Source organism: Hordeum vulgare, chromosome 2H (assembly GCF_904849725.1).
Source record: "Hordeum vulgare subsp. vulgare chromosome 2H, MorexV3_pseudomolecules_assembly, whole genome shotgun sequence".
Lineage (NCBI taxonomy): Eukaryota > Viridiplantae > Streptophyta > Magnoliopsida > Poales > Poaceae > Hordeum > Hordeum vulgare.
Genome location: NC_058519.1, coordinates 99793017 through 99865105, shown reverse-complemented (window position 1 = coordinate 99865105; position 72089 = coordinate 99793017). Strand labels below are relative to the sequence as shown.

General features: G+C 42.1%; 1 protein-coding gene across 1 annotated transcript; it reads left to right on the top strand.

Annotated features, from left to right (window-relative positions):
* Positions 1-51635: 51635 nt before the first annotated feature.
* Positions 51636-57638, top strand: LOC123425318 (protein ANTI-SILENCING 1-like). The gene is made up of 11 exons (XM_045109002.1): positions 51636-51873; positions 52736-53112; positions 53501-53669; positions 53798-54327; positions 55148-55174; positions 55397-55489; positions 56153-56231; positions 56318-56402; positions 56682-56796; positions 56882-56998; positions 57084-57638. Exons 2-11 carry the CDS (start codon positions 52780-52782, stop codon positions 57129-57131), a joined length of 1596 nt encoding a protein of 531 aa, XP_044964937.1. The 5' UTR covers positions 51636-51873; positions 52736-52779; the 3' UTR covers positions 57132-57638.
* Positions 57639-72089: the final 14451 nt, after the last annotated feature.

Sequence of the window (72089 nt, the reverse complement as noted above, 5' to 3'; positions counted from 1 at the left end):
GCTGGATCAAGAAGGCCGAGATCATCGTCGAGCTGTACGTGTGCTGAACGCGGAGGTGCCGTCCGTTCGGTACTAGATCGTGAGACTGATCGCGGGATTGTTCGCGGGGCGGATCGAGGGACGTGAGGACGTTCCACTACGTCAACCGCGTTCTCTAACGCTTCTGTTGTACGTTCTACGAGGGTACGTAGATCACTCATCCCCTCTCGTAGATGGACATCACCATGATAGGTCTTCGTGCGCGTAGGAAATTTTTTGTTTCCCTTGCGACGTTCCCCAACACCACATTGGGTATCTGCTGCCTGTGAGAGTCATCAAGAAGACATTTGAGCCAGTTGAAGGCAAAGGAAAATCTGTCATTGATGAAGGAAAAAGGCCCCTTGATGTCTAGTTCTGTGAAGCAGACTCATATTCTTCATATGATGACACTGCTACCCAAGATCCACCAAGCCCTATTAACCCAAGAGTGATGAATAATAGAGAGCTACTCCTCAGTCTTCATTAGAAGGTCGATCGCAATCACAAATGCGTAAAACATCAATTCAATGCCATTGTGAAAACCCTCAACGAGACTTGGAATACAGTGAGGAAAAATCACTATTATCTTCATGAGGTGTTTGATCGTACCTGGGCCACCTTGGCTCATCTGAAGACTGAAGAGGAACTTGATGAATTGGAGTTTACTCAGGACTTTGACTGGTCGTGGCCTCCCAAGAAGAAATTCAAGCCAATTCCAGTTCCTGACCTCGAGGACAGTTATTTTTCTTCATTCCGCACTGCAGGGTCTGATGAAGAACTAGAAGACACTGCTACTGGACCAAGGAAGAAGCCCGTCACCAAGAATCCTCACGCCTCTTCATCAGCTAAGAAGTGAAAGTCTTCATCGGGCGTTAGTCCTTAGTTTTGTCCCTTTTCGTCACTTGATGACAAAAGGGGAGAAACCTGAGTTAGTCTTCACGCGGGATATATTTTGGGGCTTATGAACTTTATTAAGTTACAAACTCTTGGTTCTTCTGAAGTGTTTTATGTAATGAGTTGTAACTTAAGCCCGATGGTACTCTGACACTTTTGAACGTTTTTCTTTGCATGCTTATTCCTCAAAATGCATGCTGAAATTCGTCAGATACCATTTGTTATCATGCATTCTCAAATTCCTCATTTTATATGTCAAATGTATGCATGATTTACAAGATACAGGGGGAGATCTCCATGATATAAATCATCAATGTGCATCTGCTGTGAAAAGAAATTTCCTCAAAATATGCACATCTTCAGGGGGAGTCTCTCAGTATCTTGATTTCAAATTCCTCAAACTGAGTATTTACACTTCATATTTTTATCCCCATTGGAAACTTAACCTAATTGTCATCAACCACCAAAAAGGGGGAGATTGTAAGTGCATCTAGTGCCCTTAGTGATTTTGGTGGTTTGAAGAATTATGGGTTAAGTAACTAATGTGTTTATAAGAGTACACAATCTCTATAAGTCGCTGAGGAGTTTGAGTTATACAATGAATATCGACCCCTAAAAATGTATATCTTCGGCTGAAGAAATTGGTCTTATGTTGGAGATTTGGATCGCGAAGAAATTGCGATGAAATTGATATTCCTCATGAAGATATTGAAGATAAGGAACTCGGTGTGTCCTGAAGAAAATTAGTCTGAAGACTTTGAAGCATGAAGATTTTCTTTCTGTTTCATTTTCTTCACTCTTGAGTCATAGGAACACCGTACTATTAACACTACAGAATGAATTTCCTCATGATGCTCAACCCAAGCCTAATCCTACAAAAGCCTCAAGTGAGGAATATGAGAGACATGAGGATTCTCACAGTTGAGGGTCCCGACCATTGCCGCGATTCGCGCCACCTCACCGATCTTATCCGCACCAACGGTCATAATATTTAAGGGCATTTATGTCAAATCATGTCGGGATGCTCCCAGGCTATAAATAGCCACCCCCCACAACCATTAGCTGGTTGGCTGCTCCGCGAGAAACTGACACTTGTCATTTAGAGCAACCCAAATTCCTCAGAGTCTTCGAGAGTAAATCAATAGTGAGGAAATACCCCAAACACCAAACCACAAACCAAAACCAAGTGATTGAGCATCACTGAAGAATTTGTTCCTGTGTGGAACTGAAGCCTTTTACCTTTGAGGACTGTGCATCCTCCACATGGTTAGGCGTCATGGTCTAGAGCAATCCAGCAGTCAATTGTGGATCGCCGGGTGAACGAGTTTGTGAGGGTTTGGAAGTATGCCCTGAAGACTTACCACGAGTGTTGAGCGAGGATTGTGTGTCCTTAGCTCAAGGAGAATACGGTAGGGACTATGTGTCCCGGGGCTGTGTGTCCTTTGGTTTCAATACCAATCCGCTCCAAACCAGACATACGACTGTCACAACAGTTGGAACAGGGTCATCAATGACTGTCACAGCAGTTGGAACTGGGTCATCAATGACTGTCACAGCAGTTGGAACTGGGTCATCAACAACTGTCTTCACTGTGATACGGCTTCTATTTCTTCAACTCTTTCAATTCCTCGATATTGTATGTTGAAGACTTTCATTGTCACTGTTTGAAGAATTTGCTGAAGATTTTCTCTGAATTTCCTCAACCCAAATTTTTCACACCCGTCAATCCTCACCTGCTTACTCTGTGCATGTGTACTGTGCAAACTGCTTTCCATAATCCTCATCGAGAAAACTGGTGTTGTAGTCTTTGCACTTCTGATCCTTTGTTTTTTTCGCTGCAAGTTATTCATCACTAAAGACTGAAGGGTTTCTGCTGCTTGTTTCTGATGATAGCTTGAAGGGTTTCCTCATCATATTCATCACTTTCCTCTGATGCAGAGGGAACCTTAAGGAGAACTAGGTTAGGACTGGGCCTAATTCCTCACCCAGCAGTCTTTTTGTCTTCAGTATGCCACGGGGCGGTACTTGAGGCTGATGGTTTTGAGGGAATTGATGTCCCAGTTGGTTGCTTACTAGACTGGGGCTGCAGAGAAGGCAAATAGTTTGCTACAGTTTACGACTTTGCAGTCGTCGAGGACTTTGCGGCCATAGTTGATTCTGCCTGAGGAATTTGCTGTTTGGACAGTGTTGTTGAGGACTTTGGTTTGACACCAGATTTCTTCACCAGTGCCTTCTTGGGAGGTTGTTCTATGGCAGAAGCCTCACTCGCATAGGAGGAGGCAGCAGCAGAATCCTTAGCGAGCTTGTTCACTACTTCTTTCTCAGTTTTCCTCAGTTTTGCCAAAATACTTGGCCTTCTCATCAGGATAGTCTTCAATTGTGAGCATGTTGAGGGATGGGTTGTTTGTTGATGTTCCAGAGGAGGTCTGGAGCAAGGAGGCTTGACAGAAAACTTTCTGGCATACTTAGGAGTGACATACTTGTATCTTTTCCACTCCTGAGCCCATCTCCTTTCAATCTTTTGAAGCCTGATCTTGCGCTTTGCAAATGTTTCTTTTCCATAGATGTTTTCATCAGGTGTGCAATAGTCAGCATAAATGTCCTTGGGAATCTCAAAGGCAGTGTGCTTTTCTGGCTTCTTGCCACCCTTCTGTTGCTTGTCATCCTCCATTTTCTTCATTTGAGGACTTTGGTGAGGAATTTGAACTCTGGAGGAATCTGATGACAGAGGTATATGTTCTTCAAGGAATGTTGCAAATGAGTTAAGTTGATGAGAACCTAGTGATTCATCAGCTTACATTTTGTACCTGTGAACAGAGTACAGGTGCGAAGAATTTGGAGAGGTCATATGAATTCTCAGATTTGAGTAATTTGCAAAATGACTCATGGTGAGGAATTTGACCAATACAGTGTTGAAGAATTTCGCTAAGAATTCTGATCTTGGGTTATAGAGTTGTGCAGCTTCGGAAATTTACACGACTGAGGAATCTCGTGAAGAATTTAGTAACTTAGAGAAATTCATCAGGTGTTCTAGACATGGATTTTGATCATCTGAAGGATTTTTTGAGGAATAACAGATTTCATAGAACTAAGGAAAATAAATGGATCAACAAGGGCAGTAAAATCAGATTTTAATTACCTTGTGTGAAGAACACGATGAACTAAGGAAGTGAAAACTGAAGATCGTCAGTTCAGATCTCCAGTGCACTAACTTGGCGACTGAAGACAGCTGCGGCGTCGGCGGAGGAGATGAACCATAGTCGACATGAGTCCAGCGACGACGAAGTCGAGGCAGTGAAGCTCTTCCTCACCGGCGACGAAGATTTCCAGTGGCGGCACTAGGGTAGAGCTCGACCGGGGAAGATGAAAGCGAGAGGAAGAGATTTCACTGAAGGGGGTAAGGGGCTATTTATAGCTCAGGTGAAAACGGTCTAAAGTGAAACATTCAGACCGAAATGCCCCTGCCCTTTCCTCTCCGCATGACACGTGTTACCCACGTATGAAGCGGTGGAGATAGTGGAGATCGTGGTTATCCTATCGTGAGTAGTGGGTGTTGTTAGAGCGGTAGCGATAGAAAAAATTAAGTTTAAATTTTTGAGGATTTTGTAGCAAAGTCTTCAGCTAAAAAGGGCTCACTGAGGACTTTGAACATGTGTTAATTAGAATGCATATGAAGAATTGAGAATAGTTTGGGTTGATCTTGGCATAGAGGGAAGTCGGGTCCGATCACATTCACTTAGATGAAAATCCAACTTGAAAACTTAGCAATAACTAAATGCTCTTGAGAACATTGAAAGCTCATATATAGTCAATGATGACAATCAGAAAATTTTGAAGACATTGAAAATTTTGAAGACTTTGAAAATTTGAGGAATTTGCAAAAAGTCTCAGTTTTGAAGAATTTCAATGTATTGTGGTGGCGTGACCCACCGTATAAGAATAGTGATTTCAGGTGCCGCGTACAATTGTCGTAGGGCCGTGAGAGTCAAATTCTTCATTAATTTCTTCACACTTAGAGTGTTATTCTTCATTGATTGAAGAAAAACGTTACTTTGTGTATTGCGCATCTAAGTCATCAATTTTGTAGAAGTGTTAGGATGTGTGCATTTTTACAGAACATTCGAAGACTCTAGGATATTTAGCTCACACCACAACTTGCAAAACCTTTTCTCATCCAAGGGATTAGTGAATATATCTGCTAGCTGGCCACTGATAGCCCACAAGTATAGGGGATCGCAACAGTTTTCGAGGGTAGAGTATTCAACCCAAATTTATTGTTTTGACTCAAGGGGAAGTGAAAGAATATTCTCAAGTATTAGCAGTTGAGTTGTCAATTCAACCACACCTGAAAGATTTAGTGTCTGCAGCAAAGTATCAGTAGCAAGGTAGTATGATAGCAGCACTAGCAACAGTAACTGGTAACAGCAAAGTAACAGCAGTAACAATAGAGTAACAGCAACATCAGTGACAGCAGTAGCAGCAAAGTAACGTAGCAAGGACCAGTAGGAAAAACTCGTAGGCATTGGATCGGTGATGGATGATTATGCCAGATGTAATTCATCATGTAACAGCTATAACACGGAGAGATATGTAACTAGCTCCCGTTCGTCAATCTAATGTAGGCATGTATTCCGTATGTAGTCATACGTGCTTAGGGAAAAGAACTTGCATGACATCTATTGTCCATCCCTCCCGTGGCAGCAGGGTCCTAATGGAAACTACGGGATATTAAGGTTCTCCTTTTAATAAAGAACCGGACCAACGCATTAACACTTGGTGACTACATGAACTCCTCATATATGGTCATCTCCGGGAGTGGTTCCAGCTATTGTCACTCCGGGGTTGCCGGGTCATAACACATAGTAGGTGACTACAACTCGCAAGATAGGATCTAAAACACAAATATATTGGCGACAACATAATAGGTTCAGATCTGAAATCATGGCACTCAGGCCCTAGTGACAAGCATTAAGCATGGCAAAGTAGTAGCAACATCAATCTCAGAACATAGTGGATACTAGGGATCAATCCCCGTCAAAACTAACTCGATTACATGATAGATCTCATCCAACTCATCACCGTCCAGCAAGCCTACGATGAGATTACTCACGAACGGTGAAGAGCATCATGGAATTGGCGATGAAGGAAGGTTGATGATGACGATGGTGACGATCTCCCCTCTCTGGAGCCCAAAATGGACTCCGGATCTTCCCTCCAGAGGAAGAACAGGAGGTGGCGGCGCCTCCGTATCGTAAAATGCGATGAACTCTTCTCCCAGATTTTTTTTCCGGACGAAAGCGGTTATATAGAGCTGGAATTGGGGGCGGCGGAGTCCCGAGGAGCTCACAAGCCTGCCAGCCCCGGCCAGGGGGGGCGGGCCTGGTGGGCTTGTGGCCTCCTGGCTCCGTCCCTCCAGTTGATTCTTCCGCCACTATTTTTTATATATTCTAGAAAAAGTCCACGTAGATTTCCAGGTCATTCCGAGAACTTTTATTTCTGCGCAAAAACAACACCATGGCAATTTTGTTGAAAACAGCGTCAGTCCGGGTTAGTTCCATTCAAATCATGCAAATTAGAGTCCAAAACAAGGGCAAAAGAGTTCAGAAAAGTAGATACGACGGAGACGTATCAACTCCCCCAAGCTTAAACCCTTGCTTGTCCTCAAGCAATTCAGTTGACAAACTGAAAGAGACAAAAGAAAAACTTTGACGAACTCTGTTTGATCTTGTTGTTGCAACTATGTCTAACTCATATCCAGAATTTCAGCAAGATCACAAGTAAACCACAAAAGCAAATGACATATAGGTCTCATGGTAAACTCATATCAATGGCATAATCAACTAGCGAGCAAATAATAATAAGTCTCAAACGTCAACACTTCAATCAAAACAATCATGAAGCACTACAAACAGATGGTATCTTGCTAGCTCTTTCTGAGACCGCAAAACATAAATGCAGAGCACCTTCAAAGACCAAGGGCTGACTAAACATTGTAATTCATGGCAAAGAAGTTCCAGTCAGAGTCATACTCAACACAGTTAAAAGCAAAGAATAAAAATGACAGAGGTGCTCTCTAATTTGTGCTTTTATAAGAGGAGGATGACTCAGCAGAAAAATAAATAGACAGGCCCTTCGCAGAGGGAAGCATTGATTTGCAGACGTGGCAGAGCTCAAGCTTTGAAAACAGAGATAATAATTTTGGGTGGCATGCTTTCATTGGCAACGCAATGACTAAGAGTTCTCACCATCTTCCATGCTACACATGCTATAGGCGGTTCCCAAACAGATAAGTAAAGTTTTGACTCCCCGACCACCAACCAATCACACTCCACGACTAGCCGAATACTCGGGTGCCATCCATACCAACATCAATCCAGGGGGAGTTTTGTTTGCAATTATCTTTTCGATTTGAGCATGGAACTGGGAATTCCAATTACCGGCCCCTTTCTCATGAATGATTGTGAATAAACACATATCGAGGATAACACGCCTGGCATGGAAGATACTGATAGCCCCCTGTCACCACATGAGCGGTTCGGGCATGCAAAACAGATTATTTCTTGAAGGTTTCGAGAGTGGCATATGCAAATTTACTTGGAACGGCAGGTAGATACCGCATATAGGTAGGTATGGTGGACTCATATGGAACAACTTTGGGTTTATGCGAGGTGGATGCACAAGCAGTATTCCCGCTTACTACAAGTGAAGGCTAGCAAAAGACTAGCAAGCGACCAACTAGAGAGCGACAACAGTCATCAAAATGCATTCAGATTAACTAACATTGAGTGCAAGCATGAGTAGGACATAAATCACCATGAACATGAATATCATAGAGGCTATGTGGATTTTTTTTTCAACTACATGCGTGAACATGCGCCAAGTCAAGCCACTTGAATCATTCAAAGGAGGATACCATCCTATCATACTACATCATAGTCATCTCAACATTCATGTGGTCATCCAAGACAAACCATTATAAGCTCCTAGCTAAGTAAGCATGGCATAAGCAACTATGATCTCTAAGTTGTCATTGCAATAATGTTTCTCTCACAACAAAGCTGAATCAGGCACGATGAGCTAGTCATATTTACAAAAACAAAATAGATCAAGTTCATACCAGCTTTTCCAGGCTCAGTCACTTCATCATATATCGTCATTATTGCCTTTCACTTGCACGATCGGATGATGTGAACAATAATAAGCGTGCTCGTGCATTGGACTAAAGCTGGAATCTGCAGGCAAACACAAAAGAGAAGACAAAATAATAGGGCTCTTTAACAGATAAACGGATATGCATGCGAGATCCACTAAACATTGAAACCATGGTCTTCTACCTTGACCCAAAGAAAAATAAAAATATTTACACGGGAAAGCTCCCAACAAGAAAAAGAAGAACAAGAAAATCTTTTTGGGTTTTCTCAGACTAGACAGACACACGAAAAGAAAACGAGAAAAAGAAATAAACTAGCATGGATGAAACAGTGGCAAAGTGTGAACACCGACGAACAAAGTGAAAGCATAAGCAAGAATGTAAAGTCGGTGAGAAACACGTACTCCCCCAAGCTTGGGCTTTTGGCCTAAGTTGGTCTACTCCCATGGAGGGAAATAACCACCTCCGGGGTACTCCAGAGTGGACTGAGGATGCCACTGTTGTGTGAGCTCCTCTGGCTCCCACTGATAAACCAGCGTCTGGTACTCGACTGGTGGCTCAGGCACGGGCACCTGTGGTTGGGCTAGGCCCCAATATGCGTAGATGTCCGAGGGCATAATAATGTACCTGCCTGCATGAAGATTGAACAAAGAAGGAGCAGGCAAAATAATAGTCTCACGAGTACCCTGACTAAATACCAGGTTATAAATCATCCTTCTATTTATATCTCTATCAAGAAAGTCATGACGAACCATGCTGTCGTGATCTAGATATCTCTCGGGAAGAAGAGTCTCTTCTTCCTCCCCCAATCTAATAGGTATCTCAAAGTGTCTAGCTAGACGAGTAGCATAGATACCTTCATAGACAATGCCTTTAGAACGGTTCGTGTTCAACCGTTGAGCTACTATAGCGCCCAAGCTATAAGTTTTATCATTATAAAGGGCTTCGCGCAAGACCGCAAGATCTGGGGAGCTAAGGGACCCATCTTTCCCACGGCCAATCAAACATTTTCCTACAAATAGTGAGAAGTACCAAAGCACGGGAAAATGTATGCTAGCAGCTCTAGCGCAAGACACTCATCTCTCCTCTCCTACAGCAATAGTATCGATGAAAGCTTCCAAGTCCCATGGACGAGGTTCATGAATATCCCCAACATAAGGTAATTAGAAAACATTGCAAAAAACTTGGAGTGACATGCACTGGGGGATATCATAAAGTTTGAACTCAACCATAGGAGGATTCTTCCTCGGATAGAAGTTAAAGCTTTGTACGAAGATATTAGTGAGGAGGAGGTATTGCGGACACTTATCTTCAAAGAAGGCAGTAAGGCCTGCATTCTCCACCAAGTAGTAAAATTCCTCATAAAGTCCACGGCGCGTAAGAACACATCGCTTGGCCACTCGCACACTCGAACTTCTGCGACTCGAGGGACCGGATACTTGGGCTTCTTCTCACTTCCATCATCCTTGGGGTCACGGCTTGAAGAGCCTCTTAAGAACCTCCTCATCTTTTCCCTTTTCTATCTCTAAAAATTTCTGAATTTTTTAGTAATTCTAAGGAAAAGTGAACAACGCTCAACAAAACTCGTAGCAACTACTCCCACAAGTGCCTAGAGGCCATATTACGCATCAAAACTACTTGGGACCAGCTAAAATTAGCATGCAAAGCTCAAGAACATGGTCACCAGTGCAACAAAAATACGCGGAGTATAAGGCACTAGAGCAAAAACTAATTGGACCAATGGATGAGTCACTTACCAAGGAGTAATTTCCCCAAAACAGTTCGGAGAATGGTGCTTTGAGCAAGGAGATCGAAAATCCCAGCAAGAGGAGCAAGAACACGGGTTTGAGCTGCGAAAATATTTTTTCTCGAGGAAGGAGAAGTCGATGAGAGCTAGAATGAGTGGAGGGGGTGCATGTGGGGCCCACAAGCCTGCCAGCCCCGGCCACGGGGCGTGGTCGGGCCTCCTGGGCTTGTGGCCCACTGGCGCATCCCCCACACTAGCTATTCATCTCAGTATTTTTCAAAAATTCCAGAAAAAATCATACTTGATTTTCAGGACGTTCGGAGAACTTTTATTTTCGGGGTACTTTTCCACGGGACGCTAAAACAGAAAAAAGTGAAAACTAAACTAAACCTATCATTTTTCTTCTAAGCAACCAAAGGTGAAAGCTTGGAACGGAGGTTTGTGACTCCTCGATTCATCCGTCTCATGGTCATCGAAAGAAATCCGTCAATTAGGTTGATCAAGTCTCCTCGACAAACCTTTTCGAATCGCAAAATAGAATGAAGATTTTTCGAATAGTCACTAGGTCACCTCAATGGGGATGTGTATCTCCCCAACAAGCAAATCATACTTCATCTTAACATGAGGTATAGGGCATTCAAAGCTCCCAATAAGAACCAATGAAGTTTTTTCGATAGCATTGATGCAATGTACTCAATATTGTTTCTTCGGAAAGTGCACCGTATGCTCATTACCGTTGACATGGAAAGTGACATTGCCTTTGTTGCAATCTATAACAGTCCCTGCAGTGTTTAAAAAGGGTCTTCCAAGGATGACTGCCATGGCATCGTCCTCGGGAATATCCAAGATAACAAAGTTTGTTAAGATAGTGACATTGGCAACCACGACAGGCACATCCTCGTAAATGCCGATAGGGAAAGCAGTTGATTTGTCGGCCATTTGCAGAGATATTTCAGTGGGTGTCAACTTATCCAGTTCAAGTCTACGATAAAGAGAGAGAGTCATAACACTAACACCGGCTCCAAGGTCGCATAAAGCAGTTCTAACGTAGTTGCCTTTAATGGAGCAAGGTATAGTGGGCACACCGGGATCACCTAATTTCTTAGGAGTTCCACCCTTGAAGGTATAGTTAGCAAGCATGGTGGAAATCTCAACCTCAGGTATCCTCCTCTTATTAGTAACAATATCCTTCATGTACTTAGCATACGGAGACATTTTGAGCATATCTGTCAAACGCATTTGCAGAAAGACAGGTCTAATCATTTCAACAAATCGCTCAAAATCCTCATCATCCTTTTTCTTGGATGGTTTGGGAGGAAAAGGCATAGGTTTCTGAACCCATGGTTCCCTTTCTTTACCATGCTTCCTAGCAGCAAAGTCATTCTTATCGTATCTTCTATTCTTAGGCTGTGGGTTATCAAGATCAACAGGTTCAATCTCCACATCCTTATCACTGCTAGGTTGAGTATCAACATGAACATCACTGTTGATATTATCATTAGGCTCATGTTCATCACTAGATTGTGTCTCAGCATCAGAAACACAGGCATCGTTTGGACTCTTAGGTGTAGCAGCATCTGGGTTGCTAGCATGCGGGTTCCTATCATCTTTCTTCTTCTTTCTAGGATGACTAGGTGCATTAGTGCTAACTCCTTGAGAATCTTGTTCAATTCTCTTTGGATGACCCTCGGGATAAAAAGGTTCCTAGGTCATTCTACCGCCTCTAGTAAAGACTCTGACAGAATTGTCATTCAACTCATTGAGCAAGTCATTCTGAGCTTTAAGTACTTGTTCTACTTGAGTAGTAACCATAGAGGCATGTTTACTCAGAAGCTTAAGATCATTGACATTTCTGTCTACACAAGCACTTAAATGACTAAGCATATGAGCATTCTGTTCCAATTGTCTGCTAACATAATCATTGAAACTCTGTTGTTTGGCAACAAAGTTATCAAATTCATCCACGCAGAGGCTAGCAGGTTTATCAAAAGGAATATAACTCTCATTAAACCTACATAGAGAATTTACTTCTACTACCTGTATCGGGTTATCGAGACCATGGATCTCTTCGATAGGTGGTAGATTTTTGACATCTTCAGATCTAATGCATTTCTCTTTCATAGATTTCTTAGCTTCTTGCATATCTTCAGGACTGAGGAATAGAATACCTATTTTCTTCGGAGTTGGCTTAGGAGGTGGTTCGGGAATAGTCCAAGCATTCTCATTGCACAAGATGTTATTCAATAGGATCTTAGCTTGTTCTACAGTTCGTTCCCTAAAAACACAACCACCACAACTATCTAGGTGGTCTCTAGAAGCATCGGTAAGTCCATTATAGAAGATATCAAGTATTTCATTCTTCTCAAGAGGGTGATCAGGCAAAGCATTTAGTAGTTGTATGAGCCTACCCCAAGCTTGTAGGAGACTCTCTTCTTCAGCTTGAGCAAAGTTGTATATTTCCTGCAAGGCAGCTTGCTTCTTATGGGCAGGGAAATATTTTTCAGAGAAGTAGTAGACCATATCCTGGGGGCTACGCACACAACCAGGAGCAAGAGAAGTGAACCAAGTCTTAGCATCATCCTTTAGCGAGAAAGGAAACGGCTTGAGGATATAGTAGTGGCGGATCTTTTCCTCACTAGTGAATAGGGTGGCTATATCGTGCAGTTTGGTAAGATGGGCTACAACCGTTTCAGACTCATAACCGTGAAAAGGATCAGATTCGACCAGAGTGATTAACTCAGGGTCGACACAGAATTCATAAACCTTATCGGTCACAAAGATAGGCGAAGTAGCAAACTTCGGGTCATATTTCATCCTAGCGTTCAAAGATTTTTCTTTCCACTTGAGCAATAGTTTCTCAACATCATAGCTATCCTTACACACAAGAAAGTCCTCGGCTATCTCTCCCTCCATAACATAACGTTCAGGCATATCAGGCAATTCATGCATATGAGAGCTAGTTCTAGTAGGCAAAATAGCAGGTTCTACTTCAATAGTATCAGTAGTTTCAGAAGTATCATCACATCTAGCAGCAACTCTAGCAATTTGTGCATCAAGGAATACACCTAGTGGCAAAGCAGTATCAAGCATAGCATCATCAGGCAAAGCAGTATCAGGCATAGCATCATAAGCATCATGGGCAGCAAAAGTAGCATCATCAAGCACACGCGACATATCAAGATTTCTAGCAGGAGGTGATGTCACAAACTTACTCATAACTGAAGGTGAATCAAGTGCAAAGCTAGATGGCAGTTCCTTACCTGTCCTCGTAGTGGAGGGCAAGACTTTAGTTCTTGGATCTATGGGATTGCTCATAGTGATCAGGAGACGTAAATCCCAAGTGACTCAGAGAATATAGTTGTGCTTCACCGGCAACGGCGCCAGAAAAAGGTCATGGTAACCCACAAGTATAGGGGATCGCAATAGTTTTCGAGGGTAGAGTATTCAATCCAAATTTATTGATTCGACTCAAGGGGAAGTGAAAGAATATTCTCAAGTATTAGCAGTTGAGTTGTCAATTCAACCACGCCTGAAAGATTTAGTTTCTGCAGCAAAGTATCAGTAGCAAGGTAGTATGATAGCAGCAGTAGCAACAGTAACCAGTAACAGCAGTAACAACATAGTAACAGTAGCAGCAGTGAGAGCAGTGGCGGCAAAGTAACGTAGCAAGGGCCAGTAGGAAAAACTCGTAGGCATTGGATCGGTGATGGATGATTATGCCGGATGTGATTTATCATGTAACAGCTATAACACGGAGAGATATGTAACTAGCTCCCGTTCGTCAATCTAATGTAGGCATGTATTCCGTATGTAGTCATACGTGCTTAGGGAAAAGAACTTGCATGACATCTATTGTCCATCCCTCCCGTGGCAGCGGGGTTCTAATGGAAACTACGGGATATTAAGGTTCTCCTTTTAATAAAGAACCGAACCAACGCATTAACACTTGGTGAATACATGAACTCCTCATACTATGGTCATCTCCGAGAGTGGTTCCGGCTATTGTCACTCCGGGGTTGCCGGGTCATAACACATAGTAGGTGACTACAACTTGCAAGATAGGATCTAAAACACACATATATTGGCGATAACATAATAGGTTCAGATCTGAAATCATGACACTCGGGCCCTAGTGACAAGCATTAAGCATGGCAAAGTAGTAGCAACATCAATCTCAGAACATAGTGGATACTAGGGATCAATCCCCGTCAAAACTAACTCGATTACATGATAGATCTCATCCAACTCATCACCGTCCAGCAAGCCTACGATGAGATTACTCACGAACGGTGAAGAGCATCATGGAATTTGCGATGAAGGAAGGTTGATGATGACGATGGCGACGATGTCCCCTCTCTGGAGCCCAAAACGGACTCCAGATCTGCCATCTAGAGGAAGAACAGGAGGTGGCGGTGCCTCCGTATCATAAAACGCGATGAACTCTTCTCCCTGATTTTTTCGAACGAAAGAGGTTATATAGAGCTGGAATTGGGGGCGACGGAGTCCCGAGGAGCTCATAAGCCTGCCAGCCCCGGCCAGGGGGCGGGCCTGGTGGGCTTGTGGCCTCCTGGCTCCGTCCCTCCAGTTGATTCTTGCGCCAATATTTTTTATATATTCCAGAAAAATTCCACGTAGATTTCGAGGTTATTCAGAGAACTTTTATTTCTGCGCAAAAACAACACCATGGCAATTCTGCTGAAAACAACGTCAGTCCGGGTTAGTTCCATTCAAATCATGCAAATTAGAGTCCAAAACAAGGGCAAAAGAGTTCGGAAAAGTAGATACGACAGAGACTATCAGCCACCAGTCTTCACATGGTTGATGATGATATTGCACTTGAGTACATGATCACGAAGAAAATGATGACGAATCTGGATGTGCTTGGTCTTCGATTGTTGTACTGGGTTGTTGGCGATCTTGATTGCACTCTCATTGTCGCAATGGAGGGGCACATTCTTCATGTTGATGTCGTGGTCCTTGGGGGTTTGCTTCATCCACAACAATTGCGCACAGGAAGATCCAGCAGCAATGTATTCAGCTTCAACACTGGAGAGTGATATGCAGTTATGCTTCTTTGAGGACCAGCATACTAAGGATTGTCCGAGGAAAAGACATGTGCCTGACGTTGACTTGCGATGCACACGGTCACCATCATAATCAGAATCAGAATATCCAACGAGGTGAAGATTTGAGCCCTTGGGGTACCATAATCCAAGCGTTGGTGTGTTAGCTAGATATCGAAGAATATGTTTCACAGCCTTATGGTGTGATTCCTTCGGTTTTGCTTGGAAAAGTGCACACATGCAAACACTAAGCATAATGTGTGGCCTAGATGCACATAGGTACAATAAAGAGCCAATCATAGAGCGATATACATGTTGATCGAAATCTATACCATTTTCGTCAGTGGAGAGGTGACCGTTGGTAGGCATAGGAATTTTTACACCTTTGCATTCATTTATGTCGTATTTCTTCAGGACATCCTTGAGGTATTCTTCTTGAGAGATTAAGATGACATTGCATTGTTGACGAATTTGAAGACCTAGGAAGAATTTCAGCTCCCCCATCATAGACATTTGATATTCTTCACCCATCATGTAGGCAAATTCATCACTGTAACGTTTGTTAGTACAACCAAAGATAATACCGTCCACATATATTTGGCATACAAATAGTTCATTATCATAGGATTTTTTGTGAAAAGAGTGGGATCGAGTGAACTGGGTTTGAAGCCTTTCTTCACAAGGAATTCCTTCAATGTATCATACCACGCCCGAGGGGCTTGCTTGAGGTCATAGAGTGCCTTTTTGAGTTTGAAGACTTCGTCTGGATGCTTCGGGTCTTCAAAACCTGGGGGCTGAGCAACATATACTTCTTCCTCAAGCTTATCATTGAGGAATGCACTTTTCACATCCATTCGATAGAGAGTAATATTGTGATGGTTAGCATAAGCAAGCAGTATACGGATAGCTTCAAGTTTAACAACAGGTGCAAAAGTTTCATCAAATTCAATTCCTTCAACCTGTGTGTTGCCTTGGGCTAAAAGTCATGCTTTGTTCCTCACAACCTGACCATCCTCATCTTGTTTGTTTTGGTAGATCCACTTGGTGACGATGATATTGTGCTTGCGAGGATCAGGTCTTTTGACGAGTTCCCATACGTCATTTCGCTTGAACTGAAGAAGTTCATCTTGCATGGCTTGAATCCACTCAGGTTTCTTGTAGGCTTCAACAACTTTTGAGGGTTCTGTGATAGACACAAAGGAGAAATGCGCATAAAAGTTAACTAAATGTGAAGCTTTTGAGCGAGTGAGAGGACTTCTTGCATTGATGCCATCGAGGATTTTGTCAATTTCTTCTTCATTTGCAATCCTCGGATGCGTTGGTTGAAGACTTTGGTTGGGCTAAGGAATTTGGTCTGAAGCATTTTCCTCAAGTGCACCCGCTTGTATTTCATCATTGTTGGGGAAGACTTCTTCAATTATAAGTTGTTGCTCAATAGGAATGATATCTTCAGTAGCCTTGTGCTTAATAGCGTCCTCAGGAGTCAATTTATCTAGCACACTAGGCAGTTGCTCTCTTTGCGAGCCATTAGTTTTATTGAACCGCACATCTACAGTTTCAACAACCTTGTTGTGGTAGGTGTTGAAGACTCTGTAGGTGTGCGAGTCCTTTCTGTAACCAATCATAAAACCCTCATGTGCTTTAGATGCAAATTTTGAGCTATGGTGAGAATCTCTAATCCAACATCTTGCACTGAAGACTTTGAAATAACTTACATTGGGTTTCTTGTCAGTGAGGAGTTTGTATGAAGTTTTCTTGAGGAATTTGTGAAGATATACCATGTTGATGATGTGGCAAGCAGTGTTGATTGCCTCAGGCCAAAAGCAACGAGGAGTCTGATATTCTTCAAGCATAGTCCCTGCCATTTCAACCAGAGTCATGTTCTTGCGCTCAACGACGCCATTCTGTTGAGGAGTATAAGGAGCAGACAATTCGTGAGTAATACCAAGTTCATCAAGATAATCATCAAGGCCAGTATTCTTGAATTTTGTCCCATTGTCACTCCTGGTGTGTTTGCTCTTGACGCCGAAGTTCATCGAGGCCCTTGAGGAAAATTGTTTGAAGACTTCCTACACTTCAGTTTTATACAAAATGATATGCACCCAAGTATAACAAGAATAATCATCAACGATGACAAAGCCATATAGAGATGTTGCATTGGTTAGAGTAGCATATTGAGTAGGTTCAAAGATATCCATATGAAGCAATTTAAATATAGTCTTCGAGGGGTGTTTGGATTTGGTCATCTTTCCACACTCATAAGCACCGCAGAGATGGTCCTTGAGGAATTTGATAGTTTCGATGCCAATGACATACTTCTTGTTCGCCAGTATGTGCAAATTCCTCATGCCTGCATGACCAAGTCGTCGATGCCATAGCCAGCCTTCTGAGGTTTTTGCTAGCAGACACGTGGCTGGTTGAGGACCTGTAGAGAAGTCAACAATATACAAGTCTCCTCTCCTAAAGCCTTCGAAGACTTTGGATTTGTCAAATTCCATGACGAATACACATCTATATTTTCCAAAGATGACAATCATATCAAGATCACAAAGCATTGAGACTCACATGAGTTTAAACCCAAGGGATTCCACAAGCATGACTTTGCCCATGTGCCGATCCTTAGAGATTGCCACTTTACCAAGTCCCAATACTTTGCATTTACCTTTGTCAGCGTAGGTGATATGATTCAGTGGTGCTGGAGTCAGTGGGATATTCATCAGTAAGCTTTTATCACCAGTCATGTGATTTGTACATCCACTGTCAAGAACCCACTCTGCGCTCTTGGGTTGATCATCCTACAGATGAATTAGTACTGCTTACCATCTCATATGCTTCAGATTTGAAGAATATGGTATCAATTTCATCAGATTTGAATTTCATAACAAAGATAAATTTGAGGACATAATGAGGACGTCTGAAATAATAGATCATTTCATCATGATTTAGCTTGCGTCCTGTCAAGCAATTTCCTCATATCTCCACCAAATTCTTCACATAATGACTTTCATCTGGAGACCTAAACTGCATAAGTGATTAATTCGATTTCTTCACCACCCGCGTTTGAAGGGGTGGCAAACAGTTCATCATCCTGCGAGCACCATATGAGAATGGAGGCATTGAAGCTAATGCACTTCTTTTCACAGTAGGGGGTTAGAGTACTCAAATGAATAGGAGAGAAATTCTTTGAGGACTTATGAACTTAGTGATTTGAAGAATAGTGCACATATTCATGTCCCTTGTAGTTTCGCTGCATATCAAAAGCATTAGTGCGAGTACAAGCATAGTTTTGACCATTTGAAGAATTTGATCCTCGTGAAGACTTTGGTCCACCAGAGGAATTTGAAATGGGGTTCCTGTTCTTCATAGGTGGTGTCATGAGGACATTCACCTGACGACTTTCCAACCAGCTTTTGGGAACCTAGATTTTCCTCAAGCATGGTCCATTCCTGCAGTTAGTTCCAACATATCGAGCAAATACTTCACCAGCTTGATTTTTGAACAGTTTATAGTTGGAGTCAAATGACTCATCGGAGGAATAAGACATTTCACATGCAAAGCCTGTTAGAGTGGATGGATCAATGTGAGGTCCTTTTGCAGGAACCATGAGGTTTTGGGGTACTGCTCACGTTTCCTGTATGAACCATCCACCCTCAGTTTCCTCTCAAAGGCAATGCCCTCTTTCCTCGGGTTCCTGTTCAGAATATGCTTTTCGAGCACATCACAAAGGGTTTGATGCCCTTGGGACTTTTGTATATACATGTCACATACAATTCCTTCAATCCTCCATTTTTGTCAGCAGCATTTGTGGTTTCCTCAAGTGAAGAATTTGATACCACAGGAACAATAGAAGAATTTGTAGCAATAGAAGCATTTGAGGTTTGAGGTGAAGAATTAGCAGTTTCACGTTATATGCATTTCACACATGGTGGAATGAATTCTTCATGGGTGGTACTGATCTGTTGAGCAAGCAATGAATCATTTTCCATTCGAAGATCATCATAGGACATTTTCAACTTCTCAAGATCAAGCTTCCTTTGAAGAAATTCATAGGAAAGGTTATCATGATTGATACGTCTCCGTCGTATCTACAATTTTTTATTGTTTCATGCCAATATTATACAACTTTCACATACTTTAGGCAATTTTTTATATGATTTATGCGACTAATCTATTGATCTAGTGCCAGTTCATGTGTTTTTGCATGTTTTTGTGTATCACAGATAATAATATCAAACGAAGTCCAAACGCGATAAAAATTTATGAAGAATTATTTTGGAATTTATGTGATTTTTGGGAGGTGGAATCAACGCAAAATGGGGCCCATAGAGCCCACAACCCACCGGGGCTCTCCATAGGCCCCAGGCGTGCCCTGGTGTCTTGTGCCCTCCTCGAACGTTGGTTGGAGCCCATCTTCTGGCGCAAGAAATATAATTTATGGGGAAAATCGTGTAAAAATTTCAGCGCAATCGGAGTTATGGATCTCCGGGAATATAATAAACGGTAAAACGCTAGAATCTGGGACGCAGAAAAAGCGCGAAACAGAAGAGAACAGAGAGGGAGATACAATCTCGGAGGGGCTCCCGCCCCTCCGCCGCCATGGAGGCCATGGAACAGAGGCGGAACTCTCCTCCCATCTAGGGGGAGGCCAAGGAAGGAGAAGGAGGAGGGGGGCTCTCTCCCCCTCTCTCCCGGTGGCGCCGGAGTGCCGCCGGGGCTAGGATCATGACGATGATCTACATCAACAACCTTGCTACCGTCAACACCAACTTTCTCCCCCTCTATGCAGCGGTGTAACACCCGTTCTCCCCGTTGTAATATCTACTTAAACATGTTTCTCAACTCCATATATTATTTCCCAATTATATTTGGCTATCCTATGATGTTCGAGTAAATTCGTTTTGTCCTATGGGTTAATCGTGATCTTGGTTGGTATGATTGTATGTATTATTTATGGTGTTGTCCTATGGTGCGGGGGTGACAACAGCCTAAACGCGGATAAGTGGGTTATGGCGCATGGGAGTAAAGAGGACTTGATACTTAATGTTATGGTTGGGTTTCACGACCTTAATTATCTTCAGTAGTTGCGGATGCTTGCTAGAGTTCCAATCCTAAGTGCATATGATCCCAGCAGAGAAAGTATGTTAACTCATGCCTCTCCCTCATATAAAGTTGCAAGAATGATTATCGGTACTTGTTATCAATTGCCTAGGGACAAATGAATTTCTTGTTGACAAAAGCTATCCACTTTTATTACCTTGCAATTTATTCATAGTTTTATTCTCGTAAAGTACTCGTAGTTTTATTCTTGCAAAATAGTTTCATACTTGTTTTAGGTAAAGCAAATGTCAAGCGTGCGTATAGTTGTATCGACGGTCGATAGAACTTGAGGGAATATTTGTTCTGCCTTTAGCTCATTGTTGGGTTCGACACTCTTATTTATCAAAGAAGGCTACAAACGATCCCCTATACTTGTGGGTTATCAAGACCTTTTTCTAGCGTCGTTGCCAGGGAGCAATAGTGTGGGGTGAATATTCTCGTGTGTGCTTGTTTGTTTTATCACTAAGTAGTTTTTATTTCCTATTCTAAGTTGTTCTCTATATTTAGTTATGGATATGGAACACGAAACACCAAAAAAATTAGTGGTACTTGGTAGTCATGGAGATGGGGAACCTCCTAAAACCCTCGATGCTCGTTATGTGAAAAATATTATGCACTACTTTGATAATCCTGAGAAAACCCCATTCAACATGATAATGGGATACACGTTGTATTAACGTAAATACTTTAGGGATTATCGCTTGAAACAAAAAGGAAAACTGTTATGTGATCAAATTGATATGTTGCATTGGTATGCTTGGAATTTATGACATAAATATGATTTTACTTGTTGCTCTAGGATGAATGTTCCACACCTTCCCTTTTCATGCAAATTTGACGATAATGAAACATTGGCTTCTTATGCTAATGGTATGTATGATTACTATGATGTGGAACGAATAGAATAATTTGTTGCTTTTAAGGGTGCTTATGAAATTGAATCTTTGTTTGAAAAGTTTGAATATTTTGATGATTCAGTTTATAGACATGAAATTTTTTCTATCCTTAAATATTGCTATGATAATTATAAATACAATTCCGATATTGATGCGTTTATTGAGAAAGTCTCTGCTGTCCAAGAAGAGACTAATATTTTGCAGGAGTCTATGGAAGAAGGAATTGATGAAACTGTGAGCTCATTGGATGAAAAAGATGATGAGGAGAGCGAACAATAAAAGGAGGAAGAGCGGATTGATCACCCGTGCCCACCTTCTAATGAGAGTAACTCTTCAACTCATACATTGGTTAACGTCCCTTCGTTCTTACCGAAGGATGAATGCTATGATAATTGCTCTAATCCCGTTGATTCGTTTGAAATATCCCTTTTTGATGATGCTTGCTATGCTTGTGGCCAAGATGCCAATATGAATTATTCTATTGGATATGAACTTGCTATTGTTCCTTATATTAAGAATGAAATTTTTTCTATTGCACCCACACATGATAGTCATATTATCTTTTTGAATTCTCCAAACTACACTATATCGGAGAAGTTTGCAGTTGTTAAGGATTATATTGATGGGTTGCCATTTACCACTACACATGATGATTTTGATGAATATAATATGCATGTGCTTGCTGCTCCTACTTGCAATTATTATGAGAGAGGAACTACATCTCCGCCTCTCTATGTTTCCAACACGATAAAATTGCAAGAAACTGCTTATGCTATGTATTGGCCTTTACTTGATGTGCATGAATTGTTCTTGTATGACATGCCGATGCATAGGAAGAGAGTTAGTCTTCGTCATTGCTTGATATATTTTTCTTCGTGCTCACTACTAAATGCCAAATCATTGCTAATTAAGATTGGCTTTGATGTACCTTGGGATCCGGGTGGATCCATTACTTGAGCACTTTATGCCTAGCTTAATGGCTTTAAAGAAAGCGCTGCCAGGGAGACAACCCGGAAGTTTTAGAGAGACATTTAATTCTGTTGAGTGCTTTTATAAAGTTTAAAGAAATATAGAGGGGAACTTAAAACTTCACAAAAACAGAAGCGATTGAAAGGTGATGCATTGGTGAAGTGAGGGTCGACCTTGAACACTTGTGTTCATGCTCATGGAAACAATGTAGAATTTTTCATGAAGATTCTCACAAAACTGATTATCCCCTTGTACAAATCCATTGTATTATAAAAATTATGTGCCAAGATTTGCCTTTAGGATGGATAGATTCCTTGTTGGTATGTGCGGTGCAGAAACAGAAACTTTGTCTATAGCGCGTAAATTTTCATTTTTTACTCGAACGTAAAAAGGTTCTGAAACTTTCTGCAAAGTCTTGCTATACAATTTTTTTATTTCTTCCTAATTGTTCAAAAAATTTGTAGTACCATAAGTATGGTAGATGTAAAGATTGCTACACACTGTCATGTTTAAGACAGATTCTGTTTTTGATGCATTGTTTTGCTTGTTTTGATAAACTATCGATTTTTATCGGTGGTATGAGTCATGGAAAAGTTATATAACAGTAGCTAAAATGCAAAAACAAAATATGAATTGGTTTGCAAAAGTACTTAGAGTAGTGATTTGCTTTATTATAGTAACGGATCTTACCGAGCTTTCTGTTGAGTTTTGTGTGGATGAAATTATCAAAGATCGAGGAAGTCTCGATATGAGGAGAAGGAGGAGAGGCAAGAGTGTTGGGGAACGTCGCATGGGAAACAAAAAATTTCCTACGCGCACGAAGACCTATCATGGTGATGTCCATCTACGAGAGGGGATTTCCGATCTACGTACCCTTGTAGATCGCACAGCAGAAGCGTTAGTGAACGCGGTTGATGTAGTGGAACGTCCTCACGTCCCTCGATCCGCCCCACGAACCGTCCCGCGATCAGTCCCACGATCTAGTGCCGAACGGACGGCACCTCCGCGTTCAGCACACGTACAGCTCGACGATGATCTCGGCCTTCTTGATCCAGCAAGAGAGACGGAGAGGTAGATGAGTTCTCCGGCAGCGTGAGGCGCTCCGGAGGTTGGTGGTGATCTAATCTCAGCAGGGCTCCGCCCGAGCTCCGCAGAAACGCGATCTAGAGGAAAAACCGGGGAGGTATGTGGTCGGGCTGCCGTGGCAAAAGTTGTCTCAAATCAGCCCTAATACCTCAGTATATATAGGAGGGAGGGGGAGGGAAGAGGCAGCCTCAAACCCTCAAGGTTTGGCCGAAATTGGAGGTGGAGGAGTCCTACTCCAATCCTACTTGGAGTAGGATTCCACCTTCCCACTTGGAAACTCTTTCCACCTTGTGTTTTTTCCTTCTCAAACCTTATGGGCCTTAGTGGGAACTTATTCCAGCCCACTAGGGGCTGGTTTATCTCTCCCCATAGCCCATGAGACCCCTTGGGGCGTGACACCCCTCCCGATGGTCCCGGGCACCCCTCCCGGCACTCCCGGTACACTACCGATGAGCCCGAAACTTTTCCGGTGACCAAAACAGGACTTCCTATATATCAATCTTTACCTCCGGACCATTCCGGAGCTCCTCGTGACGTCCTGGATCTCATCCGGGACTCCGAACAACATTCGGTAACCAACCATATAACTCAAATACGCATAAAACAACGTCGAACCTTAAGTGTGCAGACCCTGCGGGTTCGAGAACTATGTAGACATGACCGGAGAGACTCCTCGGTCAATATCCAATAGCGGGACCTGGATGCCCATTTTTGATCCTACATATTCTACGAAGATCTTATCGTTTGAACCTCAGTGCCAAGGATTCATATAATCCCGTATGTCATTCCCTTTGTCCTTCGGTATGTTACTTGCCCGAGATTCGATCGTCAGTATCCGCATACCTATTTCAATCTCGTTTACCGGCAAGTCTCTTTACTCGTTCCGTAATACAAGATCCCGCAACTTACACTAAGTCACATTGCTTGCAAGGCTTGTGTGTGATGTTGTATTACCGAGTGGGCCCCGAGATACCTCTCCGTCATACGGAGTGACAAATCCCAGTCTTGATCCATACTAACTCAAAGAACACCTTCGGAGATACCTGTAGAGCATCTTTATAGTCACCCAGTTACGTTGCGACGTTTGATACACACAAAGCATTCCTCCGGTGTAAGTGAGTTATATGATCTCATGGTCATAGGAACAAATACATGACACGTAGAGAACAGTAGCAACAAAATGACACGATCAACATGCTACGTCTATTAGTTTGGGTCTAGTACATCACATGATTCTCCTAATGATGTGATCCCGTTATCAAGTAACAACACTTGCCTATGGCCAGGAAACCTTGACCATCTTTGATCAACGAGCTAGCCAACTAGAGGCTTACTAGGGACTGTGTTTTGTCTATGTATCCACACAAGTATTGTGTTTCCAATCAATACAATTATAGCATGGATAATAAACGATTATCATGAACAAAGAAATATAATAATAACTAATTATTATTGCCTCTAGGGCATATTTCCAACAGTCTCCCACTTGCACTAGAGTCAATAATCTAGTTCACATCACCATGTGATTTCAACGAATCCAACACTCATATAGTTCTGGGGTCTGATTACGTCTTGCTCACGAGAGAGGTTTGAGTCAACGGTTCTGAAACTTTCAGATCCGTGCGTTCTTTCCAAATCTTTATGTCATCTTATAGATGCTGCTACTACGTGCTATTCATAAATGCTCCAAATATCTACTCTACTATACGAATCTGTTTCACTACTCATAGTTATTCGGATTAGTGTCAAAGCTTGCATCGACGTAACCCTTTACGACGAACTCTTTAACCACCTCCATAATCGAGAAAAATTCCTTAGTCTATTTAGTTACTAAGGATAACTTTGACCGCTGATCAGTGATTCAATCCTGGATCACTCTGTGTACCTCTTAACAGACTTGCTGTAAGGCACACATCAGGTGCGGTACTCAGCATGGCATACTTTAGAGTCTACGACTAAGGCATAGAAGACGACCTTTGTCTATTCTCTTTATTCTGTCGTGGTCGGGTTTTGAGTCTTACTCAAATTCACACCTTACAACACAGTCAAGAACTCCTTCTTTGCTGATCTATTTCGAATTCCTTCAAAAACTTGTCAAGGCATGCATCTTGTTGAAACTTCTATTAAGCGTTTTGATCTATCTCCATAGATCTTGATGCTCAACGTTCAAGTAGCTCAATCCAGGTATTCCTTTGAAAAACGCCTTTCAAACAACCTTTTATGCTTCACAGAAATTCTACATTACTTCTGATCAACAATATGTCAACCACATATACTTATCAGAAATTCTATAGTGCTCCCACTCACTTCTTTGGAAATACAAGTTTCTCATAAACCTTGTACAAACCCAAAATCTTTGATCATCTCATCAAAGTGTATATTCCAACTCCGAGATGCTTGCACCAGTCCATTGAAGGATCGTTGGAGCTTGCATACTTGTTAGTATCTTTAGGATCGACAAAACCTTCTGGTTGTATCACATACAATGTTTGCTCAAGGAAACCGTCGAGGAAACAATGTTTTGACATCCTATGTGCAATATTTCAAAAATAATGCAACAACTACTAACATAATTCTAACAGACTTTCAGCATCGCTACGAATGAGAAAGTCTCACCATAGTCAACTGTTTGATCATGTCGGAAACATCTTTGCGACAAGTCGAGCTTTTCTTAATAGTGACTTATCACCATCGTGGTCTGTCTTCATTTTAAAGATCCATCTTTACTCAATAGTCCTATGACCATCAAGTAGTTCTTCCAAAGTCTACACTTTGTTTTCAGACATGGATCCTCTCTCGGATTTCATGGCTTCCAGCCATTTGTCGGAATCTGGGCCCACCATTGCTTTCTCCATAACTCGTAGGTTCACTGTTGCTCAACAACATGACCTCCAAGACAGGGTTACCGTACCACTCTGTAGTAGTACGCGACCTTGTCAACCTACGAGGCTTGTAGTAACTTGATCCGATGCTCGATGATCACCATCATCAGCTTTCACTTCAATTGGTGTAGGCGCCACAGGAACAACTTCCTGTGCCCTGCTACACACTGGTCGAAGTGATGGTTCAATAACCTCATCAAGTTCTACCACCCTCCCACTCAATTATTTCGAGAGAAACCTTTCCTCGAGAAAGGATCCGTTTCTAGAAACAAACACTTTGCTTTCAGATCTGAGATAGGAGATGTACCCAACTGTTTTGGATATCCTATGAAGATGCATTTATCCGCTTTGGGTTCGAGCTTATCAGACTGAAAAATTTTCACGTAAGTATCGAAACCCCAAACTTTCAAGAAACGACGGTTTAGATTTCTCTAAACCTCAGTCTATGATGTGTCATCTCAACGGAAATACGTGGTGCCCTATTTAAAGTGAATGCGGTTGTCTCTAATGCTTAACCCATAAATGATAGTGGTAATTCGATAAGAGACATCATAGCATGCACCATACCAAATAGTGTGTGGCTATGACGTTCAGACACATCATCACACTATGATGTTCTAGGTGGCATGAACCGCGAAACAATTTCCACATTGTCTTAACTGCGTACCAAAACTCGTAACTCAGATATTCATTTCTATGATCATATCGTAGACAGTTTATCCTCTTGTTACGACGTACTTCACTCCGAAACAGAATTGAACTTTTCAATATTTCAGACTTGTGATTCATTAAGCAACTACTCTAGTATCTACTCAAATCTTCATTGAAGTAAGAACATAATGATATCCACTGCGTGCCTCAGCACCTATTGGACTGCATACATCAAAATGTATCACTTCCAACAAGTTACTATCTTATTTCATCTCAATGAAAACAAGGCCTTGCTCATGTGGTATGATTTGCATGGCACTAGTCATTCAAAATCAAGTGAGTATAAAGGTCCATCAGCATGGAGCCTCTTCATGCAATTTTATACCAACATGACTCAAGCGGCAGTGCCACAAGTAAGTGGTACTATCATCATTACCTCGTATCTTTTGGCACCAATATCATGAACATGTGTAACACTACGATCGAGATTCAATAAACCATTGAAGGTGATTATTCAAGAAAATAGAGTAACCATTATTCTCTTTAAATGAATAATCGCATTGCAATAAACACGATCCAATCATGTTCATGCTTAACGCAAGCACCAAATAACAATTATTTAGGTTTAACACCAATCCCGATGGTAGAGGGAGCGTGCGACGTTTGATCATATCAACCTTGGAAACACTTCCAACACGTATCGTCACCTCGCCTTTAGCTAGTCCCCGTTTATGTTGTAGCTTTCATTTCGTGTTACTAATCACTTAGCAACCGAACCGGTATCCAATACCCTCATGCTACTAGGAGTACTAGTAAAGTACACATCAACATCATGTATATCAAATATACTTCTTTCGACTTTTGCCAGCCTTCTTATCTACCAAGTATCTAGAGTTGCTCCGCCTCAGTGACTATTCCCCTCATTACAGAAGCACTTAGTCTCGGGTTTGGGTTTAATCTTGGGTCTCTTCATTAGTGCAGCAACTGTTTTGCCGTTTCACAAAGTATCCCTTCTAGCCCTTGCCTTTCTTGAAACTTAGTGGTTTTACAAACCATCAACTATTGATGCTCCTTCTTGATTTCTACTTTCGTAGTGTCAAACATCGCGAATCGCTCAAGGATCATTGTATCTATCCTTGATATGTTATAGTTCATCACGAAGCTCTCACAGCTTGGTGGCAGTGACTTTGGAGAACCATCACTATCTCATCTGGAAGAATAACTCCCACTTGATTCAAGTGATTGTCGTACTCAGACAATCTCAGCACACGCTCAACGATTGAGCTTTTCTCCTTTACTTTGTGGACAAAGAATCTTGTCGGAGGTCTCGTACCTCTCAACAAGGGCACGAGCATGAAATCACAATTTCATCTCTTTAGAACATCACTTATGTTCCGTGACGTTTCAAAACGTCTTCGGTGCCTTGCTTCTAAGCCATTAGGTATTTTGCACTGAACTATCGTGTAGTCATCAGAAACGTGTATGTCGGATGTTCACAGCATCCACAGATGATGCTCGAGGTGCAGCACACCGAGTGGTGCATTAAGGACATAAGCCTTCTGCACAGCAACGAGGACAATCCTCTTCAAAGTTTGCTACTATCAACTTTCAACTAAATTTTCTCTAGGAATATATAAAAACAGTAGAGCTATAGCGCAAGCTACATCGTAATTCGCAAAGACCATTAGACTATGTTCATGACAATTAGTTCAATTAATCATATTACTTAAGAACTCCCACTCAAAAAGTACATCTCTCTAGTCATTTGAGTGGTACATGATCCAAATCCACTATCTCAAGTCCGATCATCATGTGAGTCGAGAATAGTTTCAGTGGTAAGCATCTCTATGCTAATCATATCAACTATACGATTCATGCTCGACCTTTCGGTCTCATGTGTTCCGAGGACATGTCTACACATGCTAGGCTCGTCAAGCTTAACTCGAGTGTTCTGCGTGTGCAACTGTTTTGCACCCGTTGTATGTGAACGTTGAGTCTATCACACCCGATCATCACGTGGTGTCTCAAAACGAAGAACTGTCGCAACGGTGCACAGTCGGGGAGAACACAATTTCGTCTTGAAATTTTAGTGAGAGATCACCTCATAATGCTACCGTCGTTCTAAGCAAGATAAGGTGCAAAAAGGATTAACATCACATGCAATTCATAAGTGACATGATATGGCCATCATCATGCGCTTCTTGATCTCCATCACCAAAGCACCGGCACGATCTTCTTGTCACCAGCGTCACACCATGATCTCCATCATCATGATCTCCATCAACGTGTCGCCATCGGGGTTGTCATGCTGCTCATGCTATTACTACTAAAGCTACGTCCTAGCAATATAGTAAGCGCATCTGCAAGCACAAAAGTTAGTTTAAAGACAACCCTATGGCTCCTGCCGGTTGTCGTACCATCGACGTGCAAGTCGATATTAACTATTACAACATGATCATCTCACGCATCCAATATATCACATCACATCGTTGGCCATATCACATCACAAGCATACCCTGCAAAAACAAGTTAGGCGTCCTCTAATTTTGTTGTTGCATGTTTTATGTGGTGACCATGGGTATCTAGTAGGATCGCATCTTACTTACGCAAACACCACAACGGAGATATATGAATTGCTATTTAACCTCATCTAAGGACCTCCTCGGTCAATTCCGATTCAACTAAAGTTGGAGAAACTGACACCCACCAGTAATCTTTGAGCAATGGAGTTACTCGTAGTGATGAAACCAGTCTCTCGTAAGCGTACGAGTAATGTCGGTCCGAGCCGCTTCGATCCAACAATACCGCGGAATCAAGAAAAGACTAAGCAGGGCAGCAAAACGCACATCACCGCCCACAAAAACCTTTGTGTTTCTACTCGAGAAGACATCTACGCATGAACCTCGCTCATGATGCCACTGTTGGGGAACGTCGCATGGGAAACAAAAAAATTCCTACGCGCACGAAGACCTATCATGGTGATGTCCATCTACGAGAGGGGATTTCCGATCTATGTACCCTTGTAGATCGCACAGCAGAAGCGTTAGTGAACGCGGTTGATGTAGTGGAACGTCCTCACGTCCCTCGATCCGCCCCGCGAACCGTCCCGCGATCAGTCCCACGATCTAGTGCCGAACGGACGGCACCTCCGCCTTCAGCACATGTACAGCTCGACGATGATCTCGGCCTTCTTGATCCAGCAAGAGAGACGGAGAGGTAGATGAGTTCTCCGGCAGCGTGACGGCGCTCCGGAGGTTGGTGGTGATCTAATCTCAGCACGGCTCCGCCCGAGCTCCGCAGAAACGCGATCTAGAGGAAAAACCGTGGAGGTATGTGGTCGGGCTGCTGTGGCAAAAGTTGTCTCAAATCAGCCCTAATACCTCAGTATATATAGGAGGGAGGGGGAGGGAAGAGGCAGCCTCAAACCCTCAAGGTTTGTCCGAAATTGGAGGTGGAGGAGTCCTACTCCAATCCTACTTGGAGTAGGATTCCACCTTCCCACTTGGAAACTCTTTCCACCTTGTGTTTTTTCCTTCTCAAACCTTATGGGCCTTAGTGGGAACTTATTCCAGCCCACTAGGGGCTGGTTTATCTCTCCCCATAGCCCATGAGACCCCTTGGGGCGTGACACCCCTCCCGATGGTCCCGGGCACCCCTCCCGGCACTCCCGGTACACTACCGATGAGCCCGAAACTTTTCCGGTGACCAAAACAGGACTTCCTATATATCAATCTTTACCTCCGGACCATTCCGGAGCTCCTCGTGACGTCCTGGATCTCATCCGGGACTCCGAACAACATTCGGTAACCAACCATATAACTCAAATACGCATAAAACAACGTCGAACCTTAAGTGTGCAGACCCTGCGGGTTCGAGAACTATGTAGACATGACCGGAGAGACTCCTCGGTCAATATCCAATAGCGGGACCTGGATGCCCATTTTTGATCCTACATATTCTACGAAGATCTTATCGTTTGAACCTCAGTGCCAAGGATTCATATAATCCCGTATGTCATTCCCTTTGTCCTTCGGTATGTTACTTGCCCGAGATTCGATCGTCAGTATCCGCATACCTATTTCAATCTCGTTTACCGGCAAGTCTCTTTACTCGTTCCGTAATACAAGATCCCGCAACTTACACTAAGTCACATTGCTTGCAAGGCTTGTGTGTGATGTTGTATTACCGAGTGGGCCCCGAGATACCTCTCCGTCATACGGAGTGACAAATCCCAGTCTTGATCCATACTAACTCAAAGAACACCTTCGGAGATACCTGTAGAGCATCTTTATAGTCACCCAGTTACGTTGCGATGTTTGATACACACAAAGCATTCCTCCGGTGTAAGTGAGTTATATGATCTCATGGTCATAGGAACAAATACTTGACACGTAGAAAACAGTAGAAACAAAATGACACGATCAACATGCTACGTCTATTAGTTTGGGTCTAGTCCATCACATGATTCTCCTAATGATGTGATCCCGTTATCAAGTAACAACACTTGCCTATGGCCAGGAAACCTTGACCATCTTTGATCAACGAGCTAGCCAACTAGAGGCTTACTAGGGACTGTGTTTTGGCTATGTATCCACACAAGTATTGTGTTTCCAATCAATACAATTATAGCATGGACAATAAACGATTATCATGAACAAAGAAATATAATAATAACTAATTATTATTGCCTCTAGGGCATATTTCCAACAAAGAGCTCAAGCTTGGGGACGCCCAAGGCACCCCAATTAAATATTCAAGGAGACTCAAGCATCTAAGCTTGGGGATGCCCCGGAAGGCATCCCATCTTTCTTTAACAAGTATGGGTATGTTTTCGTCTTTGCTTCGTTCTTGTGTTATGTGCAAATCTTGGAGCGTATTTTGCATTTAGTTTTGTTTTTATTTTATTCACCATGCTGGTATGAGATGGTACATGGTTGATTTATAGAATGATCATTTAACTTCACTTATATCTTTTGAGTATGCCTTTATAGAATGCTTCAAGTGCCTCACTTATATCATTTGAAGTTTGGATTGCATGTTTCTCTTCACATAGAAAACCGTTGTTTGTAGAATGCTCTATTGCTTCATTTATACTTATTAGAGCATGATCTTTTGTAGAAATAATTAAACTCTCATGATTCACTTATATCTATTTAGAGATTCAACATGAATTGGTCATTTGCATGCTTAGTCATAAAATCCTACATAAAACTTATGGATCACTGAATATGATATGTTTGATTCCTTGCAGTAGTTTTGCGATATAGAGATGGAATATGTGGGAGGTACTAGTAAATGGTTGTGGTTAGTAAGAATATTGGTGTTAAGGTTTGTGATTCCCTAAGCATGCATGCGTAGTCTCTCGTTATGCTGGGAAGTTGGAGCACAATTTATCCTTGATTGTCTATCTTTGTGTGAAGGTCGGGGGCGCGCGATGGTTAACTCCTACCAACCTCCCCCCTAGGGGCATGTGTAGTAGTACTTTGCTTCGAGGGCTAATAAACTTTTGCAATAAGTATATGAGTTCTTTATGACTAATGTGAGTCCATGGATTGTACGCACTCTTACCTTTCCGCAATTTGCTAGCCTCTACGGTACCGTGCATTGCCCTTTCTCACCTCGAGACGTGGTGCAAACCTCGCCGGTGCATCCAAACCTCGTGATATGATACACTCTATCACACATAAGCTCTATTATATCTTCCTCAAAACAGCCACCATACCTACCTATTATGGCCTTTCCATAGCCATTTCAAGATATATTGCCATGCAATTTCCACCGCCTCCGTTTGACTTGAGCATTCATTGTCGTATTGCTTTGCATGATCATATAGCTGACATAGTAGTTGTGGCTCAGCCACCGTGTATCATTTTTTATACATGTTACGCTAGATCATTGCACATCCCGGTACACTGCCACAGGCATTCATGTAGAGTCATATTTTGTTCTAGGTATCGAGTTGTAATTTTTATTTCTTTTGAGTTATAAGTAAATACATGTGTGATGATCATCATTATTCATTATTAGAGCATGTCCCAATGAGAAATGATGATGGAGACTATGATTCCCCCACAAGTCGGGATGAGACTCCGGACAGTGAGAGAAAAATATATATATAAAGGAAAAAAAAGAAAAAAAAAAGGGAAAAAAGAGAGAAGGGGCATGCTAGTTCCACACTTGTGCTTCAAAGTAGCACCATGTTTTTCATATGGAGAGTCTCCTATGTTGTCACTTTCATATACCGGTGGGAATTTTTCATTATAGGATTAGATGCACACCCACTTAGTTTTCATATGGAGATTTCATACACTTATAGCTCTTAGTGCATTCGTTGCATGGCAATCCCTACTCCTCACATTGAAATCAATTGATCGGCATCTCCATAGCCTGTTGGTTAGCCGCGTCGATGTGAGACTTTCTTACTTTTTTGTCTTCTCTATATTTACCCCTATCATCATACTCTATTCCACCCGTAGTGCTATATCCATGGCTTGCACTCATGTATTGCGTGAGGGTTGAAAAAGCTGAAGTGCGTTAAAAAGTATGAACCAATTGCTTGTCTTACACCGGGATAGTACATGATTTATACTTTGTGTTAAGAAGACACAGCATGACAAGATTATATGACTTTGTAGGGATAGCTTTCTTTGGCGTTGATATTTTGAAAGACATGATTGTTTATTGGGATGCTTGAGTATTGATGTATTTATGTCAAATTATAGACTATTGCTTTGAATCACTTGTGTCTTAATATTCATGCCATGATTAGATATATGATCAAGTTTATGATAGGTAGCATTCCACATCAAAAATTATTTTTTTATCATTTACCTACTCGAGGACGAGCAGGAATTAATCTTGGGGATGTTGATACGTCTCCATCGTATCTATAATTTTTTATTGTTTCATGCCAATATTATACAACTTTCACATACTTTTGGCAACTTTTTATATGATTTATGCGACTAACTTATTGATCTAGTGCCCAGTGCGAGTTCATGTTTTCTTGCATGTTTTTTGTATCGCAGAAAATCCATATCAAACAAAGTCCAAACATGATAAAAATTTACGGAGAATTATTTTGAAATTTATGTGATTTTTGGGAGGTGGAATCAACGCAAACGGGGGCCCACAGAGCCCACAACCCACCAGGGCGCGCCACGGGCCCGAGGTGCGCCCTGGTGTCTTGTGCCCTCCTCGAACGTCAGTTGGAGCCCTTCTTCTGGTGCAAGAAAGATAATTTATGGAAAAAATCATGTAAAAATTTCAGCGCAATCGGAGTTACGGATCTCCGGGAATATAAGAAACGGTGAAACGCCAGAATCTGGGACACAGAAAAAGCGCGAAACAGAAGAGAACGAAGAGGGAGATCCAATCTCGGAGTGGCTCCCGCCCCTCCGCCTCCATGGAGGCCATGGACCAGAGGGGGAACTCTCCTCTCATCTAGGGGGGCAAGGAAGGAGAAGAAGGAGGGGGGCTCTCTCCCCCTCTCTCCCGGTGGCGCCGGAGTGCCGCTGGGGCTAGGATCGTGACGACGATCTACATCAACAACCTTGCTACCGTCAACACCAACTTTCTCCCCCTCTATGCAGCGGTGTAACACCCCTTCTCCTCGTTGTAATCTCTACTTAAACATGGTGCTCAACTCCATATATTATTTTCCAATGATATTTGGTTATCCTATGATGTTTGACTAGATTCGTTTTGTCCTATAGGTTAATCGTGATCTTGGTTGGTATGATTGTATATTTTATTTATGGTGTTGTCTTACGGTGCCCTCCGTGTTGCGCAAACGTGAGGGGCCCCCGCTGTAGGGTGTTGCAATATGTTCATGGTTTGTTTATTGTCGGTGTTGCGGGGGTGACAGCAGCCTAAACATGGATAAGTGGGTTATGGCTTATGGGAGTAAAGGGGACTTGATACTTAATGCTATGGTTAGGTTTCACGACCTTAATGATCTTTAGTATTTGTGGATGCTTGCTAGAGTTCCAATCATAAGTGCATATGATCCAAGCAGAGAAAGTATGTTAACTCATGCCTCTCCCTCATATAAAATTGCAAGAATGATTACTGGTACTTGTTATCGATTGCATAGGGACAAATGACTTTCATGTTGACAAAAGCTATACACTTTTATTACCTTGCAATTTATTCGTAGTTTTATTCTCGCAAAGTACTCATAGTTTTATTCTTGCAAAATAGTTTCATACTTGTTTTAGGTAAAGCAAATGTAAAGCATGCATAGAGTTGTATTGATGGTTGATAGAAATTGAGGGAATATTTGTTCTGCCTTTAGCACCTCGTTAGGTTCGACACTCTTACTTATCAAAGAAGGCTACAAACGATCCCCTATACTTGTGGGTTATCAATGATCAGCCAAGATTGTACCATAACGATCTTGAAGACTATCAAATCTAGCCTGAAGACTTTGAGCATCTTAAGTGAGGATTTGAGTATGATTCATTTCATCATTCAACAGATCATCGCTTTTGTCTAGTAGTTTGGGAAGCTTTTCGATAGTAGTTTGTTGCTTAGTGGCAATGTTGGCAAGTTTATAGTAACTGGGTTTTTGATAAGCATGGGATTCACGGTCACTAGAATCTGAAGAGGATGTGTGGCTTGGTAGTTGGTACCTTTGAACCTTTTTACATGAAGCAATAGGTGGGAGCGAAGTCATCATCACAATCATCAGTGTTGTTGATGTTGTCATTTTCTTCAAGGTTGAAGATGGACTTGCTGACGAATGTGGTAGCCAGTGCAAGACTTGCCACACTAGACTCTGACTCCACTTCTGAACCTTCCTCTTCCTCACATTCCTCAGATTCTTCTTCGGAATCCATTTCCTTGCCAATGAGTGCCCAAGCCTTTTTGTAACTGTTTTTCTTGTGCGATGAGGACTTTGAAGATGATGACTTTGAGAATTTCTTCTTTTTTCTTCGAGTCGTCAGAACTTTCATCCTTGTACTTCTTCTTCCTTGATTCCTTCACCCAGCAGGGACAATCGGCAATGTAGTGACCGGATTTCTTGCATTTATGGCAGGTTCTCTTCTTGTAGTCCTTAGGTGAAGATAATGATTTCCTCATATCTCTTCTTTAAAACTTTTGGAACTGGCCACGCTTTGTTAACTTCTGCAGTTTCTTCACGAGCATAGCAAGTTCCTAACCAAGTTCTTCATGATCACCCAGACTGCAGTCAGATTCTTCTTCTTCTTCAGATGAGGGAACAACCTTTGCCTTCGGTGCACGAGGTCTTGAGTAACTTGGTCAATAAATGTCTCTCTTCTCTTCTAGTTGGAATTCATGAGTATTGAGTCTCTCAAGTATATCAGCATGATCAAGCATCGTGTAGTCTCTTCGTTCTTGGATCATCAGAACCAATGTGTCAAATGATGGATCAAGAGATCGTAGCAGTTTCTTCACGACTTCATGGTCTGTGATGTCTCTAGCTCCAAGAGCCTGAAGCTCATTGGAGATGTCAGTGAGGCAATCAAAGGTTTCTTGACAACTTTCATATCCAGTCTTTTGAAGCGGTTGAAGAGATTGCAAAGAACATCGGCTCGAGAGTCACACTGTCTGGAGACCCCCTCATTGACTTTGGACAACCTTTCCCAGATTAGCTTCGCAGAGACCAAAGCACTCAGTCTGCCATACTGACCTTTGCTCAGATGGCCACATATGATATTCTTTGCTTGCGAGTCGATTTGCTTGAATTTCTTCACATCAACAACAATGATAGTTGAAGTGATAGAGGGAACACCATTTTCCACAATGTACCAGAGATCGTTGTCAATTGCTTGAAGATGCATTTGCATCTTGTTCTTCCAGTGAGGGAAGTCCTTTCCTTTGAAGGTAGGATAGCGTGCAGTAACCTTGATCATACCTGTGGTTGACATAACTATAACTCCAGGCGGTTAAACCAAAATCACACAGAATAAGGGGGTACCTTGCTCTAATACCAATTGAAAGTTCGTTATGTCGACTAGAGTGGGGGTGAAAAGGCGATTTTTACAAATTCATCACTGAGGAAATTCCTAGTGAGGAAAGTCCCGAGTCATGAACTGAGTGCACCGGAAATAGTACTAAGACAGTTGTGCAAAATTGACAACAGCAAAGTACTCACAGTGAATTGATAGGTTCGGTTTGCATAGGTCACGTATACAGGATAAGAATGTGATGAATAACTCAGGTGAAGAATTTGAGGTGAGGAATTAGGAGAAAGTCTTCAGTCAAAATTTTCAAATAGTACAAATGCAAGTCTTCAACATGCAATTGAGGGAATGAAAAGATTTGAAGAAATAGAACCAGTAGCTCGATGATGACAGTGGTTGATGACCCAGTTCCAACTGTTGTGACAGTTGTACGTATGGTTTATAGCGGCTTGGTATTGAAACCAAAGGACACATAGTCTCGGGACACACAGTCCTTACCGTATTCTCCTTGAGCTAAGGACACACAGTCCTCGCCCAACACTCGTGGTAAGTCTTTAGGGCAGACTTCTAAACCCTCACAAACTCGGTCACCCGGCGATCCACAGACTGTTGGATGCTCTAGACCATGACGCCTAACCATTTGGAGGATGCACAATCCTCAAAGGTAACAAGTGTCGGTTCCACACAGGAACAATCTATTCACTGATGCTCAATCACTTTGGGTTTTGGGTTTGGTTTGGGTCTTTGGGGTGTTTCCTCACTTGATGATTTTCGCTGAAAGTCCTCGAGGAATTGGGTTGCTCTAAATGACAGGTGTCACATTCTCTCAAAGCAACCGACCAGCTAGTGGTTGTAGGGGGTGGATATTTATAGTCTGTGAGCATCCCGACATGATATGACATTAATGCCCTTAATGATATGACCGTTGGGTGGATAAGATTGGGGACGGGTGGTGCGCGGCGCGGCAATGGTTGGAACTTTCAACTGTGGAAGTCCTCATGTCTCTCATGTTCCTCACCTTGAGTATATGGTAGGTGTAGGTTTGAGTTGAGCATCATCAGGAAATTCTTTCCTTAGTTTTACCTCGACCCCCTTTAACAGTACGACGTTCCTATGACTCAAGATTGAAGAAAATGAAGCAAAAAGAGTAAATCTTCAAGCTTCAAAGTCTCCAGAGCATTTTCTTAGGGACACACCAAATTACTCATCTTCAATTTCTTCATGAGGAATATCAGTTTCTTTGCAATTTCTTCGCGATCAAAGTCTTCAAGGAATGACCAAAGTCTTCACCCGAAGACAAACTTTTTTAGGGGTCGATATTCATCGAATGACTCAAACTCCTCAGCGACTTATAGAGCCTATGTACACTCACAAACATATGAGTCTCTTAACCTATAAGTCTTCAATCCACCAAAATCACTAAGGGGAACTAGATGCACTTATACTTATGCAATAACTAAATATGAATCGGTTTATAGCAGTACCTAAACTTTATGATTTGCTTATTATACTAACGGATCTCATGAGGTTTCTGTTAAGTTTTGTGTGATTTAAATTTTCAAGTTTTGGGTGAGATATTGATATACGGAGAATAAGGAGCAGCAAGAACTTAATCTTGGGGATGCCGAAAGCACCCCAAGGTAATATCCAAGGAAGACTCAAGCGTCTAAGCTTGGGGATGCCTCGGGAGGCATACCCTCTTTCGTGTTGAACACTATCGATATATCTTACTTTGAGCTACATTTTTTATCACATCATATGTGTTTGCTTGGAGCGTAATTTTATTTTGTTAGTATTTGCTTTATGTTATTTATAATCTTGTTTCTCAATAAAAGGTTCCAAGAATTATATTTAGAATGCTTGAATTGCATGTGTGAGGTGTGTTGTATAAAAATAGAAACTTTTGATGTAGTATTTGAATTATGAGTTTTAAGGGAACGTGCAAAGTTTCTGAAATTTTTACATAGTCTTCCATACAAATTATTTAGGTTGTCCTAAATTTTCAGAATTTTTGGAGATACAAAAGTACACTGTTTAAATGAATTGCTACAGACTATCCTGTTTGGACAGATTGTTGTCGTAGTTTTGTTATCTACTTATCCTAGAGTTTTCATGGCTTATATTGGTAGATATAAATTGTGGAAAATGGAAATGATAGTATACAGTACCTAATATTTGAAAATTATTATGAAACTTTTATTGGCAGTACATGAAGTGTAGATTTATTCTTATGTGTACTAACCTATCTCACGAGTTATTTTCAAGTTTTGTGTGGATGAAGTTTACGAGACTTAGATGAAACCGGGATATGAGAGGATTGAACTGGAGACAAAAGCTAAAGCTTGGGGATGCCCAAGGCACCCCAAGTAAATATTACAAGTATTTTCAAGCATCTAAGCTTGGGGATGCTACGCGTCCCACCTCTCTTTGTCAACAATTATCGGTTAGCCAATGTTGATCCTAAGTTTTAATTCGTTCACATGTGCTATTCTTGGAGCTTATTTTGTGTTTAATATTCCCTTTTATTTTATGCACCATGATTTATTTTGTGTCTACTATTCCCTTTTATTTTATGCACCATGTTGGTATGAGATAATCCTTGGGTAATTTCTAGAATGCTTCATGTGATTCACATAAATATTTTGAGTATGGATTTATAGAATGCTTAGCATGCTTCACTTATATATTTTGAGCTTGGATATTTGTCTCTTTATATTCACTGAAGAATGCTCCAAGAACTTTACTTATATCTTGTTCAGAGTAGTTTGATGATCACTCTTGTGCTTCACTTATGTCCTAAGTGAAAATGTTGAATAAATGAAATATCATAACTATAAAATTATCAATGTGATATATTCTTAGTAGTATTTTCAAATTTGGTTCAGAAAGTAAAATCTATTAAAGTTTGACAACCACAATATTTGTCATAGAAGCAATTCATGAATGATTAGTATAAAAAAGAGAACTTTCACATGCAAATATATTATGTTGGACATCTTTTATGATTGTGAATACCCATTAATTATTTTTAACCTTGATCAAATAGTTGTAGTTGGACAAGGAAGACAACGTAATGGTTATGTTTGGGTATATTTGCATAGAAGTTATATTATTATGGATCCTCCAACGTGTGGTGCCTACTTAGAACCTTTTGCTAGCCAAAACTTCGTACTAAGTAGAGATACTACTTGTGCATCCAAACCCTTGAGTCAAGTTTCTTCCATGAGAGTCCACCATAACTACCTATATATGGTATTTTACTGCCACTCCGAGTAAATTTGCATGTGTCAGCTCTAAAACCTTCAAATAAACATCTGTTTTATGTGCTCGTACCGCTCATGGAGCGGTGGGGCGGTCATATCTTCCATGTTGAGAGAGTTATTCTCGTGATGAGTGTTCATTCACTTGTCATTGCACGAGAGAGGCTAGTAAAAAGGATCCCTAGTCTTGCATAATACAAAAATAAATAAACAAGAACTCCCCCTACAAAGTTGATTGTTTGGAGGGCATCCGTGGATACGGCTAGCCATGGAATGTGATTGAATGATTGGGGAGTAAAATTTCAATTCTGTTTGGGTACCGCCCATAATGTGATTAGCATGGAAAATGTTGAAAACTCTTGTCGTAACGTTTATAGGAAAGGCACACCACCCAAATTACGTATTAATCTCTATTTGAAAACAATGAGCCCTGGCACCTTTGTAAATCCCCGCTTCCCTCTGCGAAGGGACAATCTATTTACTTTTGTGTTACTTATTTTTCATGTTGAGTCAACTTGTTATTCCAACCTCAATCTATTAGTTGGCAAGCATCATGTGGTGGGGAAAGATCCAAAAATATATATCTAGTCAAATATATTTGATCATGATTCATTATTTTTGACAATTATCTTTATGATAAGTATAATGGGAGGCGAAACTTTTAGCCTCTATCTTTCTCTGTTTTCGATAGATGTTGTTTGTTCTAAAAATATGCCTTGAGTATTAGCAATCATAGAAGACTATATGATAATCGAGTATGTGGAGCTCTTACTTAGATTTGGTGATGCATTGTAGTTGTTTGGTGACTAAGAACATGGGTTGTTAAGTTTCAAGAGAATGCATTGTTCAAACCATGACATGTGAATTGATTGCTACTTCAACATGACATATTTTATAAAACAATTGCTAGTTATGATGCTAGAAAACTGACTGGAATTATCATTGATCAAACTTATAGACTATTCTAGCATTCACACTTCATAAATTATTTCTTTTATCATTTACCTACTCAAGGACGAGCAGGAATTAAGCTTAGGGATGTTGATACATCTCCAACGTATCAATATTTACGAAGTATTCATGCCAATATTCTACAACTTTCATATACTCTTGGTAACACTTTTATATTATTTTTTGGGACTAGCTTACTTATCCAGTGCCCAGTGCTAGTTTCTGTATTTTGTGTGTTTTTTGTTTGACAGAATTCCATATCAAACAGAGTCCAAACAGGATAAAAATTTATAGAGATTTTTTTGGAATATATGTGAATTTTGGGAAGAAGAATCAATGCCACACGATGCCCGAAGCTCCCACAAGGCAACACGACGCGACGAGGGGGTGGTCGCGCTCTGATTCCTTCTGACTCCCCCTTAAGTCGGTTGAGGCCCTTCTTTCGCCCCAAGAAAGATTTTTTCCGATAAAAACACTGTCAAAATTTCAGCCTGATTGGAGTTATGGATCTCCGGATATTTAAGAAACGATGAAGGGTCAGAAAACAACAAAGAAAACATGAGAGAAACAAAGAGAGAGAGAGAGAGAGAGAGAGAGAGAGAGATCCAATCTCGGAGGGGCTCTTGCTTGGTGTTGCTGATGCGTTGGTTTTTTTCCTCCAAGTGTAAAGAGTGATGGAGCACAGTGACAACAAGAATTCCCTTAGTTTGGAACCAAGGTATCAAACTAGTAGGAAGATCCACAAGACTATGTAAGCACTATGTTCACACAAACAACAAATCATTGCAATCCAACGCGTGTAGGGGTTGTCAATCCCTCATGGGCAAGATAAAACGGTAAATAGATAGATTGATATATGCAAATAAAGTAACGACAAATAAAACGTAGCAAGGTTTGGTTTTTTGATATTATAGATTTGAAAATAAATTACAAACGCAAATAGAAAAATAGATGATGGAAAATAGACCCGGGGGCCGTAGGTTTCAGTATGGCTTCTCTCAAGAAAATAGCATACGGTGGGTAAACAAATTACTGTTGGGCAATTGATAGAAGAGCGAATAATTATGACAATATCCAAGACAATGATCATGTATATAGGCATCACGTCCAAGACAAGCAGACCGACTCGTGCCTCCACCTACTACTATTACTCCACACATCGTTCGTTATCCAACATGCATCTAGTGTATTAAGTTCATGGAGAAATGGAGTAATGCTTTGAGAATGATGACATGATGTAGATAAGATCTATTCATGTAGGAATAGACCCCATCATTTTATCCTTAATAGCAACGATAGATGCATGTCATGTCTCCTTCTGTCACTGAAATTGAGCACCACAAGATCGAACCCATCACAAAGCACCTCTTCCCATTGCAAGATAAAAAGATCAAGTTGTCCAAACAAAACCCAAATATCGGAGAAGAAATACGAGGCTATAATAATCAAGAATGCATATAATTTCATAGATGTGATCATAAACTCATAGTTCATCGGATCCCAACAAACACATCGCAAAAGAAAAAGTTACATCAAATAGATATCGAAGAGACCATTGTATTGAGAAGCAAAACAAGAGAGAAAGACATCTAGCTACTGCATACAGACCCGTAGGTCTGATATGAACTACTCACACATCATCAAAGGAGCACCAATGAGGATGATGAACCCCTCCGTCATCGTGTTCCCCTCTGGGAGGGTGCCGAAACAAGCTCTAGATTGGATCTTGCGGCTTCTGGAACTTGCGGCGGCTGAAACGATTTTTTGTCGACTCCTATAGGGTTTGTGGAATGTCTGGGTATTTATGGAGTCAAGAGGCGATGGAGGAGGTGTCCGGGGCCCCCACTACCCATCAAGGCACGCCAGGGCCCCAGGGTGCGCCGTGGTGCCTAGTGGGCCAGTCGAGCCTCCCCTGGTGAGCTTCCTTGGTTCTCAGTTTCCTTCCGGTCCAATAAATCTCCAAAACGTTTCGTTGAATTTGGACTTCATCTGATATTGATTTTCTGCAAATGAAAAACAAGCAAAAAACAACAGCTCGCATTGGGCACTATGTCAACAGGTTAGTCCCAAAAAAGATATAAAGTTGCTATAAGATTATTGTAAAACATCCAAGAATGATAATATAACAACATGGAACAATAAAAATTTATAGATACATTGGAGACGTATTAGCATCCCCAAGCTTAATTCTTGCTCGTCCTCGAGTAGGTAAATGATAAATATAGAATTTTTGATGTGGAATGCTACCTAACATGTTCATTATATTCTTTTCTTTATAGCATGGATATATGGACTTGTAGATGATTCCAATCAATAGTCTATAATTTGACATGAAAAACTTTAATACTCAAGCATATCAACAAGCAACCAAGTCTTTCAAAATATGAACGTTAAAGAACGCTATCCCTAGCCCATCATGCTCAGTCATTGATCCATTCATGCAACACACCCAAATATTAGCTACATCCAATGCTCAAGTATGATAACAGTATTCAGTAGTTGGTGATTTATAAGAGAAGATGCATGCTCAAATAAAAATAAAAATTGCATAAAAGTAAATAGATAGGCCCTTCGCATAGGGAAGCATGGATTGGTAGCGGTGCTAGAGCACAAAGCGGAAAAATGAGAGATAAAATAATTTGGGTGGCATGCTTTTTCCTGTAGACGAAAACGACTAAGAGTTCCCAATATCTTCCATGCTACACAAATCATAGGCGGTTCCCAAACTGAAAATAAAGTTTATTCCCTTTTCCACCATTATTTCACACTCCACGGCTAGCCGCATCCACGGGTAGCGTCCATACCAACACTTTCCAAGGGATTTATTATTTGACAACATAAATTATCTTTGCATCTCGGGACTGGGCATCCCTATTATCGCCATACTATCATGCAATGACAAGTGAATAAACACTCATCTTGAGAATAACCTATTTAACATGGAAGACACCAGCCACTCCTTGCCGCTTTATGAGCGGTACGGGCACACAAAACAGAAGTTTATTTTGAATATTAGAGTTGGCACATACAAATTTAATTAGAACGATACTGAAATAACGCACATAGGTAGGTGGTGGACTCATTTGGCACAACTTTGGGTTTATTATTTGGATACACAAGCACCATTCTCACTTAGTAAAAGTGAAGGCTAGCAAATAGATTGAGAAGCACCCAACCAAGGAATGAAAATCACCATAAGCGAACATTAAACATAACTAACACCGTATAATGCAATATAAGTAGGATGTAATTTCATAGCATAATTATTGACTTAATGTTCATGCATAGGGAATCACAAACCTTAACACCAATATTCTTACTAAAGCATAATTACTCATCAACACAACTCACATATCACTATCTTCATATCGCAAAAGTATTGCAAATAATCAAGTTTAACATCCAATGATCTTCATCAAAGTTTTTATTATATCTCCCTAGATATCTATTACTTTGGTACCAATTTAATTTAAATCAAATTTTCATTTCTTATAACAAGCTCTCAAACAAATATAAGTGAAGAATGAGAGCACAAGTTTCTTTAAAATTTTCAACTCTCAAAATAATATAAGTGAAGCAAGAGAGTATTTTTTCCAAAGTTTCTTCTTACTCTCAAAATAATCTAAGTGAAGCATGAGAGCACATTTCTTCAAAATAACAACACCACCGTGCTCAAAAATACATAAGTGAAGTACTAGAGCAATTCCATGGCTCTAAAAAAATAAGTGAAGCATAGAGAGCGATTCTAACAAATCATAGCATAATTTGACTCTCTCAGATAGGTGTGTCCAGCAAGGATTATTGTGACAAACTAACAAGAAAATCAATCAAATCAAGAAAATACTCATATAATACAAGACGCTCCAAGCAAAACTCATGATATGTGATGAATGAAAATATAGCTCCAAGTTAAATTACCGATGGTCGTTAGAAGAAAGAGGGGATGCCTTGTGGGGCATCCCCAAGCTTAGTTGCTTGGTACTATTTGGATATTACCTTGGGGTGCCATGGGGCATCCCTAGGCTTAGACTTTTATCACTCCTTATTCCTTCATCCGTCATGATCTCACCCAGAGCTTGAAAACTGCAATCACACAAAACTCAACAAAACCTTCGTGAGATCCGTTATTATAAGAAAACCGATCTTTGCTTTAAGTATTGTTGAAAACCCATTCCAATTTTGTTTTCACATTATACTTAATGTATTATAACTTTGCCATTGCTTATAGCCCCCGATACAATCCATAGATTCATCAAAATAAGCACACTATGCAAAGAAAACAAAATCTGTCAAAAATAGAACAGTCTGTAAAGACTTGGATTTTACTCATACTTCTGCAACTCAAACAATTCTGAAAAATTAGGACAATGTAGGCAATTTGTATATAGATCTTTTGTAAAAAGTTCATACACTTTCATCGCTTTTGTGTTTTTTTAAAATTCTACTACTCGATGCAAACGTTTCTATTTTCCAACAAGATCAAAGCAACCATCACCAAACATGATCCTAAAGCCTTAACTTGGCACAAACACTAATTAAAACACGGAAAACACAATCATAACAATAGAATAATTGTGCAAACATTCAAGAACAAAAAGCAAAAGTGAAAAATAAATTTTATTCATTGGGTTGCCTCCCAACAATCTCTTTCTTTATAGCCATTAAGATAGGCTTGAGATTTTATTGATGCTCACATGAAATATAGTAGTTGAAGCATAAAGAGAGCATCATATAGCATAAGACAAACACATTTAAGTGTAGCATACATCCTATTCATAGGCATCTCATAAGCAAACAAATTATCAAGACAAGAAATGTCTAACATATGCATGGAAGAACAAAGAAACAATAGCAATCTCAACATGAAGAGAGAAAATTTAGTAACAAGAATATTCTATAACCATATTTCCCTCTCTCATAATAATTACATGTAGGATCATATTCAAGTTAAATAATATATATATATATATCACATAAAATATTCTCTTCATGATCCACATGCATAAACCTCTTATAATCTTCCAAGGTAGGGGGATTAACATTAACTAAAGTCATGTCCTCTCCAAACCACTTTTATCGAAAAATTCCCGAGATAGATAATTCTCCAAAATAGTGGGATCATTATTACCTAAAGTTGACACTCTTCCAAACCCACTTTCAATACTATTGCAAACATTATTATCAATATCATAGTCATCATGAGGATTAAATAAATTTTCACGACAATAAGAAGCATCACCCCAATCATGATCATTACAACGAGTAGTGTACATGACAAAAGTGCCACTCCCGATCTTGTAGTTTTGCATATTATTAGCACAATTGACATTCATAGAATTTATAATAACATCATTGCAATCATGTTTTTCACTCAAGGAGATATCATGAATCACTTTATAAATTTCTTCTTTTAACACTTCATCACAGTATTCAGATTCACGATCTTCAAGCAAAACTTCACAAAAATAATCAAGAGCACTCAACTCACTAGCAATTGGTTAAAGATAATTAGATCTTTTTAAAATATTAGCAAGTGGATGACGATCCATATGTCTTTATTTTTCCTATTTATTTTTCTGTTTTTGAGTGTTGACATGAAGGCAATAGAAGGAAGCAAGCAAGAAAAAGGCAAATGGAAAATATTTTTGGAATTTTTGTAAGAACTTTTTAGAAGTGGGGGAAATGAAAATGACATGCAAATGGCAAATGATGTAGTTGCAAGGAGATGAGAGTTTATGTGTGGGAACCTGGTAGATCTTGACTTGATCTTCCCCGACAACGGTGCCAGAAAGCTTGCTTGGTGTTGCTGATGCGTTGGTTTTTCCCTCCAAGTGTAAAGGATGATGTAGCAAAGTGACGACAAGAATTCCCTCAGTTTGGAACCAAGGTATCAAACCAATAGGAAGATCCACAAGACTATGTAAGCAGTACCTGCACACAAACAGCAAATCCTCACACCCAACGTGTGTAGGGTTGTCAATCCCTCGTAGGTAAGATAAAACGGTAAATAGATAGATTGATAGATGCAAATAAAGTAACGACAAATAAAATGCAACAAGGTATTTTTGGGTTTTTGATAATATATATCTGAAAATAAAAAGAGAAAGTAAATTGGAAAGGCGAATAGCAAAATAGATCTTGCAAATAGATGATGGAAAATAGACCCGAGGGCCGTAGGTTTCACTAGTGGCTTCTCTCGAGAAAATATCATACGATGGGTAAAAAATTTACTGTTGGGCAATTAGTAGAATAGCGAATATTATGTCGATATCCAAGACAATGATCATGTATACATGCATCACGTCCAAGACAAGTAGACCCACTCCTGTCTGCATCTACTACTATTACTCCACACATCGACCGCTATCCAGCATTCATCTAGTGTATTAAGTTCATGGAGAAATGGAGTAATGCTTTTAAGAACAATGACATGATGTAGACAAGATCTATAGAAATAGAACCCATCATTTTATCCTTAATAGCAACAATACATGTGTGTCATGTCTCCTTCTGTCACTGAGATTGAGCACCACAAGATCGAACCCATCACAAAGCAGCTCTTCTCGTTGCACGATAAAAATATCAAGTTACCCAAACAAAACCCAAATATTGAAGAAGAAATACGAGGCTCTAATAATCAAGAATGGATATAATGTCATAGGTATGATCATAAACTCACAGTTCATCGGATCCCAACAAACACACCACAAAATACAGAGTTACATCAAATAGATCTTCAAGAGACCATTGTATTGAGAAGCAAAACAAGAGAGAAAGCCATCTAGCTATTGCATGCGGACCCGTAGGTCTGCTATGAACTACTCACGCATCATCGGAGGAGCACCAGTGAGGATGATGAACCCCTCCGTGATTGTGTTCCCCTCCGGCACGGTGACGGAACGAGCTCTAGATTGGATCTCGTGGCTTCTAGAACTTGCGGCAGCTGAAATGATTTTTCGTTGACTCCTCTAGGGTTTCTGGAATATCCAGGTATTTATGGAGTAAAGAGGCAGTGGAGGAGGTGCTTGAGCCCCCCACTACCCATCAGGGTGTGCCAGGGGCCCAGGGCGTGCCCTGGTGCCTAGTGGGCCACCTGGGCCTCCCCTGTTGAGCTTCATTGGTTCTCACGTTTTCTCTTGGTCCAAAAAAATCTCCAAAAAGTTCCATGGCATTTGTACTTCATCTGATATAGATTTTTCGCGAAGGAAAAACAAGCAAAAAATAGCAACTGGCACTGGGCACTATGGCAATATGTTAGTCCCAAAAAATGATATAAAGTTGCTATAAAATGATTTAAAAACATCCAAGAGTGATAATATAACAACATATAACAATAAAAAACTATAGATAGGTTGGAGATGTATCAGCTCTCACCCCTCCGGGAGCCATGGCAGCTAAGGACCAGAGGGGAGAACCTCTCCCCATCTAGGGAGAGACCATGTAGGAGGAAGCCTAAGGGGGGAGACTCATCCCCTCTATTCCGGCGACGCAGGAGTGCCCCCGGGGAGCCATCGCCGCGGTGATCGTCTTCATCAACATCACCGTCTTCATCACCTTCTCATCTCTTTTCAGCGGTCCACTCTCCCGCACCCCGCTATAATTCCCTACTTGAACATGGTGTCTCATGCCACATATTATTAATCAATGGCATGTTGCCATCCTATGATGTTTGAGTAGATCTATGTTGTCCTTTTGGGTTGATTGATGATCTAGATTGGGTTGAGTGTATCTTTTATTTTGGTGTTTGTCCTAAGGTGCCTTCCGTGAGGCCCACACGTGAAGGATTCGCGCTGAAGGGTGTAGCAATATGTTCGTGATTCGCTTATAATGGGTGACTAGATGACAGAGGCTTACACCCGAGTTAGGGGTTGTTTATGTATGGGGAGTAAAGGAGACTTAATGTTTAATGTTATGGTTAAGTTTACCTTAATGATTTTTAGTAATTACGGATGCTGGCTAGAGATCCAATCATAAGATCATATGATTCAAGTACAGAAAGTATGTTAGCTCATGCCTCTCCCTCATATAAAATTGCAAGAATGATTATCGATCTTGTTATCAATTACCTAAGATGATTTCGCACACCATACCATCTTTATTCCACACACGCTATTTATAATATATTGTAATATATTCTATTTTTTTCATTGAGTCTAGGCTAACGTTTGTTTTTCTTTGAAATGTGAAGGATATGAACCAATCCTATGTAGAATAAGAATCATTTATATGAACCAAATGGCTTTAAAAGAGAAATTCCTATAAGAATCATATCCTATAGAATCTCTACTATTAAAGGAGGATCTGCCGTCGTCGTGATGGTTCAACCAACGTTCCTCTTCCTCCTTATCCCCACTTTCCTGATAAAAAAAGAAAGAGAAACTACGTCCAGAAAAAAAACATGACCACGCACCCCACGCCCCCAACTCTCCCCAAACTACCCGATCACTCCTCCCACCCCCATCCCTCCCGAGAAAATCCTCCATCACCGTCGTGACAGCACCACCAGCAGCCCCCGCGTCGACGACAAACGCATACCCTCTTTCGGGGTTGCGAGGGGAGAAGGGGGATGCTCACCTTCACCAAGGACCGAGCTGTCGTGCCCGACGGGCGGTGAGGAGAAGCCCCGGTCGTCGACGTGCAACTCTGGCTGGCCTGTGCCGGGAGCATGTGCACCGTATCGCCCGTCGGCGCCGCCGTCTACTACTTCCCGTCGACCTGTCCGCTGCGCGCGTCTTCACGCTCCTTCCCTCCCGCATCTCTGTCATGCGCTTCATGGCCGACGCGCATAGCGACGAGGTCTTCGCCAAGATCTGCCTCGTCCCGATCCGCCACGGCGACCCCGCGGTCGACGTGGGCGACGTCACCGCCGAAGGGAGGGCGGAGGACGACTGCCCAAAGCCGGCCTCCTTCGCCAAGACGCTCACACATTCCAACGCCAACCACGACGGGGGCTTCTCGGTCCCATGTTTCTGCATCGTGACCATCTTCTCAGCGCTCGACTACAACTCGGAGCCTCCCTTGCAGAGCATATCGTCAGGGACGTGCATGGGGACGAGTTCTTTTTTTAACGTTTTGCTCAAAAAAGGCAGTAGCTGACTTCAGGTTTCATCATGTTGCTATAGAGGAAGATGTTGATCTAATGATATACTCCCTCCATATCAAAATATAAGATGCTCTTTAGTGTCAATCTAGACCCAAAAAATGTGTTATATTTTGATACACAAGAAGTACATCATAATCTGACTGCTAGGTGCATTGCCTCAAGTGGCCTTGTTGTGTGTAGAAAAAATGTTTGCAAGATTTAACATAATCCAAGTCCAAGGACTAGGGACAAGAGAGGTTGAGAGTTTTTCCGATTTCATGTTCTTGTGTATGAACCAATATGAGGCAAAAGAAGATACTCTGTTTTTTACGTTGGTATTTTTATAGTGAAGGTAGATACACCATTTTCTAGATGGGAGACACACCTTTGCGGCAAGGGGAGATGTTGTGTCACTTCCGCCCCATTCTTGTATATCTAAGTTAGTTTAAAAGTAGTTGGTTAACTTTTTTTAATTTTCAACCATGACACATATCGTCACCAGCTACACGGGTAGGTTGGCGTGTCTTGTGATATTTTTTCGTTCAAATCTTTCATTCGAAAACTAAAAACGTTATGCTCACTTTAGGGGCATGCAAAAGGTTATGCTTACACTTTTCAGTGGCATGCAAAAGGTTATGCTTACACTTTTCAGTGGCGTGCAAATGGTTATGCTTACACTTTTCAGTGGCATACAAGGTTGATTATGTACGTGTATCGTAGTGTCAACCATTTTTCGATCGATTTCTTTACAAGAAAGATGTTGGAACAATGCATCACTCAAGTTCACAATAGATGTGTAGTTTGGCCTTTACTGAAGTGTTGAATTTCACCTTCATCTCCTTGTAAAAAAACGGAATTTCACCTTCACCACCCAAGCAAGAGTCCATTCTCTCCGATACGATTCCTTCGAGCACCACTGATTATGGGAAGCAAGATTTGCTTGTACCAGCAAAAAAATGTTGGTTCCGAGGAGTTACAACACCCTGTTTGCAAAAAAAAAGTTATTTACAATAGATAATTATGGCAAAATCTATTCTTACCACAAAAACAAGTTATTTACAATAGATAATTGTGGCAAAATCTATTCATACCACCCTGCTGAAAAAGAAAGAAATGTTTGTACCGGTAATTTTTTTTTAGGCCAAGACAATTGAAACAATTTTCTAGAGGCCAAGATACTTGTCATCCTATTGTGTTAATTTTACCCGCTGCCAAAAATTCTCCCTTTCATGTTATAGTTGTTGAAGAACTTGAAGGGGTCTTGTGGGTCTTGTGGATTTCTTCTTCTTTCTATGCGCTGTAGGTAGCTCTAGCCTCCAGCCAAATTTAGGATAAACAAATTAATGTGCGAGCACCTGACGACACCTCATACATCAACACGAAGAAAACTTTGATTGGATGTCAAGGAAGTATAATAGTAAATAAATAGTGGCGGATAAATGAAAGAACATTTGAATGATGGTTTGTTTCATGAAAATTATCATGATTATGAATCCGGGTTGTATTTCTACAGCCAAAGTTCATTTATTTATGCTCTACTTCTTCCATACAGGGCTCACAGACACATGTTTGTAGTCTTTCTTATTGGATTTCGTTACTCATTCATCTTCTGTAAATGCATTGTTATGTTAAAAATGCTAAAAATTAAAATATACTTGTGCTTCATCTCTTCAGAAATGATGCTATCCTTATTTTCCTCTTTACCCCGTGGCAACGCACGGGCAATCAACTACTCCCTCCGTTCCTAAATATAAGATCTTTTAGAGATTACACTATGGACTATATACGGATGTATATAGACATATTTTAGAGTGTAGATTCATTTATTTTGCTCTGTATGTAGTCTATAGTGGAATCTCTAAAAGATCTTATATTTAGGAACGGATGGAGTAGTTCCTACGAATTGTTCAAACTAAGAACATTTTTGTTTTTGTATTGTAAGGCTCATGGTCAGCACTGCGCTTCCCTTGAAATGGGCCTTAGCCGCGTGGCCTTCTCCCCCTCACCCCCATGGCGCAGCCCTAGTTGGCCCTCGCCTCCCCTCCCCCTCCCCTGCTAACCCTCTCCGGCGTCCTCCGCCGGGGCGCCCTCCTCGCCTGCAACACTGCTGTCGACGTGGACCTCGCCGCCGGTGCCCTAGGACCTCACCGCCCCCTTCCCCCGCTTCTCCCCGGCCATCTACCCGTCATCTGCAGAAGGTAACCGCCCTCCTCCTGTTCCTCCTCCTCCACTCCCTGATACACACAGACCGAAGCAATGGGCCTCAACTGGCCAAGTCCGACCGCCTAGTTCCTGGACCATCTGTAGCCAGCACAGACCGAAGCAGGGGAGCCCTCCCAGTCCCCCTCGCTAGCTAGCCCTCAGCAGCCCTAGGCGGCGGCCCCGTCTCCGGCGGCAGGGAAACTCCGGGCGGCGCCTCGACTCCAGTTGAGTTGCCCGTCGTCAGCCCCTCGTGCTATGCCCCCCGTTGTCTCTGTTTGTCTTTGTTTGTTTCAGTGTCCGTAACCCTAGGTCTGTATTGGATGGGGACCGATCGTGTTAGAGGCGGTATGGGGTGCGCTTTCTTCCTGTAGCTTCTGGTTTAGGTATTTTGCTGCAAGTATCGTTCATGAATTTTGGGGGTTGTTTAAATCGTCTTTTGGCTGCACTATTTGTTATGCTCAGAACTCTGTAGCGTGCATTTTGTGCTTTTGGAATGATTCTTTTGGTATTTGTATGTCGTTTTCTCAAGTTCTCACAGCAATAGGATGATATATTTTTTTATAATGTATGTATGAAGCATGGACACTGCACCTTTCTTGTCAAATACAGAGTCTTCCTTAGAGTGGACAATAGATGGACTGCTTGCGAGTCGATTATAGACGTTGTGCTATAGCTGATGAACTAAAACGGTTAAGGTCTTAAGGGTTATGTCTTTACTGTTTTGTTGTTGTCCTACAAGAAAAAGTGAATTGACTAAGAACAATTCAGGAGTTATATGTGGTGATGCTATTATTTGTAGATGTTTTGATGCTGCTTATAATTTATTGATGTCTGGTATACCCTTTTTTATCTTTCTAGGCCTATGGTAAGGGCAAATTGAGCTGCAAGTGGCCATTATCAGAATGGGTGAAAGTAACGAGAATATCCAGTTTTCATGGGGAAATAAGAGAGCAAAAGGTGGTGCCAAGATGGATACACAGTTCTATGGTTCCTTCACCTTTGACAATGTGAAGTACTCACTGTATGACTGTGTATATCTTTTTAAAAATGGAGAACCTGAACCATACATTGGAAAGATAGTAAAGATATGGCAGCAAAATGAAGCTAAGAAAGTAAAGATTCTTTGGTTTTTCACCCCGGATGAGATCAGAAATTATTTAGAAGGCCCCGTGGTGGAGAATGAGATATTTCTTGCTTCTGGTGATGGCACTGGCCTTGCCGATATCAACCCACTGGTAGTTTGTTCCTTCCTTACTCACATATTTGCATTTTCTTTTAATTGGATTGATCCACAGACCAGAAATGCAATTTGAAGTTATAATCTTCTTGTATAAAAGGTGTGCTAACAATATGCAAGGCGCAACAGTTTGATTACCACTTTTGGAAGTATATTTGGCAATAATAGACAGAACAAAAGCCTGACTGAGCTGGATCCGTCTTGGTTGCTCATTTGCATAACTGAGCAGAACCAGCTTGGTCAGTACAAAAGGGCAACAAGTTAGTTGGGGCCAACAATTACATTTTTTTGAAGCTAGCTGGGCACATCATTGTTAATTCAGTTCATTTCTGACCATTCTTACAAGTAAAATGTTCTAATAGCCATTTGTTTATTGCTTATGTTAGGAATCTATTGCTGGTAAATGCACAGTTGTTTGCATTTCAAAGGATGAAAGGAATCGCCAGCCTACCCCAAAGGAACAAACGGTCGCTGATTATATCTTCTATAGGTTTTTTGATGTTGGAAACTGCACACTTTCTGAGCAAGTACCTGAGAAAATTGTAGGGCTGGAAGGTCAGCATTGGATGTAGATTTCGTTCATGCATTACATCACATATAAATATTTCGTTTAAGCAGTACATTACACACACATACACATATAATGTCCACGTACATATTTAACTACTGTCCTTCTGATGCAGTCAACGTGCTGCTTAATCCTGAAGCTGAGCAAGTTATATGTTACCCGGATCAGGATGTGCAAGGCATGAATCAGAAGGTGGGTGCAGGTCTGGTTGCACCCCTTCCGCAATCAGCGGCTAAGATGGAGGATGAAATTCCTGTTGCACCCTTTCTGCAATCAACTGCTAAGATGGAGGATGAAATTCCTGTTGCTGCAGTTCCCCTTTCCCAGTCAGTGGCCATTTTTCTTCCCCCATCAGTCAAAGAGGAGGATAAAGCTCAGGTTGCTACTGTTCCTCTTCCCCTAGCAGTTGAGGAGGATGTTCTCAAACCCACACAAAAAGTTTTCAAACGTACACAGAGTACACAGAAAGTTTTCTCTGATAAGATGCCTTCAAAGAAGTTGAAATTATCTCAAGATCTCACAACGAAGAATATGCCTTCAAAGAAGTTGAAACCATCTCAAGATCTTACAACGCAGAATATGGCCTCAGTTCCTGACGTGAAAGTTCGCCCTGTTCCTTCAGCAGAACTACCAACAAGGCAGGCTGTAAGTTTTCTGAATTAGTAAATAACTGTCGGTGACATATTTCAGAATGGTCAATATAATGCAAAAAGATGAACATGTTATAAACATGAAAAACACATTGTCGGTGTCGCCTTTTGTATTCTTTATCCCGAGCAGTTACTATGTGTTTGTCCATGGACATGAAACTAGATGCATGCTCAGTGAAACGAAAAACTCGTTGATTGCTATCCAACTCCCACGTATCATAATTTAATGCACTAAAAGGATAAGGTATATTTTGATCCCTTTTCGGGGAAGTATGAACTCCACTTTAGTCTGGTGTGTTTGGAACATTTTTTTGACAAATTTAATGCCATACCATATGCCAAAGACACATCACTGACCTACTCTACTGTAAATTAACAATTCAATGCCATAAAGCAGCCCCTTGAATGGTGAACTGCCGCCATGCACTAGAGCAGGTATTCGGGGGCAATGCCCTTTTTGGACTTATCATCTGAAGTATTATTTACGTGTTCAGCTATATTTGTTAAAACATTAATAGATTTAATCTTGGGCACATATAATCGATTATTTGTACTCAAGTAGTGATCTAAACACTCTTATATTTCTTTACAGAGGGAGTACACAGCAATTAAAGGGGTCTCATATTTCTCAATTATTTTGCTTTATGGACTTGTTGTTTATTTAGTAGAATATTATCTGCTTTTGATAGAGATTTGACCGATGCTATTTACGAGTAGGTTTGACTTGATAAACCATGCACAAAATGCTGTCATTTACAGTTTGCTACTATCATGTTTACTTTAGTGTGCTAATACACCTTTATGCTATATAACAGGACAGAAGCAAATGGTTCAAACCGATGGTGAGTGATCTTTTCTTTGCTGTAAAGTCGCTTGTATATATGCTATTATTATTATGAAGTATATGTCATATCTGCAGTCTACATTGGATAAATCGTTTCATCAAGTTAGCATAGTACTAAATTGTATCCTTTGATTTTCAGTTCTGTGTTATTGTCTATTGAATGAAATCATGCTTTGGCTTCCAGTTATATGTCATAATCTATATTAAATGTAATTTGCAGCCATGGGATGAAAAACTGCCATTGGCTGATAAGGAGGGGAAGCTGGTGTATATTCAGAATCTTGACATACGGTTTGGAGCTTCTGAAATAGTGGTACTATCTTCGTTTTCTTTATTTGGTTGTCATTAAGCCCGAGCTGCTTCTAGTTCTCTATTCGTGTTCCTGGCCTAGAAGGATCATCTTCTTGTCTTCTTGTTGAATAGCTTAAGCTATCTGTTCTGTATGCCGCGTTTGGCATTGATGTGGATTATGATGATCTAGCTTTTCCAACTGACTCTTTCTTATTATTTTCGTTTGGCTAAGCCAACTCTTTCCTGCTTCCATTCCTATTTTCCCCCAGCAGATTATCATAAACAAGTCACCACAGCACAATCCAGCAACCACAAGCTGAGCTTAACACAGCTGTGTGCACTTATTTATGCCTGCTTAACTTCTACAATCTCTTACAAAATGTGTCCTCATGTTGTGAAAGAAGGAATTATATGCTTCTGCTCAAGGAAGTAAAATAATAGTATATATGTTTTTTATTTGTTATCAAGTAGCAGTACAGACAAGTTGAAACTATTGGGGCATGAAAAAGTTGATAAACTCTCTGCATACCCATCTCTTTTACTCAAGGATCTTTGTCCACCCTGTTCAGTATTCATTCTACTCTTGCTCTGTTTAGTCTTCATTTTCGTTTCACATGTTATCTGCTCATCTCGTGTATTGCTGCATCAATTTAATGAACTTATCTTATTACGATCATGTTTGCAGGAACTTATACGTGAGGCGCTACAACTGTCTTGTACTGCTAAGCCTATTAACCACCCGACCTACGATGATCCTAACAATGGCGAGTGAACTTCTACACAAATTCTAACATGTTCATCTAACCTTATCCAACGCAGTTTTAAATAAAATGCCCCTTCACATTTGTAGGAAAAGCATATGTTGTATTCAAATCTAGAAGTGCTGCTGATGAAGCTGTTATGAAAATTAATTCAGGCTTGGTTGTGGGTGGAAGGTAACTCGCTCTATTGTGTTAATACTTGTTGGAATGATGGAATGTATGTTACTTTGTATTCAGTGCTGGCATGTAATGAATTTCATACCAAGCGTCGCTACTGTTTGTTATGTTTCACATGATGGAACCTCGGTTCAGTGTGCAGCATTGCAATTGCCGGTCATACAGTTTGTATGTGACTGCCACTCTGCACTGCACAGTATAAGTATATAGTTCTAGTGTGAAATTACCAATCTTCTAGTTTGGTGTGATACTTCTGATTAATTGTATTTCTTGCAGACCCCTTTACTGCAGCAAAGGGTTACTCAAGGTCCCAAAACCAGCTTCAGGAGCTCTGGTTGGGCACTTAACCATCAGTAATCAGAAAATGAACCCAAGACAACGAGAAGAGCAGGTCCTGATGGTCTCCTATAATTAATACCATCACAGTTTCTCCTTTTCTGTACATGATATCAATGGAAATGTTGTTATTTCTGCAGAAGAAGGCAGTGTCGACATCACATTGTTCTCAACCCAACACAATAGAATATGATCTGGCCTTGGATTGGATGCTTGTCCGAGAAAAGCAAGCAATGAAGTTCAGTATACTTCATAAGGTAAATGCAATTCCTACGTACTTTTTGTGCGTGGGTTCTCTAAGTTGAGACCTTAATTTTTAGCATGTCCAATATTGTTTTGCAGAGGCACGCGGGTGAGAGGAAGTCGTTTGCAGCCAAGATGGCGAAGTAAGTAGCTTCTTTGGAATCGCTTAACCAATGGGAATGGGAACCGCCAGATGGAGTTGTCAACCATCATCCCTTGGAGCTTGGTGTGTTGTTCACCCGAAGCAACACTTATCATCAAGTTTTTTGTTGCTGCGGCAACCTTATATGCGCTGATGGTTTATGTTTGGCTTCAACTAATTGAACTCGGAGGAGGCTAACTGCAACGTAGGACGTTCGTTCTTTCTTAAGGAAGTAGATGTATAGGGGTGGGAATTATGAGCACGTTAACTTCAGGAATCAGAGTAGTGGGAAGTTTCTCATGACATATCTTGAGGAATCGGAGTAGTGCCGTAGAGAAGTAGACCTTGCAGCAAAGCCGGAGGCGGTTTTAGCTTAACTGTAAGCCAGCTTAGTGACGGTGCCCATCTGCTGCCGCTGCTGCATGTTTTAGGATAGCAAATCATGCAATATGTATGTTCAGAAAGTTCACGGCTTGGCTATCTTTTCTGGTTCATGGTACCGTATTCTTGTATGGCCCAAGTGCAGTGTCCATTTGAGAGTCTTCTACTGTATTATTGCTCTGCACCAGACTCACCGAGTCATGAGACGTGTTGTGTTCCACGCTGATTCATCTGCGTTCGTGGCGACCTTCAGCTGATCGGTGCCTTTGAATGAGTGGTAAAGTTTAGTCTGACGTACCCTCGCTTGTGTTGGACGTGTGACCATGCTATAAGGGGAACCCCAAGATAGGATCGAAGGCCATCCAACCACACGCATCAAATATCCGTCTCCTTCCTCAAGAAAAATGAATTAAGGAGAGAAACACCAACAGCTATGCAGTAAAAAGGGAATTAAGGAGAGAAGCACCAACAGCTATGCAGTGAAAAGAGAGGGGCATAAGATGTGTTCAGTGTGAAAATATGTCCTAGAGTCAATAATAAATTAGTTATTATGAAATGAATTAAAGAGATGAGCATCAACAAATAAATTAGTTATTATGAAATGAATTAAAGAGATGAGCATCAACAACTATGCAGTGAAAAAGGAGGAGCATAAGATGGGTTCATTGTTGGAAATATGCCCTAGAGGCAATAATAAATTAGTTATTATCATATTTTTCAAATCACCTCGTCCCCCGCGTTGCTCCTCCAGGGGCGACGCGGATGGAAGCCCCAGATCCTGTCGCTGGCGCCCCTTCCTCCCTGCCCTCTCCCCTCGCCACCGTCGAATGACATGGTTGGGCGAAGCTTGTCGCCTGGACGGCGGTGGCGGGGCTCCCTCTTCTCGCGGTGGTGCGGGTGTGGTTGATCTGGTGCGGCGGCCATGGTGGTTGTCCTCGGTGCGTTTTCGCGCGAGGGGCCGGGGTGGCATCCCCGGGACGAGCTGACCGGCATGCCTCGGGTGGTGGTGGCGGCTGCTGCGGCGTCCGTGCTCGGCACGGCGCAGATCCGGCGCTGCTCCGCCCATATGTGGCGAGTGGTGGGCGCGACGGGGGCTCTTGGTGGGGTCGGGCTGGCGACGGGGTCACGGGGGTGGTGTTGTTCGGCCGTTGCTGGCCGGTGCGTGGTGGTGCGCACGCTGGTCGGGGCCAGGTGAGCTGTTGCTCCCGCCTTTCCTAGCCGGAGGCGGCCTGCTTGATCGGACCGACGACTTGTTTTATCAAGGTTTGTGGTGTGCTCCGGCCGGCGTGGTGCTGGTTGGAGCTGCTCCTCTACGTGGTGTAGGTGGTCCTGCCGGTGGTATGTCAGATTCGGTTCGTTTGGTGGATGGTGGTGGTGGTCAGGTTGTGTTGTTCATCGACGCTTGCTCGTCTCCTTGGTGATGTGTGGCTCGATCGATGATTCCTGGGTCCGACATCTTTGGTTTGCTTCTGTCGGAGATCGCTCTCTGTTGGCAGTGGATGAGCTCCTTCCCCGGTGCTTGTAATAGGTGGAGAGGCTTAGGGCTCTGGGCGAAAGCCTTGGTTCGATGGGGATCGAAGGATACCGGTGGCATTGCTTCTTGAAGTTGTCGTCGAAGAGTTCCTCCTCTTCACTAGACCATGGTTTGTTGGTTCTAGGATTGTCGAGTAGGCTGTTTGGTGTGGCTGGACCTTCCCGAGGTTCGGCGGAGTTGTTGTGGATGACTCTGGGCGAAAGCCTTGGTTCGATGGGGGTCGAAGGATACCGGCGACGATGCTTCTTGAAGGCGTCGCCGAAGAATCCTCACACCTCTTCAGGTTTGTGGGCGTTTTGGTGGTGGAGTTTGAGTTGTCGATGTCGGCAAGGGTTGGGTTGTTGCACGATTGTTCTCTGTTTCAATCGTATGTTGTAAGGTTTTTTGGCCTAGTTTCCTGTAACGCCCAAGATCAATCATATCCTTATTTAGGCACGAGGGCCTCGACAGGGATAGAAGCGCATCTCGTCGTTTCGCAAGAATGGATATTGTTACAAGTACATGTACTGAAAAGGTGAGATATATGGAATTGGCTTACACTCGCCACAAGCTACATCAGAGTCACATCAGTACAATACATAAATATCATGAAGAAGAGCAGGGTCCGACTACGGACGAAAACAAACGAGAAAGGAAAACGACGTCCATCCTTGCCATCCGAGGCTGCCGGCCTGGAACCCATCCTAGATCGATGATGAAGAAGAAGAAGCAACTCAAAATGAACAATCAACGCGCTCACATCAAGTAACCTTTACTTGTACCTGCAACTGGTGTTGTAGTAATCTGTGAGCCACACGGGACTCAACAATCTCATTTTCAAAGGTATCAAGACTAGCAAAACTTAATGGGTGAGGTATGGTTAAGTGGTGAGGCTGCAACAAGCGACTAAGCATTATATGAGGTGGCTAACTTACAAGTACAAGAATAAAGAGGGGGATGATCTACGCATAGCGGACGTGAACTACTGCTGATCAAATGAATGATCCTGAACACCTACTTACGTCAGACATAACCCCACCGTGTCCTCGATCGGAGAAGGAACTCGCGAAAGAGACAGTCACGGTTACGCACTCAGTTGGCATATTTTAATTAAGTTAACTTCAAGTTATCTAGAACCAGTGTTAAACAAAGTTTCCACGTTGCCACATAACCGCGGGCACGACTTTCCGAAAGATTTAACCCTACAGGGGTGCTCCAACTAATCCATCACAAATTACCACAAGCCGCATAGAAATCCTCGATCATGAAGCTCGCGATCTCGTCGGACTCCTTAGTGGAAAACCTCAACTCCGAGATTACCCAAAGCATCACCGGAATCCCGATGCACAAGACATTCGTCAAAGGTAAAACTAATCCAGCAAGGCCGCCCGACGTGTCGACGAACCCGATAGGAGCTGCTATCTCGTTCTCAGGACACGACCGGATGGGAAAGGCTACAGGTGCCAAACCTCGAGTTGCCCCGTGGTGGCCCCACAGTCTGCCCTTTTGGGACCAACACCGTCAGCACTGGCCCCCCTGTATTATGTAGAATTACTCCTCGGGTAGCGCTAACTCCCTATGCATTTCAGTATTAACAGAATTATTATGTTGGGCAAATGTAGTACCAATGTTGGGCCTTGCCAGACCAGCTTTAATCTAGGACGAATTATCAAGGGGGTCCCCATGACAACCCCGATCGTGTTAGGAGCACTCAATTATGGAACATAACACCGGTAGCCGAAACTAAGGGGGCAAAGGTGGAACAAAACACCAGGCTAGAAAGGCCGAGCCTTCCACCTTTTACCAAGTATACATGTGCATTAAATTAAATATCATTTAATAGGATGGTATGACAAGGAACCCATGTTAACACATGGAAGCAACTGAACCTGCAACTAGCAACGCTAACGCATGGTTAAGCAAGCGGTAACATAGCCAATCAGTGGTTTGCTGGGTTGTGAACAGGTTGAAGGTTTTCACGACAATGTTGAGAGGCTGATATTTAACAAGTGGTAGGCAACGAGACATAATTTATAGAAACAGTAAAACTAGCATGGCAATGATACTAATGGTATCTGGGGAAATGGTCATCCTTCCTGAGATCCCGCTTGGAAGAAGAACGACTCTGTGAAGCAGACGAACCGATGTGGTCAAACGAGTCCTCACAATCCGACACGCTTGCGGAACTCTATCGAGACCAAACAAACCGGAAACAAGAATCAACACACGATATTAACCACGGCATATGCACGACAAGATGCAATCCCCCTATGATACATGATCAGACGAGTATATGCAAGACATAGCATGTCAATTCACACAATCAAACACTACACATTAAGTGAAGTTCAATATGCAACGAGTTGCATATTGACGAAACTCCACATACCAATTATTTAGTTCTATCTCGATTAGGTACACGGCAATATTAACTGTTGTTAAACATGGCAAGAGGTGAAGCGCAATTAAACTACCTATCTAGGCATTTTAAATGAGGTCGGAAATGACATATAGCACCTCCGAGATGACCTCATACGTTAATTTATAATTCTGTCCAGATCTGAACTAACACGTTTAAATATTGGTTAAACAACAAAAAATAGGTTCACGTGATTCTACGCGTCGTTACAATCATCTCCAACGGAGCTACGGTTCAAAAGATACAAACACCGCAAGATATGATGGCATGAATGCAATATGTGTGCAACGACAGTCACAAGCATCTCAAAACATACAACCCACAAGACAATATGAAACTACATGAGATTCTAAGCAAGTCTCGTGTAGGACACGATCAAAATGGAGCAACGGTTCAACAACTACGAGCTAAACAAGAAATCACTACAAACTGCCAAAATCAACCACATAGCATTTTCTACACCCCACAACTACGAGCATTTTCTCAACCAAGGCATCAGGCAATAGAGGGCAAGATGCACTACAACATACAACTAATAACATCTAGCATGGGAGCATGGAACACTAGGAAAAGAACTCACAAAATAGCATCTCACACACAATTTCAGACTTTGTGAAAATGTTAGTTTATGACAGTGCAGTTTTCGATCTGAAGGCATATTGACAGCAGCAAAACCATAAGCTACAGGACTCCAAATGGCATGAAAATTCACAACATGATAGAGAATATTAAAGTTTACAACTAACTCCATTGCACCAACCTCAAAAGAGCCATAGATCACCAGATAAAATCATGACAAGAAAGCAACAAAATATAACAGATTTCATACTTAGAAATATTTCAGCATATCCAAAACAACATTATTTTCTAGCAAGTTGAGAACAAGCAAACCACACCTAAACATGGATTTCTATTGCAACTGAAATTACCAGGGGCTAGTCTACACATCCAAGGGCAAATCTCTAGTTGACAACTCCTTCATATCAAGCACGGATTAAATCAGACAAAATAAGCAAAAGGGCATCATGGCAAAATATCACGCACACTAACTTGCTCAAAAGCTAAAACTAAATGCACAGTTAAATTCTATGTAATTTTCTACCCCGAAAACAAATATAACATGAGGGGTTGCAAAACAAAAATAACGCCACACGTATATACGAGAATATGTCCTAAACACGATATAATAAAACCAACTACTCAAATACATGGCAAAGGGTCCCTAAAAACATGAGCATTTAAACTACGGAGTTCGGGCAATCCGGACACGCATGAAAAATAAATACGGAACAACTCCCTATTGGGACAACACACAAATCTATACATAAGACAAGTCAAATCACTTCAAACATGCAGGCAAGTTGCAAAATATTAATCTACATGGAAAACTACACAAGTTTCATATACAATACGCCGCGATCCGATACACGGTTTAAAAACTACGGACGTTTGGAAATTATCTAAATCCTGAAATTAATAAAATCGCTGGAAAATTGGAAATCCCAATCGGGCATAATCTGGCTATCGGGCCGAAATCACGGCATGGTGCAGGATAACTACCTAGCGCCTAGTGCGCATAATAGGGTGACAGAGGGGGGGGGTCCTCACCTCGGGCCTGGCCCGGTTTTTTGGAGACTGCAGATGCTGGGCCGAAGGGGCGGTGGGCCTTGGCGCGGGGCAGGCCGGCTCGGGCGCTGGTTGGGTCAGCCCTGGACTAGGCCAGGTTGGCGCCGGCTGGGCCTGGTGACGATGCCGGTGCGGGTTCCAGCCCATCAGGCGACGCGCTGGGGTTCGTCCTCCTCCTCCTCGCTCCCTACTGAGGTGGAGGCAGGGGCCATCGGCGGCGGCGCTCGCCATGGCCGACGACGAGGGCGGCATGGGGCGATGGCACGGCGGATCTGGCGCAGGACCTCTCGGATCTGCCCGTTCCCGAGGTGGATACGAGGCTCGGTAGCGAGGCTCAAGCAGAGGCGGGGGTTGGTTATGGCGGCGGCGCTCGGGAGCTGCAACGACCGGTGCAAGGCTGTGCTGAGGCGGCAAGGGAGGTCGAGGGCGGCGGGAAGCCGAGAGGAGGCTCGACGGCTCCAGGGCGGCGGGGCTCTGGATCGGGAGCTCGGGCTCCTTCCGAGGCCGGCGACGGCGCGATGGGCTCGCCCGGTCCCGATCTGGGCTCGGCGGGCCTGGTTGGTCAAGGAGAGAGAGGGTGCGGGAATGGCTGGAGGTTGGTGGCACCAATTTCGAGGCTGGATTAGGCTTTGGCTCAAAATAGGCAGGGAGGGGTGCTTAAATAGGGAAAGGGGGCTAGGGTTAGCAGAATTTCGCCCCGGTTCCAACCGCGCGATCTAAATCGGACGGTTTCGCACGCGGGGACGGGCTAAGTGGCTGTGTAGAGTAGGTTAGCCGGAGATGAGAGGGAAAACGGCACCCGACAACGTAATTTTAAAACACCGACAAACGTCCGACGATAGACCGAATATGGTGCCGCTACGGTCGACCGTTCGGGTACCAGACGGACTCCGTGTGCGATGAAATTTGGCAGGCGGCCTACCTACATCTAGATAAGACCGCGCGTCAAGTTTCAACCCAATCAGAGAAAGTTTTATACACACTTTTAAAACAGGGTTTTGACGATGCCGCGGACGCGTGCGAGTGTGGTCGGGCTCAGAACGGGCAATGACTAGAACCGACAACTAATAATGGATGCATCTTTTGAAAACTGGGAGCAACGGAGTGCCGATGCAATGCGGATGATGCACATGATGCGATGATGATGCGACAATTAAAAATAATCACACGACCAAAATAGAATAAAGGGGGAATCTTTTGGGGCGTCGGTCTCGGGCTGTCACAACTCTCCTACACTACAAGAGGATCTCGACCCGAGATCCAAGAATGAAAGGGGGGAGGGGAAGAGAAAGCAAGAGGTAAAACTTAGTTGCTTTTTGACAAATGAGTGAAACCAACAATCCTTGAAGGTTGCAAAGAGATGAAGAATGACATGAGAAACAAGCAAGAATTCACAGAAAATTTCGGCAGCACTTCGGTAGGAAAAGGGAACAAAAATTTGATAAGATGGACAGATCTTGAGAAAAATTCAGAACAAACTAACTAAATTGAACAAGGGAACAAACTGATCTTGATAGAACAACATGATTGACCCAAAAGAACAGCATCACCACAACTCTGGAACAAGAGAATATAAACTAGATCTTGGAAAGAGGGAACAAAGAAGAAAATGATAACTACTACCACAAGAATCTTGAAGAACATCTTGAGACAAAGAATTGATATCATGAGCCACTCCGGAAGAAAAATTCAGATCATTATGAACAAGAATAAGAATTATGTTATGCTTATCCTTCATCAAGTTTAATTGATGACAATCAACGGATTTAGCGTACCACTTATTCTTCTTGAAATGATTGAGGAGATATATAAGCACAAACTTGAAGAAGTCTTGAAGGAGACACCGGTAAGAATTGGATTGAATGGGGATATGAAAAGAATGAATGGAGATACATGAGAACGAAAAGATCATGAGCCATCTAACAGAAAACTTGAATGAGGCACCAAAATAATGAGAGACGAACGAGGAGACAACAATTGAGAAGAATTTGAGAACGAAAGCTGAAAGCTGAGAACGAAGAATCTTCTAAAATGATGGCCTTTGGAGGATCGAAAAAAATGAACACAACATTGATTTGCACCGGATAGCAAGAAAGGGATTTACTCATGATTGGAACAATTCAAGATGATGCCACAAAGATGAAATGATGAATCTCCAAGAGAATGGACCAAGATTTAAGAGAAACACTCCTTCGGTCTTCCAAGCTGAACAAGATGAGGAGAACACCGCCAAGAATAACAGAGACACTCCGGAATAAGAAGAATGAAAGGTTGAGCCAAATATGAGAATAAATTCCAATTGATCTTGGAAAAGGGATATGACTGATGGAATTCATACTTACGTCATAGATGAACAGAATTAAGGATCTCCGAAAAGATTACAAGAGCCAGAAAAGATCCTGGGAAAGAACCCGTGGTTTATGAGCCCACTCAAAGAAAACACCGTTGAAAAGATTACTTAGAAAGAAAGATATTGCACCGGTACAATTAAAAACTTAGTGAGGTTAGCACCTCGAAATAATTGAAAAGAAGAACTTCTGGGATAACTTCAATGCTCCGGATAGAATAGAGAGAAATGACCACAAGAAAACTTGATAAGAATTTCGAACACATGAAAGAATTACAAGGATGAATAGGATATGATGACACGGATGACTGAATTGAATTCACTGGAAAAAGAACGAAATGAAGAAATGATGAACTCGAACTCCTGAGAATCTTCACAATGAATCACCGGCTACAAAAGGAAGAAGAGATAGAGGAAGCATCACTGAATAAAAAGGCACTTGGATGATGACTGAAACATTGAAGAGAAGGGGTGGGAGGGCGGGAAATACAAAGACAACTTGGGACAGATGAGACAAACTCCGGAAAGAAATGAGAGATTGATCTTGCAAAACTTGAAAAGGATAGGATTCACTTGAGAAGAAGCACACCGGGTGGATAAGAATTGATATGACGACTCCGGTTGACAAGAATTGAAAAGACAACTTGATTTGAGCGACATAATTAATGAGCATTCCCATAGAAATATGAGAACAACTCTTGGAAAGATATGAAATCACCATTTGACATCAAAACAACTCGAATTACCATATTTCAACAAAACAAGGATGTGGCTTATAAAACAAGCCACAACAAATTCATGAGAGAGATTCCGCTCGATATTTTCATGGACAGGATTGCACGGGCTCGATCCTTACAGTAGCCATCCTGTGCAAGGCAGTGCACACGACATACGAAGCGTCCCCGAGTCGTAGCAAGCTACAAGGACTCTTTAAGAAACAACGAAAACCGCTGTAAATCGACCGTGAACAACCGAATCCACTAGATGTCGAACCCCAACCTAACATCATGCATTTTTTGGAAGATTGTCCTATAAGTAACTACTTGAATTACCACCTAGGAACTCCCGAAATTTCTGGTCATGCAATCTGGTCCACGGATACAAGGAGTAATATATCACTCAACTCCTATACTAACCCGTCCAGTGTATCACATCCGTCAACACATAACCAGAATCTCGGAACTTCATCTATTTCAGACACTCGTAATCACAACGATACAAAGTATGGCGATACATCCGGAACTCTCTGCACTAGTACTGGGGAAGCCGGACTCCTCTCGCCACTACTAGTATTGAAGCAATTTAGATCATCCTTCGTCCTGAGATACTAAGAAATCTGAATGATAACGATGTGCTCGAGAATCCCCTGGAGCTCAACTCCCCGGAAGAAATCAAGTCAGACAGGAGGCACCAAGACAGAACTCCGTCACATCGACATCATATAGATTCCAAAAATATCCGCGTGATCTTTTTTTTTTGAGTGAGAAGAGGAGTAGAATTAAAATTATTATGTCAAGATTCCTCACCAGAGCATAGAAGAGGAGAAAAAAGAATCCTACTCTCCGATATATAACTAGACTCAAAGTAGTTTTTCAATAAACTTGACTCGGCCAAGTTCGATCAATCAAGGGGGCTCCTAGGTCGGTACTGCTCTGATACCAACTTGTAACGCCCAAGATGCGATCCTATCCTTATTTAGGCACGAGGGCCTCGACAGGGATATAAGCGCATCTCGTCGTTTCGCAAGAATGGATATCGTTACAAGTACATGTACTGAAAAGGTGAGATATATGGAATTGGCTTACACTCGCCACAAGCTACATGAGAGTCACATCAGTACAATACATAAACATCATGAAGAAGAGCAGGGTCCGACTACGGACGAAAACAAATGAGAAAAGAAAACGACGTCCATCCTTGCCATCTGAGGCTGCCGGCCTGGAACCCATCCTAGATTGATGATGAAGAAGAAGCAACTCAAAATGAACAATCAACGCGCTCGCGTCAAGTAACCTTTACCTGTACATGCAACTGGTGTTTTAATAATCTGTGAGCCAGATGGGACTCAGCAATCTCATTTCCAAAGGTATCAAGACTAGCAAAGCTTAATGGGTGAGGTATGGTTAAGTGGTGAGGCTGCAGCAAGCGACTAAGCATTACATGAGGTGTCTAACTTACGAGTACAAGAATAAAGAGGGGGATGATCTATGCATAGCGGACATGAACTACTATTGATCAAATGAATGATCCTGAACACCTTCTTACGTTAGACATAACCCCACCGTGTCCTCGATCGGAGAAGGAACTCGCGAAAGTGACAGTCACGGTTACGCACTGAGTTGGCATATTTTAATTAAGTTAACTTCAAGTTATCTAGAGAAATCCTCAATCACAAAGCTCGCGATCTCGTCGGACTCCTTAGTGGAAAACCTCAACTCTGAGATTACCCAAAGCATCACCAGAGTCCCGATGCACAAGACATTCGTCAAAGGTAAAACTAATCCAGCAACACCGCCCGACGTGTCGACTAACCCGATAGGAGCCGCTTATCTCGTTCTCAGGACACGACCGGATGGGAAAGGCTACAGGTGCCAAACCTCGAGTTGCCCTGTGGTGGCCCCGCAGTCTGCCCTTTTGGGACCAACACCGTCAGCACTGCCCCCCTGTATTATGTAGAATTACTACTCGGGTAGCGCTAACTCCCTATGCATTTCAGTATTAACAGAATTATTATGTTGGGCAAATGTAGTACCAATGTTGGGCCTTGCCAGACCAGCTTTAATCTAAGACAAATTATCAAGGGGGTCCCCATAACAACCCCGATCGTGTTAGGAGCGCTCAATTATGGAACATAACACCGGTAGCCGAAACTAAGGGTGCAAAGGTGGAACAAAACACCAGGCTAGAAAGGCCGAGCCTTCCACCTTTTACCAAGTATATAGGTGCATTAAATTAAATAGCATTTAATACGGTGGTATGACAAGGAACCCGTGTTAACACATGGAAGCAACTGAACCTGCAACTAGCAACGCTAACACATGGTTAAGCAAGCGGTAACATAGCCAATCAGTGGTTTGCTAGGTTGTGAATAGGTTGAAGGTTTTCACGGCAATGTTGAGAGGCTGATATTTAATAGGTGGTAGGCAACGAGACATAATCGATAGAAACGGTAAAACTAGCATGGCAATGATAGTAATGGTATCTGGGGAAATGGTCATCTTGCCTGAGATCCCGCTTGGAAGAAGAACGACTCCGTGAAGCAGATGAACCAATGTAGTCGAACGGGTCCTCACAATCCGACACGCTTGCGGAACTCTATCGAGACGAAGGAAACCGGAAACAAGAATCAACACACGATATTCACCACGGCATATGCACGACAAGATGCAATCCCCCTATGATGCATGATCAGACGAGTATATGCAAGACATGGCATGTCAATTCACACAATCAAAGACTACACATTAAGTGAAGTTCAATATGCAACGAGTTGCATATTGACGAAACTCCACATACCAATTATTTAGTTCTATCTCGATTAGGTACACGACAATATTAAATGTTGTTAAACATGGCAAGAGGTGAAGCGCAATTAAACTACCTATCTAGGCATTTTAAATGAGGTCGGAAATGACATATAGCACCTCCGAGATGACCTCATACGTTAATTTGTAATTCTGTCCAGATCTGAACTAACACGTTTAAATATTGGTTAAACAGCAAAAAAATAGGTTCACGTGATTCTACGCGTCGTTACAATCAATTTACACATAAAGAACATCTCCAACGGAGTTACGGTTCAAAAGATACAAACACCGCAAGATATGATGGCATGAATGCAATATGTGTGCAACGACAGTCACAAGCATCTCGAAACATACAACTCGCAAGACAATATGAAACTACAAGAGATTCTAAGCAAGTTTCATTTAGGACACGATCAAAACGGAGCAACGGTTCAACAACTACGAGCTAAACAAGAAATCATTACAAACTGCCAAAATCAGCCACATAGCATTTTCTACACCCCACAACTACGAGCTACATAAATCCAATATGCTCAACCAAGGCATGAGGCAATAGAGGGCAAGATGCAATACAACATACAACTAATAACACCTAGCATGGGAGCATGGAACACTAGGAAAAGAACTCACAAAATAGAATATTAAAGTTTACAACTAACTCCATTGCACCAACCTCAAAAGAGACATAGATCACCAGATAAAATCATGACAAGACAACAACAAAATATAACAGATTTCAGACTTAGAAATATTTCAGCATCTACAAAACAACATTATTTTCTAGCAAGTTGAGAACAAGCAAACCACACCTAAACATGGATTTCTATTGCAACCAATATTACCACGGGCTAGTCTACACATCCAAGGACAAATCTCTAGTTGACAACTCCTTCATATCAAGCACGGATTAAATCACACAAAATAAGCAAAAGGGTAACATGGCAAAATATCACGCACACTAACTTGCTCAAAAGCTAAAACTAAATGCAGAGTTAAATTCTATGGATTTTTCTACCCGGAAAACATATATAACATGAGGGGTTGCAAAACAAAAATAACGCCACACGTATATGCGAGAATATGTCCTAAATACGATAATAAACTAATGACGTAATCCTACATGCAAAAATACAACCAATTACTCTAAAATACATGGCAAAGGGTCCCTCAAAACATGATCATTTAAACTACGGAGTTCGGGCAATCCGGGCACGCACGAAAAATAAATACGGAACAACTCTCTATTGGGACAACACGCAAAACTATATATACGACAAGTCAAATCACTTCAAACATGCATGCAAGTTGCAAAATATTAATCTACGTGGAAAACTACACAAGTTTCATATACAATACGTCGCGATCCGATACACGGTTTAAAAACTACACACGTTTGAAAATTATCCTAAATCCTGAAATTAATAAAATCGCTAGAAAATTGGAAATCCCAATCGGGCGTAATCTGGCTATTGAGCCGAAATCACGACATGTTGTAGGATAACTACCTCGCGCCTAGTGCCCAGAATAGGGTGACAGAGGGGGGGGTCCTCACCTCGGTCGTGGCCCGGTCTCGTGCAGACTGCAGATGCTGGGCCGAAGGGGCGGTTGGCCTTGGCGCGGGGCAGGCCGGCTCGGGCGCTGGCTGGGTCAGCCCTGGACTGGGCCAGGTTGGCGCCTGCTGGGCCTGGTGATGATGCCGGTGTGGGTTCCAGCCCATGAGGCGACGCGCTGGGGTTCGTCCTCCTCCTCCTCGCTCGCTACTGAGGTGGAGGCAGGGGCCATCGGCGGAGGCGCTCGCCATGGCCGACGACGAGGGCGGCATGGGACGATGGCACTGTGGATCTGGCGCATGACCTCCCGGATCTGCCCGTTCCCGAGGTGGATACGAGGCTCGGTAGCGAGGCTCAGGCAGAGGCGGGGGTTGGTGATGGCGGCGGCGTTCGGGAGCTGCAGCGGCCGGTGCAAGGCTATGCTGAGGCGGCAAGGGAGGTCGAGGGCGGCGGGGCGCTGCAGGCGGCGGGAAGCCAAGAGGAGGCGCGGCGGCTCCAGGGCGGCGGGGCTGTGGATCGGGAGCTCGGGCTCCTTCCGAGGCTGCCGGTGGCGCGATGGGCTCGTCCGGGCCCGATCTGGGATCGGCGGGCCTGGCTGGTGGAGGAGAGAGAGGGTGCGGGAATGGCTGGAGGTTGGTGGCATGGATTTCGAGGCTGGAATAGGGTTTGGCTCAAAATAGATAGGGAGGGGTGCTTAAATAGGGAAAGGGGGCTAGGGTTAGCAGAATTTCGCCCCGGTTCCAACCACGCGATCTAAATCGAACGGTTTTGCACGCGGGGACGGGCTAAGCGGTCGTGTAGAGTAGTTTAGCCGGAGATGAGAGGGAAAACGTCACGCGGTAACGTAATTTTAAAACAGCGACAAACGTCCGTATAGACCGAATACGGTGCCACTACGGTCGACCGTTCGGGTACCAGACGGACTCCGACTGCGACAAAATTTGCTAGGCGGCCTACCAACATCTAAATAAGACCGCACGTCAAGTTTCAACCCAATAAGAGAAAGTTGTATACACACTTTTAAAACAGGGTTTTGACGATGTCGCGGGCGCGTGCGAGTGTGGTCGGGCTCAGAACGGGCAACGACGAGAACCGACAACTAATAACGGATGCATCTTTTGAAAACTGGTGGCAACTGAGTGCCGATGCAATGCGGATGATGCGCATGATGCGATGATGATGCGACAATTAAAAATAATCACACGACGAAAACGGAATAAAGGGAGAATCTTCTGGGGCGCCGGTCTCGGGCTGTCACATTTCCCTTATAATCAGCGCGATTTTGTTCTCTATTTTTCATCTCTTAATGAAAATTGACAGTGCTCCTGCCTTGCATGTTAAAAAATTATCATATTTTTTGTTCATGGTAAACGTCTATTATCCATGCTAGAATTGTATTGATCGGAAACACAGATACATGTGTGAATACATAGACAATGCAGATACATGTGTGATAGATAGACAACATCAAGTCTCGAGTGAGCCTCTACTAGACTAGCTTGTTGATTAAAAATGGTTAAGGTTTCTTAACCATTGACATGAATTGTCATTTGATAAAGAGGTTACGTAATTATGAGAATGATGTGATGGACAAGACCCA

Excerpts from the sequence above, each read along its gene's own strand:
- LOC123425318 (XM_045109002.1), top strand. The coding sequence starts at position 52,780 with ATGGGTGAAAGTAACGAGAATATCCAGTTTTCATGGGGAAATAAGAGA. Across the intron at positions 56,797-56,881 it reads CAAGACAACGAGAAGAGCAG|AAGAAGGCAGTGTCGACATC; the intron begins GTCCTGATGGTC and ends TTATTTCTGCAG. Across the intron at positions 56,999-57,083 it reads AGTTCAGTATACTTCATAAG|AGGCACGCGGGTGAGAGGAA; the intron begins GTAAATGCAATT and ends ATTGTTTTGCAG.